The 72089-nt window shown below is 39.6% G+C and overlaps 2 protein-coding genes across 5 annotated transcripts; both read right to left on the bottom strand.

Moving 5' to 3' along the window:
- Positions 1-2542: 2542 nt before the first annotated feature.
- Positions 2543-23598, bottom strand: ppp2r5ca (protein phosphatase 2, regulatory subunit B', gamma a; the record flags this gene model as incomplete). 4 transcript variants are annotated; one of them, XM_079220394.1, is made up of 16 exons in its annotated part: positions 2543-5179; positions 6437-6553; positions 7942-8014; positions 8175-8276; positions 8771-8898; positions 9000-9170; positions 9351-9404; positions 10157-10265; positions 10433-10492; positions 10615-10745; positions 10848-10940; positions 11163-11273; positions 12717-12916; positions 22270-22420; positions 23400-23450; positions 23572-23598. In XM_079220394.1, the coding sequence occupies 16 exons, from the start codon at positions 23596-23598 to the stop codon at positions 5045-5047; spliced, it is 1713 nt and encodes a 570-aa protein (XP_079076520.1). In that variant the 3' UTR covers positions 2543-5044. The 4 variants fall into 4 exon arrangements, with proteins under 4 accessions (XP_079076520.1, XP_079076521.1, XP_079076522.1 ...); XM_079220395.1 differs by lacking the exons at positions 22270-22420; positions 23400-23450; positions 23572-23598 and adding an exon at positions 17807-17900; XM_079220396.1 differs by lacking the exons at positions 6437-6553; positions 22270-22420; positions 23400-23450; positions 23572-23598 and adding an exon at positions 17807-17900.
- A 22077-nt stretch (positions 23599-45675) lies between these two features.
- On the bottom strand, positions 45676-46833 carry htr1d (5-hydroxytryptamine (serotonin) receptor 1D, G protein-coupled; the record flags this gene model as incomplete). The annotated part of the gene is made up of 1 exon (XM_079231019.1): positions 45676-46833. One exon carries the CDS (start codon positions 46831-46833, stop codon positions 45676-45678), a length of 1158 nt encoding a protein of 385 aa, XP_079087145.1.
- Positions 46834-72089: the final 25256 nt, after the last annotated feature.

Genomic DNA, 72089 nt, shown 5'->3' with positions numbered 1-72089 from the left:
ATGTTATCCAGATAATGTAACGTATAGAGTGACTTAACTAAACTGATGATTTCACTGCTAGACTACCAGTCCTGTGTATGTAGAGATACAGACCAATAGCAAAGGTCTCTTAACTCACTGTGAAAGGAGCACATTGAGTTATCTTCAGGGCCTCCAGCGGGGCTGGAATGAATAGGAGAGCTCAAAAAAGAAACTTTGCGGTGTTGGGAAACATGTGATCGTATTAACTCTTCAGACATCAGAAAACAGAATGATGGTAAACATAAAAACCATAAGCCATACGTATTGCAATTTGGTAAATTATCCCCTTTCATGTGATAAATAAACATACAATTAACTATTTCAACTCCAAGAAGATGGCTAAAACAACTAAATGTAAAGGCAATTATGGCTTTTTAATGGATAGAGAAGAGTAAATGTCTTAACCACTATTCCTCAGGGGTTCAATAGTAACTTTTGTAGCCTATTTTAGTGGGGTGTTACGACTTTTTAGGTTTTTGCATGCTTAGTCGGTACAATGGCTCACACAAAACCGTCACAAACCCTGTATCCACCGAGATGGTATGCCATATGGTAACTATTCACATGTTTTACACTATTGTGAATCACAGGGGCGTGGTTTTATAAAATGTTTTCGTTATGTACAGTATATATGCCGCAATTAGACAGGGGAGAAGATAATACGTGTTGTAGGTTTAGTGATAGTTTTGCAGACAGTTGATGCTGACATTGGTCATGTCTGTATATTGAACAGGACTCTAAATGTTCAAATACCATCCAAGTGTAGTCATCCCTCTTCACTTACCCTCCTTTAATGAAGTAAAGGAGATGTGACGTTGCAACATTCTACATACGCGCTTCAGGCCAACTGTGTATTCCATTGTTGCTTCCATCAGCAGAGTTAACTCAGGACAAGGCAACAGATCTTGTGTAAACGTCTCTGGGAAACAGCAAATGTCTGGTTTCCCCGAAATCACCTCCTCCGAAAACACACTCACTTGTTTGCAATTGGCCTTCCGCTCACCAATCCTTTGTGCCTCACGGCTCAACCTTCACCTCGGGTAACATCAAGATTTAATACTCTCTCTGCACCGGGAGATAAGCTACTACAGCCAACTGTTACAGAAATACAAGGCATCCAAACCAAATCACTCTCATTACTGAAACAGGAAGTAATCCATAAAGCGCGTGTTGTAATAAAATAGGTTGATCCTTTTGTTTGCTACTTCTGAGAAAATCCAAAATCTTCATTTCTACCTATGAAGATGCTTCACATACTCACATCACTTCCCCAAATGTAATCTGCTCATTGCAGGAGGAAGATAGACTGTCTGTCTTAATTGTTTGGAACTCCATTAAACTGATTAATTAAATTGAAGAGCTCTCTCCCTGCAAATGTTTAGAGTGTGCATGCAGGAGTTCACTTCATGAAATAATAAAAGGGATTTGAGACAATTGCCTGGTGTGCTTCATTATTGATTAAACTGTGTATTTTCTTGATTGTTTCGATTCATTGTTTTGCATATGAAATAGTACAAATATGGCCATTCAAATTGCAACCAATAGAGCATCTTAACATTTCTTGTTTTGTTATACCAACAACCCAAAAATATTCCACTTAACATCATATATGACAGAGAAAAGCTGCAAATAATGTTAAAGACGGTGAAATTCTAGAATGTTGAAAAATGACTGAAACAATCAATATTATTGGAATTTTATTTCAGCTCTACTTCAATGTTAGTTTTTTGTTGCTGTTATGTATTTTTTTTATTAAACCTGATGAATCCTATATTGTCATTATATTGTAATAGTGATGATCTTTACAACAGGATCATACTAGAGAACACAACATAATGTCACAGAATGTAACCGTTTTCCCAGTGTTTAGATGCAAAAAGTTGGTTTAAGAAAAAAGAATGAAAACATTGAACGTTACGTGTTAAAATAGTTAATTCATTAGAGACTTATTTTTCAGTGGAACAGTTATACTAAAGCAGTTTTGTTTCTGGTGAACACTGATGACAAACATCTGTCCTAAACCACAGAAGAGCCCCACCGTATTGGACAGAAATATTTCACAGTAAGATTTAGCTTGCTGTCGCAGAAGATTTTCCATGCCAGCGGCTCAAAGCCAGTGAGAATAACATGTTCATTGCAGTGTATGTGACGGATTGATTATTGTGCGGATTTTAGCTCTGGTTGAGATATGGATGTGTGTGGTGCTGAACGCAGTCAAAGATGAAATACTTGAAACCTGCAGGATGAACGCTACAAGTGGTGTTGCAGATGATATTCTCTGCATTTTAGTTTTGGATCACTGAGTAAATGTCCCTTTTCAGGTATCTGGCGCCATCTTGTGTTCAAAGCAGCAAACTGCTGAAGCTTAATGCATTAAATTAAGAATACACATATTGCTATGCTTGCCTTATTCTCCCCGTTAAAGCAAATTAACAGTTGTTTGTATAATGTAGTATACAAGTATGTTTCAAAATAGTAATTTAAGATGTCAAGTAAAGCCAAAATGGATGCATGGTTGAAAATATATATTCAAATAATCTCTTTATTCATCCTATATAGTTGTACACCACTAAAGACAGTGATAGGAGCACACAACGGGCATGAACATTTGTCAGTTATATAGAGGAGGGAGGAAACTTTGCAGATTTTCATAATAAAAATAAGAACATTTTCTAACTCCTTGTGACAATGAAAGTACATCCAAAAACAAGAGAAATAAGACGGTATGTGCCAGATTGACTTCTTTCACTTGCTATTGATGTTTTATTCTGTACAGAGGGACAATTTGTACAAAATTAATCTAGATATATAACACTACATGAAACAAGGTAAATCATATATACAATATTAAATGAATCATATAGTACAGGTCACATACAAAAGGACACTTTAAGTTATCATGTTTTGGAAATAATATGTGAAATTAAAAGATCCGCTAAAACCCTGCAGAAAGAGAACAAGCCACCGAATCATTTCTAAATCATCTCGTTATCGCGGACGACTTGTTTTTTCAGCACTAAAATAAACCTCAAACATCTCTGACTCAAACTCATAAAATCTATAAAACATCTCTCCCGGCAAGCCGGATTGTTTCATAAATGCGATGAACTCGACAACAGAAATCCGTTTGGTGAATGGCATTCCTCCAGGGTAAAAGGTACATGTTTAACATGGTAGTTTTAATTTACATCTTTTTGCATTCAAGCAAATACAGTATTAATACAGTTAACAAGCCAAGTCACAATGTCAGTTTATTATCAGCATCTGGCATTTTTGTGGCCATTTGATACCAGTCTGTCTCAGCGTTGGGCATCCTGAATGACCAGGACTAACGAGAACTAAAAAACCTGACATCCACACTACTTAACCTCCAGAGACAAGACAAAGAAATACAACACATCAAATATGAAGAAATCTAGCAGACCTCCTTAGTTTAAACAATGGTACTGACTGGAAGATATTGTCCAGCTTTTAACTGCTTCCTCACTGAGAAAGATAACCGTTTAAATTAGGAAAGGTAGCCCAAAAACACGTCACTTAATGTTCAGGAAAGTCATCTTTTTGGTAGCTTTCATCAAGTGTGTTAATCATTTAATGTCAGTATGTTAATAGCTACTAAGGTTACCAGCGCTTAAATTTGATAATAAATTAATTTAAATTTTTAATTAGATGACATTAAAATATTTATAGCAGACACTGCCAGTACACCTCTCTACTCTTTAAAAATCAAAAAAATTAGCAAAGGTCGGAACTTAGTTAGAGCTGCTAAAATCCCATTAGTGAGTGGAGTTCAGGTGTTGGGATGGTACAGATCTGTTCCTCCACTCCCATTCGACAAAAACTACCGTGATCTCTCAATATATTTCCTTTACAAAGATAATCATCCCTATTTATTTTACATTATATATAAATCCCACCAGTCACCTTGAACACCTCACCGCTGCGCTCTCTTTTTATTCAGGATGCAACTGAGGGCAAAACCTTGCTTCATCCGAGCCCTGGATTTTAGCTACTGTAACTTAGGTAGCAAATACTAACAGCTTTTACTCGGGATCATCCTTATATACACAGTAAGTACCATTGTTTGAACTGCCTAGTCATCATTATGGTCTGGTTTTCAAATATTGCCAATGAACTTAAGGAGAGCAAGCATATAAAAGAGTTGCATATGGCACAAAACAATAAAATGGAAAGTGTCTGATGTCCACAGGACAGCTTCCTCTTTCCTCGCCACCTTTCCTGGACATTGCAAGGCTAAGGACGAGTCTCAGTCAGTTTGGTCTGGTGCGCTAAACAAAAAACAAACAAAAAAAAAACTTTTCAAACACCAGTGACCAAAAACAAAGGCAGGTGTCCTTGTTGAAGTCACAGATCAAAACATGAAAGAAACAAACATACAGAACACAACAGTCTTGGCACTGACGAGATGTCCGTTAGATTGAGCAAAACGATTAAGAAAACATACAACGGATGACAGGAAAGTCTTTCGTCTGACCAACAGGATCTGATTTTGTTCCGTTTGACAGACAATAAAACCAAGCAGAGACCAAGAAACGATCCTTAGACAGTCAGTCATACAGTTCCTATGTTTCCACATCCAATCCATTGTGTTTGGAATGAAGGAACCAGCTTTGTGGCATCTGTACTCCCAGGTTCCACATCTACAGTGAATGCACAGGGGGGTGGAAGGAGAAAGCAAGGTGAGAGGAACCTACGGGGGAAATAATCAGGGAACACAATCAATGTGGCGAGGGCTAAAAGACACACAATACACTCGTCCACTCCTCTCCAAAATAAAGAAAAAAACCTGAGAAAGCAGAAATCTGAGGGAAGAGGATACAGGGCTTCTGCACTGGGGCAGCAGGAATGAAGGACAACTGAGACTTCTGGGTAAACTGAAGGTGGGAGGAGGCATGGATATCCCAACATTGCCAGTGTGATTCTGGCGCCTGGGCGAAGAGGAAGTCCATGGTTGTCGAGGGTAAAAGGGGCAGTTGGACAAAGAGTCGGCAGGTGGCGGGACCTAGAGTCCATCATGGGTGATCAACATGTCTTCAGCTCTGCGGTGGGACTCCAAGGCTTTTGTGGTGTAGATATCCTGAGGCAACTCAGATTTGCGTCGCACCATAGGCCGCTCTTTCCGCTGGTCAGGCTGCAACTGTCAGATTGAGCGGGGAGAGGAGGAGAAAGTTGGGCTTAAATACAATGTTTAACATCGTCGTCTCCAGTCAACATTTCAACATGTCCCTGTTCTGATCACATCTCTGAGATGAAGCATGAGGATCAAAATCTAATTTACAGAGGAGAACCAAGACTAACCGAGTTAAAACAGTGAGACGTGTTCATTATAAAATGCATTATTAGGTTAATAATTCTATTAATACAGCGTAACAAACATAAATGAATCAATAAATCAACCAAAGAAGTAATTTACTTTGTGTTCCACAAAACAAATATTAATTAAATAACACTATTATGCACATTTCATTCATGATTCACTTTATATTTTATAATGTCACTTTTCATGACTGATGTTGCCACCAGACTTCATAAACATGATTAATTAACATGTAAAAATATTGGGTTGCATTTGAATAATTTATCATTATTTATGGCAGACTATTAGTTCATCCACACTGAAGGATGACATTCACTGAGGAAACAAATATTAACCCTGATTTTCTGAATTAAATCTGATTATTGTCTTAAAAATGTATGAAAATAAAAAAAATCGGCATGGAATACGATTGCTGCTGCTAATCAGCCTGAAAAAGCAACTACGCCCGTTTTAGTTCAGTGTAAGGGAGAAAGTTGTATTTTTCTGTTTAGGCGAAATAATGTTTCCTTTATTGACAAATTGGAACATTTTGCAAAGCTGGCGATGCTACACAGCAGGAGGGATCAGCTTTCTGGGTCAATACAGCGCGCACTGGGGACATTTACCGCACTGATTGGACATCCACATAAAAAAGGTGGCAAATCCTTCCTTTACTACAGAGACAAGTATGCTATCTGCTATGGTCTCAAATTGGATTAAACTAAATTGACTGAACACGTTTACTTCCATGAAATCAAGCGCTGAGGTAAATGAGAGCCTCTCTTGGGGATGTCGTTAATTCACATTTTCTCATAATTGCTTATTTATTAAAGATACTATTGAACACTTTGGGGCTTCCTACTACTTAGACAACATGCAAGGAGCACACAAGAAAGAAAGCTTGATTCCAGTGTTCAGTTCATGGGCACGTTTGTTTCCACATTTTATAAAGCAGGTTGATTTATAAAAATAACAAAAACACAAACAAAGACTAGAATTTATACAGTGCAAGTAGCTTCAATTAGGAGACTTTGCTAACTAATAAGAGAGATGATTGTAAGAAGAAAGATAAGTAGACAGAGAGAAAGTCAGGTTTACCTGAGTTGCGCCCGCCTCAACTGTCTTTTTTAACCTCTGAACATCTTCTATCAAAGGGACATCCGTCTCCATTGCTACAGGACTATTGAGGTCAGAGGAATCAACATACATAAAGAACTATGTTGAAAAGAAAGAGAAACAAAAACAAAAACACAAAAGGATGGAGAAAAGACTTTCAGTCGCATGCAAAGAACAATGAATCAAGAGGCTCTGAACCGATTCAAATTTGCAGCTCTGATATATATTATTTATCGGCTTTATATGCTTTAGTTTAGGTGCAGAATCAAAAGGATTGAACACAGTTTCACTCTTGATTTATTGGGATTTAAGTGTTGACTAAGCAACTGTGTCAAACAATGTGAAGCTCATCAGTTGCTGCTCACACTAAACTACAGAGTTTACAGCAGATTACTGTGGATCTGTTTGGATTGAAAATTCTATTTTGTTGCACATTTAAAGCAAGTTTAACATTTTGGGAATTATGCTCATTTGCTTTCTTGCCGAGAGTGGGATGAGAAGATGGATCATGTCTGTACTGTAAATACTATACACGTCTGTAGCTTAGCACAAAGACTGCTAACGAGTGCAAAAAACCTTATTTGTCATAGTGCATACATACATGAAATGTAACTAAAACGCTATACCAATAATTAGTTAAAACACTATATCTTGTGTTTAATGCATACCAAAAACTAAACGTAAAGACATTAACTGTTGTGGTTTTATGTGTTGGACTATTTCTTGCCTGGCCGAAGTGACCAATGGTTTACAGTTTTAGTGCTAAACTAAGCTAGCTGGCTGTAACTTTCTAATTTATCATAAAGACATGAGTTGAATCAATATTTTCATTCAACTCTCAGAAAGAAAGTCAATAAGCGTAATTCCCAAAATGTCGAACTATTCCTTAAATGCCCAACACTGAAGTAATATTGCCCTTCAGTGGAACGCTAAAATCAGTTTTGGGGGGGAAAAGGGATTTATGTGGAGTTTTCTTTGATTTAATCAAACATTTCTTCAGAGAGCATTTTAGAGCTGTCCGATTCAAGCATTCACCATAACTAAGCACATTCTCATTAAGCTCTTTCCATCTTTAACAGCAGTGTAATTTGGAAAACATGCACTACCAATTCATATAGTGAATATGTTACAATGCATAACATGTGGCCAGTATTTTAGTCAAGGACATCCAATAAATTAACTAACATTATCAATAGAATGTTTACAGTGTTGACATTATGCAAGAGGCGTCTATGCATTGTGTTGCATTGTTGTTTTTTTATTACTGTACGACTGTACATTTAACTTGTATTGTAGAGGTGACATGCTGCCCTCTGCTGGCCAGACATTACACACTACTTATTTAACAGGATAAGATGGAAAAGGAACTACAATTCAACAACAAAACTGTCTTAAAGAAAACAAAAGACACACATTTCATAAAGATGCGACACACACACACACACAGTGATAGAAAGGGAGGTTAGATGATTGCACACACTGCTCACCTGTGGATTTGACTTCGCGAGGTTCTCAATCTTGACCCAAGCCTCTTCACGTTCTTTTGACTTTGCCTTCTCCCTGTTGAACAACCAAACCTCACGTCATGGTCACGCCTGCTGCCCTCCGCCGATACATGTGAAACCCAACACTCATTTAGCTGCTGTGTTAAGGCAGAAATTATGCGTCACCAAGACATCTCTGTAAAAGATTGAGTGGGAGAAGAATCTCCAGAGCCTACTTGTTTTTCTCAGCCCTGAACTGCTGTGTGCAGTCATCGAAGAGCTTCTGATTCATCTCCATGAAAAGCTTCAGAGCGTTGTAGATGAGGCCGTGGATGGTCCTGTGAGAGAGAGAGATAGATAGAGAAGTCGGCCAAGAGTCAAGTCTTTATAAGCACAAGCGGCATTACTGTCAAAGCCCCCCGGCAAAAATTGACATTTAGTGAACAGCTAGAGTACCTACCTAGTAATTGATTGGCTTGTTCAGCTTTATATTAAACATATTAAGAGATATTCAATTAATATAAAGTGTTTTGTTGTGCACTAAAAGCTGTAAACTTAAGTTACGTGTACATTAATAAAAAATACAATTAAAATGCGTTCACGGTTTTGCCTAACAGCCTGTTTGAGATTATTTATGACTACATCCAGTGACGTGTTTAACTGATGCATAGGAGAGTACATTCTGTGACCAGGCTAACATATCTACACATACTTGAGAGGTCTCACTAATGTGAGCTCTTGTGTCAGATGAGTGTTACATGCAGCGTGAAGTACGGAGCTTTGAAAAACATTGCTGCAGCATGTGTGGAGAAACTACGTGCGAGTATCTTACTTGTTCCAGTGGGTCTTAGAGTTGCGGTACAGAGCAGGGAACATAATCGGCAGAATCTTGGCTGCGTTGTCGCTGATCAGACTCATGATGTACTCGTTGTTCCAGTAGTACAGCGCTCTCTCTGCCACCTGACAGAAAACACCTCTGTCAGGCACATAACAAACACCGCCGGCATATTCCCCCACGTTTTGACGTCATGAAGGTACGGTTGTGATCACCCTTCGGTTACCTGGAAGTGCGGGCTGGATACACACTTGGCCAGCTGTCTGAAGAGAGGCTCCTGCACTTTAACAAACTCAGAGGGCTCGATGACGTCCAGGATCTCCTCCAGCTCGTTGAGGAACATCACTTCCTTGGGACTGTGAGTCTTTGGCCAGTACTTTAGTAAAGCCATTACCACCTGTTGGGACGATGGAGAGAGAACATTTACGGGTTGAATAACCTTTCAGGGAGGATAAGGGGGAAAAGCAGCTTTAAGGGTGAAAAGTCAGCGAACTAGACAAAACTTTCATTTGTAGCAATTCATAATCTTGAACCACAAACCAAAAAAGACCCAACATCAGCTTCTCATTTCACATACCGGCTCAGTAAGAGTGCTGTCCTTTTCCAAAAACTGCACCACACAGTAGGCCAGCTGCAAAACAAATAAACCAATAATCATTAAACTGTCAAAGTATTTTTGCATTTACTGGATGGATCGGCTTAAAGCAGGAGTGTCAAACATACGGCCCGCGGGCCGAATCCGGCCCGCCAGGGAGTCCAGTCCGGCCCGCGGGATAATTGTTAAAATTGCTGAAAAAAAAAAAAAAGAAGCTGAGCTGGGGCTCAAACCACTGATTGAAAAACGGGCACGCTATCCATTGACCCAGAGTCGCAATTGATTGCAGCACTGACTTTACTAAACATGCAAGGGAATCTGCAGAGAGCCCAGGCAGATAAACAGTGAAATGTTGGTCTTTATGTTTCTAGCTTATTGTAGAAGGACATTCAAATAGGGTTTATCATCCAAAAAGCTTCACCAATGATTTAAACAGAGAAATATTGTCATTATGTATGCTTTATTATGCTATGATTTTACTGGTTCGGCCCACTTGAGATCAAAATGGGCAGCATGTGAGTTTGACACCCCTGGCTTAAAGTAACATGGCGGGGCACACGTTGATGCTTGAGGGACAGACCGGCTGGGACACGCATCACCAGTTTTTAAGACAACCTGCACAATGACCTGCTGCTCTCACGAAAAGAGGAGGCGTGTACAGGTTTGGACAAGAATATTTAAAGACATTTCCAAAAAATGTGAAACAATTTATGTGCGATATGTCTCTCTCTTGCCATACAAAGACTAATCAAGCTCATCATGCCTCATTATGTGTTCAACGCACTCACCTGTGGATGGTAGACACTGAGTGATTTCACTTTGTGCAGAGGCAATAAAACCTTCAACAGAAAAATCTTGTGCTCTTCCTTCAGTGGTAAGGCAAATCCATTGATTATACTGTAAAATAAAATACAAAAGCACAAACGGAACAAATTATAACAAGTAGTCGGGCAAGTTTTAACAGACTTTATGGGATTAAATAGCAGATAGTTCAGAAGTGTTACATTTATTGAAGTTTCATGGTTGACTATTATGTAAAAGTTGTATGAGAGCCACAAACATACCTCCCAAGTATTTCCAGTAGTTCTGCTATACCATTATGGTGCTCCGTCTCATAGATAAACCTGGAAGGAAAAGCAGAAATACACAGATTCTTATTACCGAACAAAAGAAATTATTCATATATTGACCATGCGTGGTATGAATTGTTAAAAAATGAGCAGAGCCGTGGTAGACCTGCACTGACCTATAGAAAATGTTATTTATCTGTTTTCTGATGTACGCTCTCAGCCCCAGGAACTTTCCATAAATCCTGTGGAGGGTAGTTTTGAGGAAGTCTCTCTCTCTCGGATCCTCACTGTCAAATAGGTCTAGGAGCTACAATGCAAGAGAAGTGAAACATTGCCATAATTAATATCACCATGCAAGTTAGTGTCTTGAAATTGTGGAAGTTTTCGGCAAAAGAAAATCTTTTCTTACCTGCATAACAAATTTCTGGTCGATGTATTTCTTCGCTATGTTAGGCTGGAAGTCGGGCGATTCTAAAAACCTAAGGAAAAATTCATAGACGAGCTGCAACAGAAACAAGGAAAACATTTGTTTAGAAGGAATTCAAACCAAATGCTTTGACACAAATACACAATATTAAATCTGATCCAAACATGCTCTTTTTGTAAACTTCAGAAACTACAGCATTTCACACTTCAGCCATGCAGGGAGGCTCTTCTAGGTTCAGAACAACCGTTTATAAACCTCTCACTGTTTTGCAGGGGATTTAATGATGTAAATGTCAACCTGGAGGTGTGGCCACGCAGCTTCAAGTGTCGGCTCGTCTTCCTCTGGATCAAACTCCGCTCCAGTGGGGTTGGACGATGGAGGCAATGTTCTGAACATATTCACCGCAAACTGGAAGAGAAGTGAAAGCGATATTGTGAATGTTTATTCCAAGTTAACTTCCTTTGGTTGTTTTGATAACCCAAAGTTTAGAGTTCATGTTGCGACCACACAAAAGTCAATAGCTCAATCCAGAGGAGTGTGCAAGAGGTTTTCACAAAGTTTAAGAAACACACAGCCAAACCAAGACTTCCTGTCCCACTTTTGAACACATTTTTTCTCGTCATGACATGATGGTAACCGACAGTGAAACCACATCAATAGACTAAATCCACACCCACACACACTAGAAGTAACAGCAGTTCTGTGGTGTATGTTTTTCAATATTTCTTTCTATTTTATGCCCTCTCCTGAGCCTCCTTTGAGACAGGTCTGGAGCACACAGTTTGCTTAAAGGTTGATTATAAACGCTGGTGTCACGAGTAACACAGCTCATTTATTCAGTTAATGAACATGTGTTCATGCTACGTTTCATTATTTAATTTTGCAAAAATCGGTAAATTCTTAATTTCTCACTGCTACAAATAAAATACAGCAAGGAACATTTTAAAAACAAAGAGTACATTTAACTAAATCTTGGCTGAAAGAATGTCTACGAAGTGTCCCGTCTCATGCGATCGGAAAAAATAAAACTTTTTAGGTTAATGTTAAACTTAAACTGTCCTTACAACTGGCCTCCAACGGTTTGGCCCACAATAATCCAAGTGTGTTGTGTTTCTGGTCTCAGTGTCAACTGACTCCCCTGTGGGCTGCTGTTCCCTGGCAGGCAGATCATGGGACGGTGCAGGTGGCCTACTAAGACACTGAAAGTCTTCTTTGAAGAGACTAGAGGCTACAAGGTAGATGGACTATCTCGACTGTGCTGCACGTCAACCCAGAACAGGCTGTGAAGATGACTGTGCATTAACTCCACAGTGGAAACCTCATAACAGTGATTATAGCAGATCTGCTGTTGTCTTTGACGATAAAAAGATAAATCATTTGGCGTTGAGTAAGACACTCTTCCTTCGCCTTAATTTCTGTCTCTCTGCACACTAAAGACAGTGACGAGACGGAAAGCGGAACATCTAGCATCATCATCGGTATTTAGTCATAAACCACAAACACATTTCATTCCGACTTGATGACGACTCTACTGGAAACATTTGTATCCGCGAAATCTTGCAGATTATTAAAAGGTTTTGCCAAAGTTGATGGATAAAATAGGCATCCTTCTAACTTGAAAAGCAATAGTATGCATAATCATTTCAAAATAGGGTGACTGAACAGACACCTCAAGAGAGCCCGCTCTTCCACCCAGAGAAAAAAGCCACATCAGAACTTGATCACAAACATCAGCTGTGCTAGCTCCCACCAGCTCTGCCCCGCAGCTACAGCCTGCCCCTATTCTTGGCCCAAGTTTCACCCTCAACTTCAGCTCTAACCGCAAACTTAAGCCCCTCCGGGTTTACTGACCATGTGCACCACCTCCGGGTAGATGGGCTCTGTGATGACATTCCTGTTGTGGGTGATGTACTCCACCATTTCGCTCAGCGCCGCCCGCTTCACTTCCTTCCATTTCAGGTCGCTCAGCGGGTCGGACAGGAAGTCAAAAAGAACGCAGCACTGCCGCAGCTTCTGGATGAAGAGCTTCTCTTGCTCTGCAGGGGCCACATCTGAGGAGACAAAGAGGGAGGAAAGTGAGGTTTGTGAAGGGAAAGGAGTCCAGGGACGACCGAATGAGAGATGAAGGAACAACAAGGCTACACACCCCTTTGTAGCCGTGTTGTGAAATAAGGCGGTAGGGAATTTAAGAAAATGGAGCCATGTTCAAAGAGTGAGAGGTCACAAGAGAAAGGACAGGGCGATATAACTGTCAAAGATGATGTTAAAACAGAGATGCGATAGAGAAAAAAAGAAATATCAGGCAAGAGAGCGATGAAGATTAGAAAATGAGTCATGAAGACTAAAGTGCATTGAGAGAAAAGCTGAGATGGTTGTAGCCCAGCGGGGAGGATGAGACGGAGTGGAGGAGAGAAGACAGGATGGAGAGGGAGAGGAGGACGAAGGATTTGGGAAGTAGGTGAATGGTCACAGTCCAGCCATTCGACACACACGCTGGGGATGGAAGAATATAAAGACATTTTTATAAAAGGAGTCAGGATGAAAGTCATTATATTTGTCCATGGTTGTTTGAGGAATTCCTCTTTTCACTTCATTTCCAGAGCACTCAGAGAACAAACAAACAAACAAACAATATCTGCCAGCACCAACACTTCACACATGACAACACAAAGAGGAAAACATCCATTTTGTTTACTTGGAATTCTTACCTACTCATGTGGTGAAGTAATAACAGATAGTGGCACCGCAATTATGCGACACGACTTTGATGCTACTCGTTACTTTTTTTGTTATGTTTGGTTTTATCTTTGATAGTCACATTGGAGGAAAATCTACACGCTACGTTCTTCAGCTACCGTAATAAAATCGGGACTGTAGCACGATTTATTTAATTTAAAAAAAAAAATCAGGAGCTGGACATCTAATATAGACGTTGTCCAACGGTAACAATCTGTCAAGCATCATCTCTAAAGTTTACTTAATGATAAAAAAACTTGATACATAAACTGCGCCATGCTAGTCGTTTCCATTTTCCAGCCTTTATGCATGCCGAGTAAGATGTATTTATCAAAATGTCAAACTATTGCTTGAGGCCACTAAAGAGAATAACCTGGACAGATGTAATCTTGCCTGCTGTTTCCTTACGAACAGTGTTGCAGTGCAAACCCTGGAACCAGCGCCTCTTTGTCAAGAGAGTTCTTTCTGCAAACACAATTAAGTGTGTGGTGCCGTCCAGTAAGATGCATTCAAAATCCCATTCCACTATAACATCTACTCCCCTTTATAGATTAGATAGCTCTTAATAAAATAACATACGTGTTCTGTTTTCTCAAGTTCCTTTCCTGACTTAAATTGATTTCCGCCTCCGCCCAGCCACAGCTTAAATGAAATAGGCAAACTCATAAGGTCAACTAACTTCTTCACTAAACTCAGTTGTGGGTCCGTTCACATGACACAAGCGGCGGCATGTGACAGCTCAAGATGTTGCCAGTGATTAACACTGCATCCGCAGAACATACTGGCTGGTTGGCTAGACTCAGGTTTATGATTTCATTAGTGTCTGTGCTGGCGACCTACTGTATGTTCTGCATCGGATAGAAGACGACGAGTTACACAATTACTGCCTACATACAGCACATGACACCCACAGGAGCTGTACGTTAAGATGTTGCTGTATTTCTGCGAGCCTCTTATTAGCAGGAATTCAATTCTGCAACTCTAAGTGCAACAGAAAGACGTAAGACAGTGCAGTGAGCGAGTTCACAGCCTGCATACATGAACACCATGCAGCCTATTGTCTGACTAAGGTGTTGAACCTCAATAAATCATACCAATGCAACAAGAGCTGCACTTTTATATAGCCTATACTTACTGATCAGTAAAGGGTGTGGTATTAACATCAGGCTTGCACTGTTGCTCAGAAGCCGTGTCTGCACATGAATGAGGATGTTGGCACCACGAGCAAACAGAATTTGATCAGATATGTAGATGTCATATACTGCAGGTCATAAACTACATAGACGGAACACTTAGTCTTCAATGACTGTACTGCGACACTTCCAATTAACGACAAGAAATTTAGGTTGAGAGACGAATTATGATTTTATGAAATTGGCACAGGGATCAAATAAGAAGAAAAAAATAATATATAACAACCAATTGATTGAAGGCAAACAGAGCGCTGCAAACACACTTAATGCATGAAGAACTGTATTAAAATCCAAATTACACTGAGATAAATTAATTTGGTCTCTTTGCGTTGCATTGCTGCCATCCATCTCATTTTAAAATTACACTGAAAGTAATGTGCAAATAAACAAACTCAAATGGTTTCTCCAATTCATTCATGCATGTGTGTAATAAGGAAAAGTGTACAGGTAAATATGCCCTAATTTCAATGAATGTACACAGAGAGTGACAAAGGCCCATGAAGGACGCACACACACACACACACACACACACATACTTGACAGTCTTGCAAACAGGCAGATTCTAGGTAAGAAGAGAGATATCCTATTCAGACACGATGGAGACTTGGCGTGCACTCCTGCAGTGTCAGTTTCAAGTCGGCCAATTGATCTTGATGACGGTGAGTTTGGGGATTCCAGAGGAGAGAGCTGTGTGTGTGTGAGCTGTCATTAATGGACATTTCCTTATAAATTTGAGGCATTTGAGGCATTTGTAGTGTTTTAAAAAAAACACTACAAGTGCCAGTACGCCTGATTAAAAACATATGAGAGAAAGGGGTTCATCCAAGACGTTTATAATTATTATTATTATTATTATTACCGTCTCCAAAGTGGACAAAGTTTCAGAATAAGGCCCGTTACGGTCACATGAGGTTGCACCAAAAAGACTGGTAGTGACAAGTGGAGCAACAACAGCTAGAATACGGATTATGTTTCCATTTATTTACGAGCGTTAACTTTTATTTCCAACACTAAACTCTGGAAGTGAACCTTCTCTCTCCTTGGCATAAGGAGGTTTGGTGGTTGGCATGAAGCTCGACTGGAATGCGTTGCCATGCCTCGCACCCCTGACCGTGTCAGACTTGCTCCTGTTACATAAGTGTGTCTGCTTGTCTTATAAAGTTTCTGTACACTCCTAAAATATCCAGCGGGTTGTTGTGTAACAGATAAAGGCTCAGTGTTGTGATCCCAAAATTGATGTTGACCACAATGTGGCGTCTATTAATGTCGCCAACAGAAGCCTTAGGAGGGGAATAAGCATGCGCATGCACACACGCGAGCAGCGAGTCTTGTGGAGAACAGAGAGAGATGTATTCTAATGCTCCCCGTTCAAAGCAAAGAAAATAAATAACTGGAGTCACATTGGAACCACAGTCTCTACTTTTCTTCTCTGTAAATGGGTCAAATGAACTGCTGATAGTCGAATCTGGAGTTAGGAACGGTTTGGCAATCTGCTTTATCGACAGCATGTTATGATCAATGTACACATTGACTGATTACTATTTATAGCTTTGTAGAAGGACAGTGTGTTGCGGTTTTAAAAAGGCATATGAACAACTAGGTTGGCCACAATCCTCGATGTACTTTGGCAGCATTGAAAGCAATGCATCCAGGATATAGACAGCAAAGTAAGGTGCATGTGTTGTTCATAGCTTGTGAATGGCGACAATGTACAACGGCTTAAAGTGCTTTGCAATATCTTGTATTTTAACGAGACAGACAGAGAGCAAAAGAGATCCACTGGGCCATAATCACACTTGTTTCAAAAGAAAATGTATCTTTGGCGACACATTTTGTGTCCCAAAGTTTCTGACACCATAACCAAGGCTCTGAATACAGGCATGAATGAGAACACACTGAGGAACTGTTGCAATGTGGAGTCTAATTCAGAGTTGGCCAAGGATTCATCTGTCAAAATAGGGTGTGCAGTGGGAACGAAATTGCATTCCAAACCAACGCTGAAAGGCCACCCGATCATTTGTATGCCAACATTTAGATGCCGGGTGTAACATGTGAATCTTACACAATCTGTGCAGATGTGGATACAAGACAGGGTCAGAAATGACAAAAACACACAAAAAAGGAAAAGGCATAGAGAGAGAGTCTGATTGTTCCTCATCACTGAGTTGTCATTCAAGGCAGTGGCCTCTGTGGCTCAATACAGTGTAATCAATAATTGCCCGAGGCTCCATCTGACGCTGGGCTGCACCCGAGTACAGTGGCACCAAGCTGGGTCTCTCAAACACGACCGAGCCTCCTGGGTCACATTTGACAGCGGTGCTTTGTTGACAGACATAATTAAGAGACACACAAAAAAAAAAAAAAAAAAAAAGAAAAAGGTGGCTGGGCATGTCGCTCGCGACGGGAAGAAGGGTGGTGTGGAGATGGAGAAGGGGATGGAGAAGGGGCTGCTCGCTGCAGAGCAGTGTCTGTCTGCAGCGAGCACACTGTGCCCAGATGAACCGGAGTGACACACATTCGCTGGGGAGAGCAGCTGAGACGGGGGTGAGGAGGACCGGCAGGCATGGCCTCCTCTTTAGCTTCCAACCCCCCCAACAAAAGGCTACAATTAATAACTGCAACCATAAATACCTAAACGGGCGATTAAAATCCAACACATGAAAAACGGAGAAGACCCTTCCCTAAGCTATGACCTCACTTCCTTTGACATCACTAGCTCGGCGGGGGGATGGGCAGAAAGAGCAGCTAGCTAGTAAAACCAGATTTTTTCATGTAGCTCCACTGTCTCACATTAATGCACATACGCGTCACACACACATCGCCTTCATCGTGCCTTTCAAGTACAATAACGCTGCTTTCCAAACCGTAGAAACACCGATGTGATCGCAGACGTCTGAATGCTGACTAACCCAGCAGTAACCAGTGGAGGGGAACAGGAGCACAGCAACACACAGCTCCCTCTCTCCTTAATTCCCTAGGACAATACAGGAAGAAAAAGATGTCCTTACGTACCTCTGAAGTGCATAAGAGCCACCGGCTGAAAAGGCCCATTGGAATTAGGTGCATCCACAACCATCCTGTCTCCAGATTTATTGCATGTCAACATCTAAACCTCAACCAGGAAGGCGATCCACTTAGGGCGAGAGGCCAGCCTCCATTTTAGCACAAAAGCAGATCAGAAAATGAAGCTCTCTGCTGCTGGAGGGAACTGGCTAGTTAGTGACGTAGGCAGTGAAGGAGCCAGCTGATTGGCTGAGGTCAGGCCGCTCTGGAGCGATGTAGGCAGAGGCAGCCGGGAGAGAGGGACGGTGATTGGCTGAGAGGACGCAAAGGGGGCGGGATATGCGTTGGAATTTTTGGTGCGACTCCTCCTCCCCACTCACTCGTCTCTAGTGACGCTGTGTAAGGCAGATCTACAGATTTTAGATCAGATTGACTTAAATCCTCTCCACAGTTTAACCATTAGCAGGTTTTTCAGCATAATCTGATTTAGGATAAGCAGCTGGAAATAACTTACTCTGACTGTGCTTAGATAGAGAAGCCCTGGATGAAGTCTCTCATTGTTTCCTTCTGTCATCTCTGCTTGGTTCTTTATAAAAAGAAGGTGGAGGAGAGGGTCAGGGGGGGGCCTCACATCTTTGGATTCAATGAGGAACAGAGGAAGAAGAAACCACATGAGGAGCTGAGGATAGGACTATTGGGGACTCGAACTCCAGAGCTTTCCAGCAAGGAAAAAAAAGAGAAAGAAATTCAGTAGAAATCTGTGTGACTTTTCAATACACAAGATGAAAGACCATGTAAATAATATCAACTCAAATAATTGATTGGATCCAGTTTATCTTTGGCTTTACATAATGTGTTACTTAAAAGGGTTTTATGACTCACACAATATTCAGGGCAATGGCAGAATTTGCTGCGTTATATTATTCTGGGTGACGTACAAGTGCTTAAGAAAATTAGCTGTAAACAGGAAATGAAAGGGAGAGGAAAGAAAAACATAAATGCACAGGCACACAACGCAGGAAACTGCTGCAGCTCCAATCATCCTTGTGTAGCCCGTCAGTTAACTTATGATTGAAACATCTGATTAAATATAGAAATCCCCCACCCCCCTCTCTCTCTCTATCTCTTGCTCTCTCTATTTTATAGTACATTTCACTTTAAATTATGTATATTTAGATGAACCCATATTTCAAGTGTCTGAACACCAAAATAAATAAATTTAACTACAAGGCGACAAATGCATATAATCTACATTTCATCTTTACATAATGAAGTTGCTGTCCCTCTCATGTGACTCATCAGAGGATGCGCAAAGTGAAACCGCATTCACATCACAAGGCCAACCAGAGTTTTCATAACAGTGGGGTTCTACACCATTTTCACAATCATTACACAAATAATGTAATAACAACGGGACTGTGCTGTTGTCCAACTATGAGCAATGTCAGAAAATTATTGACCAACTAATTAATTAAGAGTTGGCCAATGAGGAGTGAATGAGAGGTTACAGTTGTCCTATAGGGAAATTTGGAGGTCTCAAAATAGCACGTTTTAAAGGCGACCCAAAAATATGGCAGGTCATTTTTTCCTCAGCAGATGTTGTAATAACTTAGTTGTAAACTGTTTTTATTCTGTTTTTATTTTTTTGGAAGGTTAAGGAAGAAGAGGAGAGGAAGGCCAAGTGTATCACCAAGCAAATCCGACTTGGCATTCTCTCACCGAGGAGCCAAAGCCTCTCCAAGAGGTGCCATTACATTCCACAGCCATGACAACGGGCGCCGGTATTTTCTCTGAGCTGCCACTTACTTTCGACTAGTATGACAGGCTGTGCAGGAGTGTGTACCAGTTCAAAAATACCCGATGACTCCTTCTGGATTTTTATAAAGACAAAAAATGGGTTGGTTGAAAAATCTTTTTTATCGTCAACAAATTTCATGAAAAAAACTAAAAATCATCTTAACAAGAAATATCTGTGTAGTACGATGGCTGTAATACCTCCATTTATTTTTAAAATGAATTAAAAACACATCTAAGAACATCAATTTTGCTCATGTTCTTCCAATGCTTCCAACACAGCCCTGATGACGTTAATACTCACTAATATAAGGGGATGCATTGACAGGAAGTAAAAGAACATATTTTATATATTTGTATTCTTTAAACAGAGTGCCATACAGCAATAAACAGGCGTGACATTGTATCACTGTGACAATTCCTAACATAAAAGCTGAGTTCTACGAAGGAAACACAATAATTCCTATTTCAGCCAGAAGGTGGCAGCACATGCTTGTCCACTTGTCCGAGAGCCTCTGAAACACAAGCCCATCACTAAATGTTTTACTGACACTTGGAACAACATTCTGTGTATCCTTCTTCATCAAACATGCATTGTTGCCCTACTGCCAAAATGTTGGCCACAACAGCGAGTATGACTCTGTCGACTGAAGTTACTTGATATCAAAGACAATAAAGTGAGATAACATGTCTGATATTTCAGCCATTATTGACCTATTTGTGATATTTATTTTTGGTTGCTGTCCGGCAGACATTTACAGATCCATTTTTCTCTCTCTCTCTCTCTCTCTCTCTCTCTCTCTCTCTCTCTCTCTCTCTCTCTCTCTCTTTCTCTCTCTCTCTCTCACATACACACAGATACAGAAAGCACAAATATGAACCTCACATTCTTAGCTGTCTGTGTACATAATAAAAAATCCATTTGACTTCTCTTGTATTCTGTTCTATCTCTCCAAGAAAAGACAAAAGTCCCAGAAACAGGATTTCTTTCAAACGTCAGCCTTCTTTTGTATTGATTGTCACACGTTGTGAACTGTGACCGTGTCTCCCTCAAACTTGCAAATCCTCCGGACTGCACACCTCTATTGTTGCTCTGCCGTGTCACCCGGCTCATCCAGGTATGAGAACAAAGCACAGCTGGGTATAGTTTACAGGAAACCACTTAGGCCAGATCCTGCCTGTAATGCTGTGTGTAAAGAAAGAAGCCATGAAAGATTGATGTATATGTTCAAACCTCAACCTCACAGTCGCGTCTCAGAATAGGCATCAGGATATGTACTAATCAATCAATCAACACTGACAGTGAGACTAGCTGGCTTGTTATGGTTACTGTGATTAGTTTGCTGGTTGGTGATAACTAAACTAAGCCATCTCAGTTATTCATACTGCTTGGTAAATTATAAAATAAGCTGATGCTAAAGTGCTGACTGTTGAAATGATTAGCGAGCTCTAAGATGCCTGGTGCGCCAAGACGTGTCGGCGTGTATGGATCATGTTTGATTCGGGCCTACATATTGAGTTATTATTGAACGGCCTAGATTCCACCACTGTCCATTCAGTCGGAGTCAGAGTTATCTTAAGGTCCTCTCTGTTTCCTCCAGGTACAGGTGGAGATGCAGCTGATTGCACATCATTTGCATTACAAAAAACGCTGATGGGCAGTCTGCTTAGCTATAAATTATGTAGTGAGAAAAGGCCTCAAGGTTAAAAAGCCGGTTATGAGGATCCACCAAGGCTATGAATTGTTAATATGATTCCCTTCATCCATATGGGCCGAACATGCAATCAGATAAAGGTCAACTAGCATTTTACAGGACAGTTATGTGGTCAAGACCACCGAAACCAAGACCAGAGTGTATCGAGATCGAGATAAGGCCAAGAGCAGACCAGTGCGAGTCCCACACTGCATGACCCACTTACAATAAAATGTGGAACATGCAAAACATATAGACTCCTCAAAGTGATCGGAAAGATCCACGTTCCCAGAGAAAACAAATGAAGATTCCTCTTCATAAACCTCTTTTATTGCCATATATGTGTATGTGAATGTGGGGATTTTAGTTGTAGTTTTCTATGAGCAAACAAATACAAACAAACACCAAGAAGCTGAAAACAAATTCATTCAACACTGTTTTTCCATGTCATGCTTCCTTTCCAAGGGCCTATTAAGGTTTGATATGGTCCCAGACATTTCAGGTAGTGTTGCGTTGCAGAATTTACATACCGGTACTCCTGTGTGTTGTGTTTTGGATTTAGTTTTGCAAATTAATTCTTATGCGGTTTAGGGAGCAGAATTCTATTACTACAGATTTGGCTGCCTTGGAGGGGAGGGGTGACTGACAACCATTACCAGTCAAATTGTATAACGGGTCATGTTGCATCTGAAGGAGGACGTTTTACATCCAGTCACAGTAATGGTGTCAGAAAATAAATCAGACAATGCACGGGCACTTTAGTGATATCCACGCTGTTGAGACCCAGACCAGACCGAGTACAAATTTAGTGGTTTCGAGACGAGACAGATACCTTAAAAACAGATCGGTATGAAGACCAAGATCGATTTTGAGTACAACACTGGTACATGAGTTATTACAGAGAAAGAGAATGTTAAGGAGTTGCATTGGAAGAAAAGAGTGATATATTTTAATAGAGGTACTGTATATTTGAAAGAAGCATACCTGAGAGGGCAGGCAGTTTCTGTAGCTCTCTGTTAGCACTGAGGGGGAAACAGGAAGTGCTGAACCTCTTCTCCCTCTTCATGGCCGAGTGTGACCCCGGCTGCTTCACCCTCATCACCTGAGTTGCTGGAGGCACTTTCTTATTGGAGCCCTGCAGAAACAAGAGTCGCAGAGGAAGAGCTCCCGTTACTGGAGCAGGGCAGGGGCAAGGTAGTTCATGCACCCGAAGGAAACGCCACAGGAATCACTTTACTCAAGTGTCACTGTGGAGTTCAAAGGAGGAGAGAAGAAGAGAGCACAGGAGGGAAAGGAGAGGAGAAGAAGGGGAGATGAGACGAAAAGAGAGGAGAGGAGAAGGGACGAGGTTGTTGTGGTTAAGGGTCAAGTTCTTTTCCGAATCAGATCAGGTGATTCTCAGCGAAGCAACCCGATCCCAGTCGGCGGTGTACTGTACTGCATCAGTTGACAGAGTTTGTGATGGGCCTCAGTGGACAGAATAATTGAGCACAGATGGAGCCGATAAAGCTGTCAATGGGAACAAACAGCAGGACCAGCAATCAATCAATCAGGTCTCTTTCACTCTCAAAGCACTGTACTCAACATCACTGATGCACGCCAGAAATAATAAAGACAAAAATAGCCGCCACAATGACTTCTATACTCAGAGGTTATACAAGTCAGAGAACTAGGGATTGATGTGTTTTCAGAGAAGAAAAGATCATGCTGAGATGTCACATGAGTAACTTTGTCTTCATTCATCCTAAAGATGTTCCACGTAAAGGCCAAATTAAGTTTTCACGGAAACACCTCATGCTATTAAGTCTGTGTGCTCATTATGACACCAATTAACACTAAAAACAAACAAAGGCTTCCCTAAAATGCACAACAGCAAAAAAAGAGCATGTTCCCCAATACAACTCTCAAAACCATCCTTATCAGAAAATATTTATAACAACAGAGAAAACCTTTCTGTATGATGTTTATGGTGTAACCTGTAGTATTGTTACTATAATTAGCTTACTCTATGTTTTTTCTACATGTCAGTAATGCATTTCCTATATGAATAGTACATTTAAAAAAAGTAGCTCATGCATGTCCTCTGGACAGTGAAAAGTGAAAAAAACACTTACATCTTGGTGGTCTGCAGGTCCAGATTTTTTAGATCTTCCAGATGTAGTTTCCTACGGTGAGTGAGAAACCAATGAAACTCAATAATCACAACAACATTTAAAAAAAAAAAAAAAAGCCATAATAGTAATAATGATATAGCAAAAGTACATTTGCATCAAGCATCCACTTTACCTTTTCCTTTTTGCTCTTGTGAGGCATGCTAAGATGGGGATCCCGGGTGTCAGCAGGTCGCGGTGAAACTGTGGTCACACTCTGACAGCAGATGACTGCTTATCGCGTCCGGACACTGGTGTGGCTTTCACCACTGACCATTCAAACACCATGTGACTGAGACCTCACGAGATGTCATTCTATGTCCGCGGTGGCTGCATACCACAAGTCATGTGTTGTTAAAAAGATATAGTTCATAATTAAAGAAAATGCCGACGATGTCCGCTGTCAGTCTCCAAGTTATTGCTGCCGGTGGCTGCACTTTCTGGTAGCCGCTGTGTGCTCCAGCCCAACCAAGAGATGTGTCATTCCGCTTGTAATATGTAGTAGGTACCACAAGAGGGCAGTGTTGTAACTTGAAAAGAGACTAATCGGTCGGGTGGACCGGGGTGTCTCTACTCAGTGCCGCCATGCTAGGTCAACGAGGTCCTGCAGTGCTATGCTAATGACTTACCCATTTCAGGCAATACAGTTATTGTCTGAAATGGGTAAGTCACTAAGTGGTCAACTAAGTAGTTGCACAACAACAGATATTCAGAATCAGAATCAGCTTTAATGGCCATGTAAATTTGCACATACATGGAATTTGACTCCTGTTTCACTTTGCTCTTTGTACTTTTTTTCACACACAATATACAGCAAACAAGATAAATATAAAACATATAAAAAATACATTTAAGAGAGTAGTAAAACAAAGTGCAGATAGTGCAGATGGAAGAGTCTGGTTAACTGCTCATAAGAGTGACGGCCATATTGGAATTAGGTAGTATCCAAACTGACAACCGTGTCAACTTCTTTTCCTTTCTTTCTTCAGCACTGTAAGCCAAAACCAGCAGACACAGAAACAGCTTCTTCACTGGCCGTCACTCTGATGAACAGTTAATCAGACTCCTCCATCTGCACTACTTTGCACTTTTTTGACTACTGTTGTCTGTAATGTCTTTTTTTATATTCATCTTGTTTATTGTATATTGTGTATGTTAGGAGCAACATGTAACCGGAGTCAGATTCCATGTGTGTATGAACACACATGGCCAATAAAGCGGATTCTGATTCTGATTTCCCCGGGGTGCTGGAAAGCTCCCCATAGCTCTTTTCTGGGCTCTACTTTTTGCATTTGTGTTGCAGTCTGATGTTTTTTTCAAAAGCTTCAATATGAAATGTTGATAATAAGATAATCCTTTATTAGTAACAGAGCGGGAAATAGTACATGATTTACAGCAGCATATAGTATAGTGCAAACAAGAGACATAGTAAAAAGAAACAAGATCAAAACAAGTATTATAAATAAGCAAATAAGCAATAAAAAGGAGTCGTGAAAAAAACAGTAAAGAATCCACCATAACTGTAATATTATACAGACATAATAACTATTATGACTATTATTGCACAGTGTATTTATACTGCACAGGCTTGAAGTGTTTTGTGGTCTAGTTGGAGCAGAGCTTGACATGAATATAAACGTAAAATTAATGCTACTGTAAAAACTAAAGCCAGCAACATGTTCTGGCCTGCTATGCTTTACAAATAAATATTACTCAACTTTATTATAAATAAACCAATTCGCTAATGAAGCAATTTGTTGTTTGTTTGTAGATTTCTTTGTCATCACTTCCAAAGTTTAAACTTTATCATGTCCGCACCTTCAAAATTGCGTCTATCTGGCTAATATGATGTCATGGATTTAAAGTTTTTGAGGTAACATTTGTTTGTACCACGGTGTCAAGGGAATATTAACATTGTTACTGTTTAAAAAGTTGAAATATGGCAAAATAAAAAAATGAGACTTACAACTATACAACTACATTTAATGTAATCACCACCCAGTATTGTAAAGCAGACATCCCATATATGTAAGTGTGATCTGGCTCCCCCAGTTGAGCTGTCCTCATTTATTCCATGAAGAACACCACAATGGGATGACGTTTCATCCCTGGGTGTTTGTTTTGTCAAACCATGGTTATCCTGTTGTAATATGCAACTCAGTCCACGTGGTGGCAGTGTAGCATGCGCTTGAACATTGTTGAATATTGATTCTTAGTGGTTTGCATTTACCTAGCTTCAATAGTCCTTTACAGTCTTCATAGTTCCTAATTTATGTTGTCTATATGTTATGTTGTTGTTTTTTTTAACTTTTAAACAGTTTTTTGCACTTTATTATTATTATTATTATTATTATTATTATTACTATTGCACAATTCTCTATATGTTGGACAGAAGAGAAACATACTTTCGAACTTCTGCATGTTTGCACATTGCACAAAATTGACAATAAAACTGACTTTGACTTTTGACCAAAGGCAGGTGTGCATAAGGTGATCAATGCATCGTACATTTGGAGAAAAGAGTTTGAAGGTAATTCTGTCATATGGGATTACCATACAACGATAATGTAATTTTGACAACCCAAAGTATGATTCTCTTTTCATTAACATTGAGCGAAAACCTAAACCACCCACAGGATCCCTTAACACTTGTTTGAAACAAAGCAGCCTCAATGAGATTACCCTTCTTGAATGTCTTCCCCTCTGCCTGTAGGTTGAAAAAGGAATGGACTCCCACCTAATCCAGAGAGTTTAAACTATAGTTCACTCTAGTGTCTATTTGACATAAAATTTCGTTACTGCAGATACTTCTTCTCACATCTACAGCGAGCATGTGTGTATTATTATGACTGATTGGAGAAGAAATTATACAGACATGAGCAGTGACTTCATGTGTGGGCTACAAACAGAGTAGGGTTGTTTTCTATTCTGGTTGTCGACGCAACACACTGATGTGTATTGATCCGGTTATGAGAGTGTTCTGTTCTCTGAATCATTGTGTTTCCATCTCTCCATGGTCAGAGCCTCATCATCAACATGGTGTTATTACTGGATGATATGGCTCCCTTAATTTCCTGTCTCAGCCACAGCAGTGAATGCAGCCGCATAGGGAGGATAAAGTATTTCTTTTCTCATGTGTGTCCATGGTTGGGTGGATAAATCACAATATGTCCTGTCTTCACAAAGAAATGCAATAAATGAACTGGTGTTTACAGGCAGCTGGAGAAATGAAGAAAATCATTGATGTGATGGAAGATTTCAAATATTACATCAATGAATACATATTTTTTAAACATAAATCTGACCAATACACTTTTCTTATTCATCGAATTCAGGCTGGGAACAATTTTCTAACTCAAGGATGTATTTTCTAACTCTTTATTATTTTGTGTTTTTAGTTTCCTTTGAGAGCTACCTGGTTTACATTATTTAACCTTTGCAACAAAAAACAAACCTTTACACCAGAGCTGTGCAGCACAGTCAGTGAAGAGTCAGTTCCAATAACACCAGCTTGTTTTATGAGACGCTGTCCAGCCAATGGGGCAAATGAGAGGCGCTGCTCAACAACAGCTTGTTTATTTTTCCAAGTGACAGACAGACAAAAGGGTTAAGGTGAAAGAGAAATGGGCAGCTTATTGTAATGGAAGAAGATTGCTTGAGAGGACAAAAGAGAACCGGAGGGGAAAAGGGCCGAGATGGCTCTGTTGACTGTAATCACTGTGCTGCATCGCATGTGCACGATCGCCAATGATAACACATTAATGTGTATTGATTGTGTGACACAGTTTGTCTCACACAAGCTCTCACACTTGCATGCCTGTCTGTTTGTCTGCTTTTATTGTGAAAGGGAACTGTCACGGTTTGGCAGATTGATTTATAGGGTAATTCGAGAGGGTGAATTCGAGCGCCTTTGGTCGAAATTTCTAGTCATCCAACAGCTCAGTTCATGACAGGATATCTCTAAAAGTAATGAATACATTCACATGTTAAGGGGGAAATATTATAATACAAGTACTGATACTGCAGGTGTCCTTGTATTAGGTTTCTCGATTCTCCTTACAATTCAATTCAGTTTATTTTGTGTAGCCCAAAATCACAACATTTTGCAGGAAAAGGCAGGAGGCACAAAAACGCAGGAGGCAGGAGGCAGGAGACAGGAGGCAGGAGTTAGGAGGTAGGGCTCAGGATGCAGGGTCGCCATGACAGGAGGCAGGAGGCAGGAGGCAGGAGGCAGGAGGCAGGAGGTAGGGCGCAGGATGCAGGGCCGCCATGGCAGGAGGCAGTACCAGCTCCAGACACAGCCACGATCCATAGAAACTTGAGGCGAGAAAGCATAGAGGCTCCCAGGAGGAAGTAGAGTTAGTAATGTGTATTGAAGAGACATGAATTAATCCAAAAGGAGAGAAAGAAGAAGAGGGAGGAGCTCAGTGTATCCTAAAATGCAGTGGCGGGCCGTGCGTTTTCGACCTAGGCCTTCAGGTGCGGACTGAAAAAAAAAAAAAAAGTGTCCCGGGAGTTACTGTCAGACCAACCCGCGCGTGTATTGAACGCGGCAGACGCTCACTCTGCTATATGGCAGATTTTTTTTTGCACAATTACGCGCATGGAGGGAATCTTTGAATCATTCCAGTTTTTAAAAGGAATATTTTGACATTTTTTTGTGAAACGCATTTATTTGCTTTCTGAACTGGGTGTGTGGGCCGACCTTCGGAGCTATTTTAACCACTTTACTTTGCTTTATTAACGGTTACTTTAATGTTTTAACCGTAGGTCTCTTCTCACAAGGGTTACGGTATTGCAGCAATTTAAATAAAGTTAAACAACCATGTGGTTGCGGAGAAAATTAAGGTGCCGTTTTTTGTTGTCACAAAATGAGGCGCTGGGGGCTTGGGGCCCTCCGTGCAGCAAGCCTCCAACCTCGCCTTTGCTGCGTCATTAAGTCTAAATCAACAACCAGTCCCATTTAGTTATAACAAAACAATCCAACAAAACCGCGGCACTGAAACACTGCACACACAAGACATCACCGACGCAGCTGCGTACCTTGGCGAGGGGAGAGGCGCGGCCCGAGTCCCGGCTGGACCAGCAGAACAACAGCGCTGTGGCTTGTTTATGATTAAATACGACTGCAGATGTAAAAAAACAGTAACACAACCAGCATTTAACTCACCACATGCCGTAACCCTCTGTGCGAAAGTAAATCGGTTTCATCTAGCTTCGATTTAGCTTCTAGCTTATTCTTTTTCCTTTTCTTTTTTAGTGCGGATGGCATCCAACAAAAGGTGCAGTACCGCCACCTACTGCCGCTGCACCACTGACCAATCACAGAGCACGTTAATGGTCACGCTGGGCCCTGTGGCGAAACACACTTCCATAATGCTAGAAGGCCTCTTCATGTAGTTTAAGCCGCTAATCTACCAGAGAAACAGAGGTGAAATGTGATTGGATGAGCGCTCTTAACCAGATACTTAACCAACGGCCACGCAGCAGGCTGGATAATGCAGGATGAAGGCAGAGCAACATAGGAAGCTAAAATGTCCCCCAGCAGTCTAAGCCTATAGCAAAACTTCTGAAAATTGGAGGGGAACTATCTCTGATGGAATCACAGGGTGAGTTGCCCTCGGTAATCGTATTTGCCTGACTCTCCCTCTAAAAAAAGCTTCCTGAATCAAAGGTCAGAGTCAGCCCTAACTATAAGCATTATCAAAGAGGAAAGTCTTAAGTCTACTCTGAAATGAGGTGACTGTGTCTGCCCCCCAGACTGAAAGTGGAAGCTGGTTCCACAGAAGAGGAGCTTGATAACTGAAGGCTCTGGCCCCCATCCTACTTGTTATGACTCTAGGAACCACAAGTAGCCCCGCCTTCAGTGAGCGCAGCTCTCTAGTGGGGTAATATGACACTATAATCTCCTTAAAATATGTTGGATACTTAAAGCTATTGAAAATCAAATCCACATTGTACAATGAGTTGTAAATCAAAGGAAGTCTATTCTTAAATCTACTCTTAGCCAGTTCTAGACCTGTGAAGTGTAGCACCACATCTCAGATTATTCAGTAAGATAGTTCAAATGATGTTGAACCCAATGACAGATGTTTCTGCTGCTTTAGGCAGGATTAAGAACACTAGCAGTGTGAGGCTCTCATTACACTAACAATTACTGGACAGATGATGAACAACAACTTTACTATTTCCGTTTAGAGCTTTTGTTGTATAACATGCTATTCATCAGCAGATAGAGCTTTCTCAGTAGTCCTTGAATAGTTACGTTATATGAGAAAATATACTTGTTTCGAAGAACTTTAAGGATTTCTTATACACGTTTGCAAAACTATATACGTATATTATTTTCATTCTTGGAAACAGCAGTTGACAAAACAACCTAAAAGGATATGTATTAGCTGTTCTATACATTGTTGTCACTTCCCATGATCTCCATCAGCAGGTGAAACAATTATGATTTTGAATATGATCATTTCAAAATGTTGAAAGTATTTGCTGGGCAAGAGAAAAAGCCACTCTTGTTATCCACATGCTGTGTTAACACTCAAAAGGGCAACTGGATGTTGGCATGTTTATGTGATGGAGCACTCTCACTCAGCAAGCCCTCACCTCGCCCCGGCAGATGTCTTGTTTGATGGACCTGGAAGAACATCTTGTACCGCCTGCCTCAAAAACATCATCTTCTGGGATTCAACTTTCCAGTTTCTCCATGGTGACCTCATAGTCTTTTCTCCTGTAGCTACTTTCTGCAGTCACCTTGCTGTTTCATGCCAACTCCACTGGAACTTAACTTATGTTCCGCAACCACCAGCTCATGATGCACCGGCTTCAACCTCTTTTCCTTTCCCTGGGGATTTGGAGTGCTCCTCAGATAGCGCTTCCCTGGGCTCTCCCTTTTGCACTTGTGTTGCAGCCTGATTTCGGCATGCCTTTTACAGAGATGTTGTGCTTTCAGATACCTTATCACTCAACCGTAGAAGATTTTGTTTGATTGTACATCTAAGCACATTTAGCTTTTAGGAAAACATTTTGGACAAACATTTTGAAAACAAAATCTAAAGGCAGGACATTTATTGAACGTAAGTTACATGTTAAGCTTCAAATAATTTGTTATTCTATTTATACAAATCTGAAATAAACATTTTATGTGTGTGTTACTGATATTTTCACTTCATGTAGATTATTATACAGCAATACATTATGGAGACAATATGAAGTTGAGATCCTCACAGTCTATGTGTTAAATGTTTTTAAAATTTTCATCCATTACCGATCATAATGACTGATGCCAGACAAGTCACTTCTAATCCACAACTTTATTAACACACAATTACGGCAACCATTGAGCTCTGACACAGACATAATTGCTATTGATTGACTGACTTGTTAGACTTTGTTTCGATCAACTCATACCAGCATCCTCACCTCACAAACCTGTCTCGTTGAAGCAATTAAAGGTATTTTTTCCATTCCCTTTGGCTCCCTTTGGCTCTGGTGTCTGACCCCCTCATTTATTTCAGTACCAGAAAACCAAGAGACTCACTGACCATGGTTCACAGAGCAGAGCTAAGGCTGTTAGGTCTGTAATGTACTTTGAAGAGCTGGTCATGCTTGTAAAGTCAGTCTAATCTAATGGGACTTTATTTTTGATTTATTTGGCAATCTTCAAATTAAAAAGAGAAAAAATTGTGCATGTGTTTTTTTTATTGATTTATTCAAAACTGCTTGTTTTATTTAATTGAAAACATTGAATGCAACTACACAGTCATTGAAATAAGCACTTTATGGTTAATGGCAATCTAGATATCAGACATTTGCAAAAAAACTTTGATTTAGATTTTTGTTTCTGTTTTCAAGTCTAGATGTAGGTGGAGAATAAAAACGTTTAAAGTTTGCAAAAAGGTTTTTGTGAGAGCCATAAATGTTTTCAACTTAAATTCTCTCATCACCCTGAAAACACAAACAACATTTCTGGCAGTCTCGCCTGGATTGCGAACATTCAGGAGGGCTATTTCAAGAAGACCCCTCAAGTTTCTCTTTCTCTTTCTCAGAAAGCACACACATGCATACAAATGGGAATACAGTTGGCCGTCTTTTAAGTAATTCTGATTTGTATGAAGTGCACATTGATTGTTTCAAATCAAGTTTGTGATCAGGCCTGTACTGGATCGGCGTTGAATGAAATAGTATTCTATACAAAGGCCGTTGTGTGTTATGCACCATGTTTCAAGGAATTGTTTTAACATGTTGGCAGTTCTCATATCTGTCTTTCTGTTTTAATGTAAAGTTAAATCAGTAGCTGGTTAGCTTAGCTTGAAGACTGGAGACAGGGGTCCACACACAACCCCTGTAAAACACATTTTAGATGATGGTTAAACAAGATATAATGTGTTATATAATTGTTGAGTTGGTTTAGAGGTGCTGGTTGGCAGAATGTATTACCTTGGTACTTTTGTGTTAGATAGCTTGAGCCACTCAGTTAGTCCTTCAAAAGCAATTGTTTTAAATGTATTTTTTGAGAAGTATTTCAATGTTAACCTCTGAATAGCTAGCCTTGAAGAGTGTACACCACAAGATAGTTAATAGAATAATACCTTTTGTTAGCACAAACAGACACCCACCCACAAAGAGCCTCTTGAACATAACATACAACCCCAACTATTGTACAGTGAGATGTGAACAAGGTCAGGGTAAACTCTCTGTAAGTTACTTCATGTCTGCTGTCATTAGTTTGTGACTGGCTCTTTCAGATGGAAGGGATTGACATTCTGCAACTACAGCTGTCGTCTGGTTTGTTGGTCTTGGGTTGAAATGAAGGAGACAAGTTGAGGAGTGACGGTTATTGTTGCAGAGTGGACATATTTATTGTGTTGCTGCAGTGAGAGAGAGGATCACTCTTATAGCAGAAAGCTGCAGGCTCTTCTAACACTGTGGGGGACAAGTCAACAATAAAACCGGATCCCTATGTGTAGTGGTGAGACCTTTGTCCTTTCCCGTCTTTACCTTCTTCTATCTATATAAAAAAAACAGGGAAGGGGAATGAAAAGGCCTGCCACAGCTGCAGCTGTCAGTACATTAAAAGATGGAAAAAGATCGTGGGAGGAAAGTGGCGCCGACTTAAGAGAGGATCTACATGAAGACTCCGATTTAAACATTACAAAGATACAATTGTACGTTGATTCATTTTTAGTTACTGTTTTAGTTAGTGTTTTAATAGAATAGTATATTAACTCTGCTCTGCTCTTTTATTGTATTGTATATATTCAGTATTTTCCATACTTAATATTTGTATCTCCTATGTAACTTTGCTATCTATCTATCTATCTATCTATCTATCTATCTATCTATCTATCTATCTATCTATCTATCTATCTATCTATCTATCTATCTATCTGCTTTGTATAACAGTTTGATTGATTGATTGTTTGACAACCCTCAAATTGTTAAGTGTTTAGTTCCCACGCATATTTGCTGACTGGAATTATGTCTTTAACGAATGGGAGGAAACACTGGCTAATTTTATGTAAACCCTGATATCACAACAATATATGTTTTTATCGCTTTATCTAAGACACATTTAATCAAATCTAACAAAAGGACGTTTCTGTCTCTTCAGGTATTGCAGACAAAAACTAGTTATTTAAAGAACAAGGACAATATATTTGTAATCCGAATGTGAAGTATTTGTGGAAAAAATAAAGGTTCAATTAAATATATTAAAAAGAAGAGAAGTAAACTCCATGAACCTTGTCAGACTCACAATGGACAGTTTAAAAAAAAGGATGGAGAACTAAATTACCCACAATGCAACACAACCACCGACAGTTGAGCTGGAGAATTCAGAGGTGTGTTACTGTGCGCTAGTTGCAGCTAATATAGCTCCGAACCGCTAGCCTCAAGCAGACATGAGGGCTGCATTCTAAATCAAATACTAATCTGCATCCTGCTTACGGCATGCTATTACCTGCAGACTGTATGGCTCACTAACTGTATGGATCCCTAACGGTTTGGATCACATGACTGTACGGATCACAATGTTACCGGTCCCAGCCAGTTGAATAATATAATCACAAATTTAAGTCAACATTAGCTCTACCACACGTCATATTTTACAGTATTACTTTATGGTAAATTTATATATATTTTTAAATGTTAGTGTTAAATATGTGTTCTACAGTACAATAGCTAACTCCTGCACTCTTTCTCTTAACTGTACCTTCACATCACTGCCCATTCACCTCCCCAGAGACAGCTTGTGATGGTATAGCTGCTGTGCTGCTGTGAAATGTAAGACTTTGTTGAGGGTTATGCTGCCATAAAAAAAAGGTTTGCTCTAAGACGGATTTATATGGTGGATGCTTTGGATGCTATCTCTTTGTATTCAATATTCAAAGTCCACAGCTGCATGTGAAACTAGTGGATTTTGACAGTAGCTTTTAAAAAATGTCTGCTGTCTGGTGTCTTCACCCTGCTATCACATACCACATTTCATTAGAGATAAAGTCCTACTGAAAAGCTTCTGAAATATAATAATGCTCCGTCTTTCTGTCAGTCAGTGGTTGCTCTGAACCTTCTTTCTATATGTCAGACCGGCTTTTCTCTCTCTCTCTCTCTGTCCTATTCACAGTGCTTTATTCTATCTCCTCCTCCCTCTATCCTCTGCATTCGCTCTCGCTCTCAGCTCAGTTCCTCTCTGCTGCTGAGTTACTCAGGTCAGAAAATGAGCCAGCTGTCCGGGCTAATCTGGGGAATACAGGCGTCTGGAGACGGAGACAGAGGTTGACAGAAAGGCCAGCTTTCCACATCGATAAAAGGCTGTGCTCGTACCTCAAAATCAGATACCCTCCAACTTGACCTATAAATGTACCTGAACGCCACAAAGAAAAGAAGTGCATCTTCATCTCTGGAGAGGCTCCACCGCCTGAAGTTCAACATTACCCTGCAGAAGGAGAAATTTGAATTTGACATCAGGACCTCAGATTGATGGAAAAGATGATGCTGTGTATTGACAGTTTTGAAGAGAGAAAATAGAAACCATCAACAGGGGAATAATACTTTGAAGCATTTTCGCATTAGTCATCTACTTGTAATAAACAGCTTTTTGAATGGGTAATTGCATAATTGCATGTTACTCTATGTGTGGGAGCTATAGCCTGCTAATTGGGGTTTTGTTAATTCATGCTTAAAACCTTTTATGACTGCGATGAACATTTTTCAGGCTCTGCTTCTCAGCTCAAGGCGCAGATTCAGACATGTAAATGTAAATCCTGCCAGGTATGGATTTGCATAATTACAAATTATTGGGAATTTTAAATAATCCACATCTTCTTGACATTCCACACTAATTAGTCCCGGTTATTTTGCAGGCGTTACAGCAAGTCTGGAAATTACTTAACCATTATATCTCGCCCCATGGTTGCATGATAGGAAATGGGAATGAAATTATATTTCTGCAAAGATAGGCTCATGCACTGTATAAAGAGCAATGTCCCGAAGGCTGCGTGTGTGCTCTTTTTGTGAGTGTGTGAGGACAACTAAGTTGGAAGGGAACACCAGATTTTCCAGATTGTTCGAAATATTTCTGTCCTAATTAAAGTTAACTGTAGAGGGTGGGTAGAAGAAAATAAACTATAACATATGCATTCTTATATATTACAATCATGGTGAATATCTATGTACTGTCATGCAGTGGTGTGCCGTCAGGGCCTGCTAAGCCTTCACTGCTGGCCTAAACAGAATCACAAAGTTATAGCTATTTTATAATTTAATTGTTTTTCACAAATACACTACAAGTATTATAATTATTTTTCCCCATTCGCTTATTTTCTCATTGCACAGATCCTGTCTTCCTCTGTTGCTCTGCCTGCAGTCTTCAGCCTCCAGAACAGTGCAGCTGGTATTAAGGAGAAGCTTTCCTCCAATCACATTTTCTCTTCCTGTGTCTCTTTGTCAGCAAAGCAGTTTAAGCAGGCCTTTGCAGATTAAAGTACACCGGGAGTGGAAGTTGTGGTTGATTGTCATGGACTTCAACCAATCAAATCTTTAATTTGACAAGCGGGTGTATTCTTTGACGTGCAGCGCCTGCAAAATCGTGTGGATGTATGATTGGTCAGTGGCCGAAGCGTGACTATTAACATCCGCTGTGATTGGTCAGTGGGGCAGCATACAAAAGAAGGAGAATAAGCTAGAATCTCGAACCTAAAACCTAGAATCTCAGGACTTGCTGGTTGATTCACTGATAACGCCTTTTGCACAGAGGGTTACGTTATGTGCATCCAGGGGTGGATTGGCCATAGGGAGTACCGGGTGTTTTCCCGGTGGGCCGGTCAGTAATGGGCCGGCAGTGGCTGACCTTTTTTTTTTTTTTCATGTAAAGACGCATAAGAGGCCCAGTGGCCCTATGATAGGCCCAATAGTCCCGCCCACGCATTATCCAGACCCCCCTTCTTCCAATCACCTTTAATGATGAGCTAATGACACATCACTAGCAATCTGTGAGAGAGAAGAGAAAAAATGGAGAAAAAACGAAAAGACGGTGCAGAAAAACTGAGGGAAAAGAAAAAAAAAGCTCTCACAACTGATGCTGCTGAGAGCAGAAATATAATAAACATGTTTGCTGCTGCGGGGGCCGGCGGCGGTGGCGTAGCCTCCGGCTCCGGGGCTTTGGCTGCGCGGGCGCGGCGGGTCCCTCTCAGGAGGTGTCGGACAGTGAAAGTGAGGCTCCCGCTGCCATGGTGGCACAGTGTCATGAAGTGGAGCTTCTAATGAGGACAAGACACGTCTGGTATGAACGGACTCACTTTACTGGTGAACTGCAGTATTACAACTGTTAAAGCATTGAGAACGCGCTCTTGCACCCGACATGTATATATTTTCCACATGTAACATTCAACATTAGTTAGCGTCAACAAGCACGTATCATTGTACTTTCTGCCTTCAAAGTAAAAGCACTTCCTGTTTACATGCTCTTCACAATAAGAGTAAATAATGTAATAAAACAAGTTACAACATACAGGAGGGGGAGGAGGAGGTTGGTGGTGCTGATAGCAGGTGAGTGTGCTAGCTAACATGTTGATGTTGTAGATAAACACTCATTCACTAAATGTTCAGAAACGTTGTCTATGAGCTTTACTTGACATAATAGATAGCGTGTGGTGTGAATCTAGTTCTAAAATGTTGGAAAATTATATACTATCCTGATTAATTATAATTAATTATAATTACAAATCAGGTCACCAGAGTTAAAGTGTTTTAAGTGTTTCTGTCAGTGTTTCTGGTTTATTGTCCTTGCTTTTCTTTTTTTTGAACACTTATTTATGAAAATTTTCAGATTTAAATTACATCAAATAAAAGACAAGGAGACAATGACCCATTCCAGTATAGTAGTGTTATTAAGGGCTTGTGTGATTATATGTACAGTACATCAACGGACCGAGTTGGCACAGTATCTGCGCGCGGATTATGGTGGGTCAGTCTGGACCAAAATATCTAGGGCCGAATTTTTGTCCCAGTCCAGGCCTGTGTGCATCTGGTGAGTGAAATGCTGGTTGTGTAATGCTGCGCTCACAACGAACGCGGCGCGAATTTGACGCGCGACCAGATTACATGCAAAGTCAATGCAAAGGCGCGCCGCCCCGCGAAAAAGCGTTTTTTTGTGCGGGGCGGTGCGATAGATGCGTTTGACGCGGCGCGAACAGAGCGAAGGATGCAGCGCGAATTCGCGCGAGTTGAATTATCCCAACTAAAAAAAAATAAATCACGTGACGCACAGTTGCGTCAGCCAATCAGCTCCAGCCGTCCTTCAGACGCTATTGTGGGACTACGGATAATATTATGAACCCAGACACGATGGAGTTTGATGTTCCGACGTATGTGGAATTTACAAGTATAAAGCAGTGGTTATATCCATGGTGGATGAAGGAAACGTTATCCGATTTACGGAGATCCATCTTGTTAACTCTTAAAATATATTCATAGTAAACATTGTGAGTTTCAATTGACAAAACTGCTGCAGTCAGTCTAAAAACATGACATTTTTATTCCTGGAGGAGCAGGAGTTATTAAGTATTTATTGAAGCTGTCACTGAACAGCGTAGGAGGATCCCTGTGGTTGGGTTGTCCGCAGTTGCAGCGCATCACTGATGGCATAGGTCCCATTGCAACTGCATGCCAGCAACTGAGGCAACTATTGCCAGTGCCCATGAAGAGTACAGGGAAGACAGACAAATAAGAATTCTTCAATTGTTTTAGGAAATCATTTATACAGGCAGCAGGGGACCAAAGCTAACCCAGTACATGTTCTTATATAATTACTTCAAAAGTAATGTAATACAATCATCTTTGTAAAACTACTGCCAGGTTTTACATTGAGATCATGTTGTCATTATACCTTTTGATATGAAAGTAAAAAGGCAGCTATGTATTTGTTTTGTGCTTGCTTTTTTTAATTGTGTGAGCAGTAAGTTAAGGGTGTTTTAGTGGTTATTCATATAAGGCACCTACCTGGAGGTGATACTTAAAATGCCAGGTCTTGCAGCTTCATAACAGAAAAATAAAAGAATAATTCAAAATAATGTTAAAAATGAATTGGATGATTAATTAATTTGCTTCATTGCTCCGTCTATGCACAGACTTTTAAAACATCGGCTTTAAATCATTTGAACAATAGACTCTTAATTAAGAATGAGATAGACTCGATTGCTATGTCTCATTCCATTTGGGTTCAACTGTGGTTCATCTGCTCTAACCTAGATAGATCACTGACTGAAACAGACAACCACCGGGCTGTGTTGGTGTCTTTCCCTCCCCCTTTCTCTCTCTTCTCCCCGCATTTTCTCCTCTAAGAGCTCCTCACAAACACAGACGCACGCAAAGCGCGCGCAGATAAGCCACCGTGGTGAAGTAAACCATGCAGGTGAAGTGAAGGCTACTCAAGATGACAGCAACTGCACTTACTCTACATGCAATACAATATTGTCAAGTAAAAAGTTAATACTTGATCTATACATCTCTAAACGAAAGTGAAACCCGAATTATAATATATATTTTTTTTTTCAATAATTACAAGTTATATATATTTTATAATGCAATTGTTTTTCACAAATACACTACATGTATTATAATAATGTTTCCCTATTAGCTTATTTTCTCATTGCACAGCTCATGTGTTCCTCTGTTACTGCGCAGCTGCTTAAGGGTCTGCTTACAATCACATTTCACCTCTGATTCTCTGTGAAATCGAGAGCTTGTTAAACTACATGGAGAGGCCTGCATTAACGTGCGCTGTGATTGGTCAGTGTGTCAGTACACACTCAGGAACTGAAGCGCACTGATAAACTGTACAACAGCGTCGTTGAACTTTTTTTTAAGGAGAGCGGATGGACTTTGTCTTTAATGAACAGCATCTGGTAAGTTTCCTGCTTTTTGTGTTTTTTCATCTGCAGTGGCGTTGTGTTGATGTGTCTATGGTGCTGTTTTAAGGGGTTGGGCTGGTCAGGTGCGTCGACCGAGAGGTGCTGTAACTGTGCGGTGCGGCCTCCATCAGCTGTTTAACTAAACAGACAGCAGGCGTAGTTGCCAAATCCACCGCCTGCCACTGAACTGCAGTGGCCATCAGGTATTGTAAACACGTGAAAAGCTCTCTCTAGAGCCAATGTTTGTATTGTCTGTTTTGGACCCACTCCCTATGTAGTTATGAAGAGCTCGTTCTAAGGTAACAAAAACATAATTATTAGTTTCAGGTGATGATTGAAAACATAATTATATTCAATTTCTGCTCATAGATTATCCTAAATCCTACACATGGTTCCTTTACGATATTTGACTAATTTGATATTGAGAATACAACAATCTAATGAAGTATAGAAACTGAAAGTACCAAAATATTTGAAAACATCTCACTTAAGTTAAGGATGAAATCCAACAAAAAATATATCGTCATGATGTTATGTGATGCACGGTGTCTCCCCAACATTTCTAGGAACATTGTTGATGGGGCAAGCCGCTGCTGCTCTCATTATGTGCACACGTTCCTGAGGGTCCCTGAAGTATTCAGAGCCTCAAACCATATACAGCTCTCAATTTAAATCAGAAATGTTTTGCTGTTGGGCATCACACATGCATAAACTACACGTCATACTTTACTAATTCCGGTTTCCTGCTTCTGGGTTTATTTGATTATTTTTAAGACGTCCAAACAACCGATAACATCTGAAAGGAAAAACTGTTAAGAGTGAGTCCTGCATTGCTGGAAGGTAACTAGAGAGAGGTGGTTTGAGAAATACTCATTTTGTACACCTATTTACTCACTTCTGAATTCTGCCCCTCCAGCTATTTATCATGGTTTTAGTCTTCATCCTGCCAACCATGCTCTGCTTGCTTGGTTAACCTTCAGTCCAATGTGTAGCTTCATGTGGAATCAGCGGATACTCTGCCTCGCCATCCTGTCAAGATCCCCGCCTCAGTCATGGTTGTTAGTTGCACAGCAGACATAAAGGTTGCTGGTAAACTTCCAGTAGTGATGACCTTGTAGTACTTTGCAACACACCTTCATGTTGCAGATGTTAAGATGACATATGACCGAGGTCTACTCAACCGCGTCTGATGCTCATGTATGTTTTAAACAAATGTTTTTACGGAGCCTTGCTGCTCTGGCTCCTTACATAAATGATGAATGCTCAGATTGCGTGGAAATGTTGTCTGTAAAGAAGTGTATAAACACACAATGGAGAGGGGGCAGAACAAAGTAATCTTTCAAGCAATTTATAAACATTACTTATTCAGTAGTATTTTGAATACAACAAAAAATATTTACGAATATAGACAGGTGACATTGGTCTTGGTATTGCCTTTTTTTATTCGTTGGGAATCTTGGCCATGATTCCTGTGAGTTTGGGATATACATTTAATTAACTTGATTGATTGCTTAAGTTTATGTTGCGAGGGTGATTTTATTTATCCTTCAGTAAGTCTCGCTCATTGTCTACTTGGAGTAGCATTTTCCTCCGTTTCTGGATGCAGTCGTGTTGGTGTTGTATAATTAATTCCATTTCAATTTCAATGGAGGCTTCATGTTTATTAATTTCATTGCCACCTCATGATGTTTGCTTTCTGCCTTAACAGTACATATGACATGAAATGTAAAATATTCATGTGGCCTCTTAAATATTGTATCTCCCATGTTTGTGATCATGTATGTTGAGTTAGTAAAGGTGTTTTGATGAGTGTGTGTGTGGATGGGCATACATAGGAAGCATATAGACCATTGAATATGGATGCATTTCAGATGCATGGAGTGCAGTCTAAGTGACTGTATGTAAGTGAATAGAAGCTTGTCAGATTGCATACGTGCTTGTTATTTAAAATGTGAACCCATCGTGGACAGCACTCCATCTCAGTTTGAGAACGATTGCATAATTTATATATATGTGTCCTCTCTTTCTGGCTCTTTTCCTGAGACAGAAAGACTAAGAAAGGAACATTTGACAGTGTGTCTCTCACAGGATGTTGATATTTGAGCTGTTGATAGTCAGGTTAACGACAACTTGGGAAAAAACATTTTTATATTAGATCCATACTTTGTGTTTGTTCTCGCTCGCCTCAACTTAATTTTTTGAATAATATATTATTAAAATGCATATATAGCACTGCAGCCATTTTTACATTCCTCTACATTGGTGATCAATATTTCTTCAACTAAGCATAGATGAGTGACTGAGGTGCAACAATCATTCATAAATATCAGCAGAGAAACAAACCCCATGGGAATTAATTTTATTTCAAAGCAGCTGAGCTCGAGTTGAAATATCGGGTTGATCGTTTAACCTGGTAATGTGACGTACATGTTAAAGTAGCACCTTATAACCATTTGGCCTGACTTGGCAGTGCCTGTTGGGCTACTTTGGTTTAGTGAAGAATAGACTGAGTAATGACAGCCAATCCCATGAGGTTGAGTGCATCATGACCTTTTGGTTTCAATGTTTAAAACAGCCTAACTTTATCTTTTATCCACGCTGATCCGGAGTGACAGAACTACTTTTGGCTCCATTTTGTAAATTTTTTGGGGAGTATTTTAGCCGTTATTTGAGAATACACCGGGGAGGGAAACACGTGACGCCTGATTTGAACCCAAGATCAGCTGTCACTCAAGTACCTCGGGACTTTTGCATATATCCCTTTATTTGTTTCAGTTTCTATACTGCATAATTAGTTCAGACACATTTGCTCACCTCAGTGAATCCCAAAGGCATTAATCAATAACTGATGGGCTAATTGTGGTATCTTTAACACTGTATCCTGAATAATTAGGTTTTATTTGTCTAACACTGTTAAATGTGACTCAACTTTAAATTCAGAGAACATTCATTTTATCACACTGCGAGGGTACTGTGGCCGCTCTTCACAGAGCTCTGCTTATTCACGTTGTATTTAACCTTCCTCTTGTGTTAGGGTCGGCACCGACCCGTTTTAGGTTTTAAATACATAACATAACCACATAACATGTGTGTATTGCATCAAGGCTTTTTTACTTTGTCAGGAACCTCTATTTTAACAAAATGAAACAAAAACATTTGTTTTCACTCAATGCTCTGGTTAAAATTATGACCTTTGTGTTGTTAGGGTCGGTTTCGACCCAGTTATACAAATAAGATTTGCTTGATTGGTTGTTGTTTTTTTGACCTTGCAAACCAATATGTTGTGTTATGACTTGTTCGCTTTTCATTTTGTGTTTATATTAAAGTTCTATTGCTGGAAAAAACCTTTTAGCCTTTTTGTTGAAGTAAATATATATGGGTCGAAATTGATGTTGCTATAGTTAATAATATTAAAATAAATAAAACAAATGTATTTAAGAGATGTGTTCTAATAACCCTCAGTAATAGTCAGGTAACACAACAACCTTTTATTTATTTATATGATTCTCTTGAGGTTAATTTTACCATTTTCTTTATTGAAATCGAGGGGTACACACCAAAAATATTAAAACATACAACCATATGTTCATGGATAAGGAAGCCTAGCAAGGTAACCAAGAGATGAGAAACAAATTGGATGATAGATAATTGTTTTAGATGATTTAAGACATGGGTCAAAACCGACCTGTTAACACAAGAGATATTAACAGAAAAGCTAACACAAGAGGAAGGTTAAATTGGACACATTAGCTCCCATGACAATTAATTATGTATTCAGAGTTGTAGCTATTTTTTCAAAGAAAAATTAAGAATGCATCTTGTCCTCCTTTCGACGTCTGTACTACTTAGCAGGAGTCTGAAACTGAGTGACAGATTCGACTAAAGCTAATTTAATTTATATTACATTAAATTACAATTGATCCTAAAAATTACTTTACGGACACATTACACGTTTACATCCAATATGGAGGTGACCTTTTAGAACTTAACTGATAAAAACAAGACTACAGTTAGTCCCAAATGTATCCTAAATTGGATAAGTATCTATTACATAACTGATGTCTCTAGTGTAAATTCAGTCAGAAAGACTTTACCTTTACATGCTTAGGCCTGTTTATCTCTCATACATCTGCTATTCACTCCTCTCAGGCATGCTCACTCATAATGTTCTTGCTGTTATTGTTTGGGGCTTTCATATCAGCTGTTCTGATCAGCTGGTCTCTTCTATCCAATAGCACAGCAACACAATTGCACCGTTCACCTATCATCTTGCTGCCATCTCCTTTTGATTGTCTCTCTACCTTTAATACATTCATGTTGCTGTTACTCGCCCTTCCACCTCCCCGACTCTGCCCGGTTTTGTCAGATTCATCAGCGGGGGCTGGAGGTGATACATTGATGGTATTTGAAGAACTGCACGTTGCAAGATGAATCCCCCCGTGGAGTCCAGGCACTGGAGGTGATGCTCAGGGCCGACACCCCTGGATTACAAATCTCCCTGAAAAGTCCAAGCTCCAAGGACTCTGTCAAGACTTTATCATCACATGTCATCAAAAAAATTGCTTTTCTTCATATGACGTGTCTCTCCTGATCAACATTAGACTATAGTTCAGTTTTAAGGATGATACCTTATGTTATGTTGTATCACTGACAATTAAACTTCACAAGTATATAATGTCATTAGTTTAGCGAGTATTTGGTCACCAAGGTTTTCGAGAATTTAGAAAAAAATCGTACTAGATGAAAATAAGCAGATTTCAGGACAATACAGCCAATAGATGACGTTAAGACCACAGTTCTCTTCAGATATGGAAACAAAGAAATTGCACAATAATAATACATGTATTGTGAGTGTCTGAGGTGGTCTTCAGTTCTATTTCATGTGGACTGAATTTAATCTGATCCAGCACTGACTGTCTCAAAGACACTGGTTCTTCCATCTGTAATTTTCAGACCAGTGGAAAAAGTGATGGCATCACAGAGATGTATGTATGTATTTATGTATAAATATATACAGACATTAAGAATTGATGGCAGAAACAAGTGGAGGTCCATTGGGTCGCTAATGTCCTCGCTCCAGAGGTGGTGGCGGTCGACTCCGGTCTGATGTGCATCTGTGGACTGAGTTCCTTGCAAAGACACATCTCTTACCCAAAATGAATTGATTGTACAGCTTTTCAATGACTTCCTCATTTCTGTATCTTACTGGACTGAATAAAGATTCATCAAATTCATTTGGACTCGCCAGCCTCTTAAACAGATGTCTGCAGGATATCTAAGGCAGCTGGCACGCAATGAACTGACCAGTCCAGTGGATTGTCCAACTTCAACTGTTTGACTCCTGTTTTGTCTCCTCTTTTTAAGTCTTAAAGTCTCGAATTTAAAATGTATTGCGTACATTAAAAGAGAAACATATTTTCCAAGTACTCCACAGATAAATGAATCGACCTGCAGTAAATGTACAGAAACTCAGGTTAGATATTTCACACTCATCACCAATGAGATATTTTGTTTCTAAGCTAAGCTCATGTTTGTGCAGTTCTTCATGTGTTTGCCTTAAACATATTCATTTATTAAATTCACTAAGCACGTCTTTATTGTTTCAAAGTTTTGTTTGTATTTCTTAATTTGATGGAATTTCTCGTTGCTAGTCACACGTAAGAAGTTAGTTACCATAATATCTTCAAGTCTAAATAAGAATAGAATTATCATCAGTTGTTCATTAAATCTTACATTTCTTTATCAAATTCGTTCCATCTCTCATCGCTATTTTTTTTTTGCATCCCGTAGTCGCCCCAAAACAGCAGCTTTATGAAGACACTATTAAAAACAATGACATTAGCCTTAGTCCTTCTTTGTCATGGTCATTTTTAACACCAGTGAATCAGCTTTCCTTCCAATGACCCTCTTTCACATGGCTGAAAAACAACCATTTACATTAACAAAACGAACACATTAAATCACTCAAAATGTGTCTCAATCTGACCTCAGTAGCCGTGACCCTGATCATTTGCTCCTACTTTGTCCCTTTTGCTCGAGCATATCATTTCATAACATGTTTGAGAGGGTTTATTTGTTGCTATGGTATTGGCTGTACTTAAAATTCAGAAGCAGAGTGGAAATGCTGTTTCCATTTCTGTCTCTGTAACGACGAGACGAGCTGGAGAATAGCATGTATAAATGTCAAACACTTGACAATCCTCCCTTCCTCAAACAGGCATATATTACAGTAAAGTAACTGTACTTTACACACACTGACACACACACACACACACACACACACACACACACACACACACACACACACACACCACTTTCAAATATAATTGCTCAACTAGTTTGCAGTCTTTCTAAGTACTTTACTGTACCACAGAAACAATATATGGAAGCAGCAGCATATAGAATAACACAAAGATTAAGACAACATATATTTCATGGCTTTTCATTTGTGCTGGATTCAATCCAGTCTCTCTTAGTTTGCTCTTTCCAAACTGTTACATCTGCTTTTGTGTCCCTGTGACATTAAATAGACTTCCCAACATTATTTCTTTATCTTTTTAAGATGAGTTCCAAAATTCTTCGGGCTCAAAATATTCTCTTTTTTTTAGCATGCATGCATACGTTTATATGAGGGATATGCTATCTAAAGAGCTATGGCACAGAGCTGTTTGATACAAAAACAAAAATATATCACAATTAGCATGTGTTCACAAGATGGGACATTTAAGCGTCAGTATTTCTATTATCATTATTATCTAGTCTGCATCTAGTTTGTTCTTTTTCACTCCCTGTTTTCCAAGAGAGTTTTAATCAGTTTTTAGTTTTTTTTAGGAGAACCGTCTGAATTTCATGAGTTTTTGGAAAGCTTGTTTGAATTCATCGTTGAATGCGGTGTATATAACAGGATTGATGAGAGAGTTCAGGTATCCTAGCCAGGTAAATATATCAAAAAGCACTGGATCAAACCAGCACTCTTTACATATGGCCATGACGAGCGTGCCCACAAAGAACGGGAGCCAACAGACGATGAAAGCGCCCAGGATGATGCCCAGTGTCTTGGTCGCTTTTCTCTCCCGAGCCGCACACAGACGTTTCCTCTCCAACACGCTGTCTGCCAGCTTCACTTTCACACTATTCATGAACAGAGGCGATCCTCCCCCACATCCTCCCCCACCTCCCGCATTGAGGGAATGTAGATGTGCTTCCTGGTTGGAGGAAGAAGTAAGAGAACAGAGAGAGGAGGCTGCAGAGGTCTGAATGAGCTGCGCCGTGGTGAAACGTTTTCCCGAGGACGATGGCGTCTTAAAGATGCGGGAGCGGGCGGCAACATAGATCCGTCCGTAGAGGATGATGAGAAGCACTGTGGGAACGTAGAAGGCGCCGAAGGTGGAGTATAGGGTGTAAGAGATCTGATCTGTATTCACCATGCACTCTTTCAGCTCCTCGTGGGCTTTGGCCTGACGCCAGAAAAGTGGAGGCATGGAAATCGATATGGAGATCACCCACACCACCCCAACCATGACCGCCGCCCGGCGCATGGTGCGCCGTTTTGTGTACTCCAGCGCATCTGTGATGGCCCAGTAGCGGTCCAATGCGATCACACACAGGTGCAAGATGGAGGCCGTGCAGAAAGTGATGTCAGAAGAAAGCCAGATGTCACAAACAATCTGCCCCAGCGACCAGGTCTTACTGACAGTGTAGACGATGCTGATCGGCATGACCAAAATAGACACCAGCAGGTCGGTGGCGGCGAGGGAGCCGATCAGGAAGTTGGCCGGTGTGTGGAGCTTCCTGGTTAAAAAGATGGTTGCGATGACGAAGGCGTTTGAGAGCACGGTAGCCAGGGTGAGGACAGCTAATAGTGCAGACAAGGAGATCTGGAAGCTGAGTAGCGTGGCCTCGCTCCAGGGTGGAGGTGTAATGGCGTCAGGAATCTCTGTGTAGTTGCTAGTAAAGTTGTCCAGAGAGCTATTATCTAGCTCCATGTCGCCTCTGCGCCTTTTAACCCTTTTCTCCCAGGTTTAAACCAGCCTCACCACATCAGTTCATGCATGGCATGGAGCAGGCTGTACAGTGGCGTTGCACTGTTGGTTTTGGCTGTAGAAAAAGCAGACGCTTGTTTCATATTCATACCGTAATTTCATTTCAACCTTCAGCAAACATCTAATTCCATCCACAGCTAATGCTCCTGTAATTGAAGCCGGCTAATTTGTCCATTTTGCCCCTCTGCTATTGATTTGCCTCACTGTTGTAGCTGCAGGAGAGACGAATCCTAATTGGTATTCAGACAGGCACTCCTTTTCTCTCTTCCCAAGGCTCTTATCTCATCTCCAAGGAGCAGTCGGCTGGCAACAGCACCTTCTGACCAAACCTCCTATCAAATGCTTTAATGGGCTCCTCCTTTTCAGTGAAGCTACGCGAGGAGCAGCGTGTAGGAAGATGTGGCGACAGATACACGAAGGTTTGCTCCTGTTGTTCTCATGTCCATGGGAGGCCTTCTAAATTGAGGTTTGTGCTGATACTCGGCTGATTTTCGTGTCTTTGATGTTATTGGAAAGCCGGAGCATTAGAGTTACATGATGCAGACGAAGCAAAATCTATTCATCCTGTGGATAATTGTTTCTTATCCTTGGAGTGTTTTTCAGTGATATAGAAGTTTGCTGAAAAGCTCACAAAAGCTTTTTCAGGTTCCCGGTGTAAAAACTTTCAGTTGTAGCGTCCATACTACAAAGCTACGGTTTTGTCATGAAGCATCCACATCCTCTGCAGCATGTTCAACCTAGACCGAGACAAATAAGAGTGAGAAATAGGAAAGATTAGTTATATTCAACGTTACCATCATCCCCTCCCCCATACTGAACACATACACAAACAAAGCTTCTACATGACAAAGCCCACAGACAAGGGGCAATAATGCAGATAAACAATCTGTAAACTCAACCTCAACCTGTAAATGGAGCATTATGACGATACACAGATTTATTACATTTTTTTGTAAGACTCTCCAGGTGAGGTAAATTCAAAACATTTCACCAAAAGTAAACCAGTCAAGTCATAACCAGTTTGTGTTGCTTAACACTAGACTAATCACAGCAGCTGTGCTTTACGAAGGTATCCAATGTACATCAATTCTAAACATAAAAGCAATTAATACTATATTCTTTCAAATTATGGTGGGATAAATTAGTATTTTCTGCCATAGCAACTGCTTTTCCTAATGTAATAGTTCACAGTCCAATTATGGGGCGTTCTGGTTGGCTAGTGGTTTTGGATGCTGACCATGTGATTGGCTGATCATCTCGTGTCTCTTCTGTCACTAACATACATTTAAAAGACACTTGAAGAAAAATGCACAATTGGTTCCTATCTTTCCATCTCTCACTGATTCCCTCTGGATTTAATTTGGATTGACTGCAAATACATAATATATTTAGCATATTATAATATAAATGTTTGGAATAAAGACAATAGACAAAATCATTTAATCAGAACATTTTATTATATACATTTTTGTCAAAACCTCACACAAAGCTCATTAAACGTTTTCCTCTCATGTACATGCAGATGAACACAAATAGACTTTTGGACTCCTGACACACACACTCAACCTGCTTCACATTTGCTGTTATTGGAGCTCAGAAACAGAAAGAGATGCTGGCTATGTTGACTCCCGGTAACAGAACATGATTACAGGATGGAGAGCGGAGGCACTTTGAAGTACAATGAAAGAGATACAGTAAAAACTGAAATGTGTTATTGTGTCCCAGTGGGGATGAGGACTGTTAACCACCACAGAAGGCATTTTCTCCCTCCAGCTTTTCCTCTATACATTGCTTTAATTTATTATTTCAGACAACATGGATACGGACCACTTACATTTCAGAAGAAATAGTACAACATCTATATGTATATATCAAGTGACACATAATGAACGTATAAGTTATGTCTGAGATTTGACCGAAATATAAACATTAATAAACTTTATGACAAATGGTGAATGCTTTACTAAATTGTTGTCCGTACAGTATGTCACACTCATGTGACCTGCTAAATCTTCTATGCCCTACAAAAGCCAAAGAGACTGAGGTTTTTTTAAGAGGTGGATTTTGTACAATTAAAAAAGGAATGGTTTCGGGAGAAAAATGTACACAATTTGATTCTTGGATTAACATTTGTATGGATGTTAATTATTTTCTCAAGACTATTTTGTATTTCACGCATCAGCAAGCTTCGAAGTGATGTTATATAAAGGAACGAAGCTGCCAAAAACAAGCAATGGTATTTGCCACAGTAATTATAAATGTTTGTTGTTTTGCGGTCCACACAACCTTCTGCCGGCACATTAAGAGTGTCAAGACTGATTTCTGAGTGCATGTTTGTTCCTGATTCAACTCTGCAAATCACCTCCATTAACTAAGTGTTGATTGGCAGCTGGGCTCTGGAGGGGGATTATTGTCCCTCGGCTGTGACAATAAATATGCTTATTAAATAGTAGATGAGAACAGCCTCTGTTTAGCACATTCATTTCCAGACTCTTGGGTGGGCATGAACATTTTTATAAACCAAACTCAGTTTGCAGCCTTTTGTTCTTTATGTGCTATGTTTGCTCTTCGAGACGATGATTCGATGGGTCACACATAAAAAATAACTTCCATTCACTGATTTAAATGACTTGAAATAAGTACTTTTAGTGCAGAAATTGATGAGTACCCACACAAGATATAGACTATGTGCTATGGCTTGCTTTTAAATTTCAAAAGTTTACAAGACAAAGTTTATCGGCATTCTAGCAGCTCTTTAAGGCTCTTCTTTGACACAGTGGTGACTTGAGCTGGTACAAAACCAACAGAAGTATTTATAAATATATAACAGTATATCCAGTATATATAAGCATACTGTATGTTGCCTCTGTTTTGTACAGCAGCATGACATTCAAATGTCCGTGAGGTTGGTCGACTGGCTGCCCTCCATCAAAGACACGCACTGTTTAACAGCAAAGAAAAGGGCACGGGGTGCTGGTGGTGGTACCCACCCAGACAAACACGTGCTCAACATCGACAATGAGTAATGGTCTAACTGCTGATCTTCGGTTTAGCTTTTTTTAATTTGGAGGATACTGCAAAACAATCTCTTTATTGTCAGAGTGTTATGGTTATACTGTAATCCAGCGTCCATGAGTATCCACTGTGGTATTCATAACCCTGAGCATCAGTCCTGCACTCCTCAGTAAATGTGTCCCATCACCAGGTTAAATTCCTAGTTCTCCTCATGCACAACAATTGAAGTGCAAACAGAGTTGTCATCGAGGGTCAAGTCCCTTTAAGGTCTGTACGTTGAAAGAGCTGTTAACTTATGTTTACAGTTTGTTATTTGCATTGTATATGGTTATTATTGGTCACCATTGGTGATTAGGTTGAGGTTCCCAAATACACATAAGTGCCTGAACAATACTACTCATTTATGTGTTTATCCCCGAGTCATTTGTAGCCCATTGTGATTTGTTTTTAAGAGTCAAAACCCAAATTACATCCACATATCTCAGTCCACCATCAAAATAAAACTATATGTAACCAAATCCATAGTGAGAGTGAGATGGCTACACGCAAGGCTAATGGCACGAAGGAAAATAAGTTATGCTAAATTGAGAGCATATATGCGTTGTTTTTCTTCTCCATGAAACCTCCATGGCTCTGTATCTTTTTATTGAAAACCAGATAGAATTTAAAGTTTAGTACCCCTGCTCCAATTCAGTGTTGCACTTAAATAAAGAAGGGGCAGCTTTTAAACAAATTTAGAAAGAAATAGTCAACAGCAAAACAACAACACAATGTCCTGACCTTGAGCTCCTCATATGAATTTGAAGTAATCAATAAGGGACCGCTAATTGACCGTTAAAACCGTAACCTTTAGCCGTCAAACAGCGCACTATGAGACTTCCATTTCAACTACGTATTTCCGCCTTCAAAATAAAAGCACCATATCTCAAAACAGAAAACCAAATACATTTTTCTTACTGCAGACACAAAACATGCAACAAAAAGAACAACCGTTTTTCTAACTTTAGAACACATATTGAGTTACTTACAAAAACATATTGTGTTTTGCGTGTGTTGTAGATCCCAAGAAAAAAAACATCAAGTGCAGATTTGTTAGAGATACAGAGGTGTAACTACTGATGGGTGAAGCATTACACAGCATGACAAACTTCCAGTCTCACTTCATTGCATCAGTGGAGAAGAGATTGGTCAGTGTTTGGCAACAATGTTCAGTCACAGTGTTGTCACACTACACAGTGAGCTATTATTCAATAAGTTGTCTCAGTATGTTTGATAGATGGCTGAATAGCTTATCTGTTTACACATCAAACACGTCAAGGATAAGGCTTATCTCCTAAGGGTCTGGCTTACAGCACAATGAGGTAATGAGGTTCATAATGAATGGATGGGAGGAAAAAGATTTTCAATCAAGAACAGGCCTCGCCTAAATTTGGCTGACTGTTTGGGTGAAATATATTAGCTTGTACATCTGGCTTTAAAATTGAAGATCTCATATAGAGAGACATCTCTCTGCTCAATTGGTTGACATTTAACATCATTGAAAAATATATTTAAATGGTTATAATGAAGTAAAACCACCAAAAAAACAAGTGCAGAAGTGGAGTTGTGTACAATAACACAGCCCTGCCCAGTTGGCTTCATTGCATCACACATCCATTCACTACAAATCCAATTCATTTCTTAAAGGCTTAGGGCCAAATCCAAGCAGATGCTTCAGCGTGTGTGGCAGCCTGTCTGTTGGTCTGGGAGAAACAGTGGTACTCTCTGAACCCAGCAGGCCTGCAAACACCGCATGGCCCCACTGGAGATAGGCTAATTGATTTAGTTCTACCCCCGCTGTCAGCTAATGTCTGGTGTTTACTCAAACATGCACTAAATGGTAGGTGAACAAGTGTAAGCGTGTGTGTGTGTGGGGGGGGGGGGGGGGGGAGTTGGCATAGATAGGGAGGTTGGGGATTGATGGTGGAGTTAATAGAAGAATGCTTAGAGGGAAGAACTCATGGGAGCAGACTATTGGAACTCTCAATGAGTCGTGAACCATTTTTTTTTGTCATATCAGCTGAAAAACTATGTTCGTCATTCCTTTGACCTGTAGCGTTTTTTGGTGAAAACATTGTTTTAAGGTTTTGGACCGGTGTCGTGAGCTACAGAGACATTTTAAACTAGTTTATGTAATACACATGCAATATTTTCAAGATTATGGTTCATTTGTGTTCTGAATGTACTTGCAGTTACATGGGATACCAATTATTTGATAGATTTGCTGGTTTGTTTTTAGGTCTGTTGGGTTTTTATGTGGTTGCCATGTTGACCAGGATCCCCTGCATAAGAGATTTAAAAGCTCAATGGGCTTATCCTGGATAAAAAAAAAGGTTAAATAAAAAATGTTCTCATTTGTGCAAATGCTTTGCAAAATGTGTATGCCCTGGGTTTCACCTCTGAGGCTACTTACTATCATTTTGATCTGCGGTTGAATCTGGGTTTTTTTTTGCTCAGGAAGGTTCCACACAAAGTGGCAGGCATAATAAGAGTTGGTTTAATTCTCGAAATGATAAGGAAAGGTGTTTCAATGCTTCCTTGCTTATCTCCTTCAGCATAGGGAACACGGCATCCTTTATGAAAGGAAAGGAGATAATTCTGTTCCATAATTCCGACAAACCATCTGCAGTCACTGTCTAATGCTACACTGTGGGTGGATTGAAAACCTGCTTCTTATGCTGCAGTTTAAATTAGCAAACATAAATAATTGATTACAATGCAGTTTGCTCAGAACAATGCAGATACTGAATAATATATCTGAGCTGCATCATCTGTTGGAAAAAATAAACAATAAAATATAGATTAGTAGAAATATTTAACAGTCAACTTGACTTCAGAAGTGACATCTATCAAAGTGCAGCCTCAAGGTTAAAGTGCATACAATCAAGAGAGTAGGTGTTTTATTAAAACTGCGGGGGCTACACATGTGCACACACTTTCACATGTAGATATACACATGCATGCACCATCTGCACCATCTGCACCATCTGCACCACCCTCCGGCAATCTCCCTTCACACACACGCACGCACACGCACACACTCACACACAAACACATAAATGTAAGCATAGACAAACGTAATATACCACACAATTAATCCTCACAGGAAACTGTCAATGAAGGAGCTTCACAGGTTCATGTTGACGTATGTTGACTGAGTACATCCTATGCTGGCAAATTCATTTTCTGTAAACCGATAGAACGAGAACAGATTGTTGGAACGGGACAATATAGTTTAGAAATTACGAAGGTTTCTTCTGTTAATGAAAGCCCACCCTTTAATAACAGGTTTCACAGCAGCGTGTTAAAACTGTTTCAAAAGCAAATTTCACATTGTTTCTGCCTAGAATCAACTTTATTAACACATCAGGGCCTCCTACAACACAGGCAACCTTTCCACGAGTGTTTTTTAAATGTATTTACACCACTCCACAGTAATACACTCCCCACTGTGTGTTCAGGACACAGTGAAACAGTCCAGTGCAAATCTAGGACACCTAAGAGGCCCTTCTTTGACAGTGGGCCCTTGATGAGCTGATGGTGAGCTCATCTGTCACAGCTGGTTGTGTGAGTGTGTGTGTGTGTGTGTGTGTGTGTGTGTGTGTGTGTGTGTGTGTGTGTGTGTGTGTGTGTGTGTGTGTGTGTGTGTGTGTGTGTGTGTGTGTGTGTGCGTATATGATAAAAGAGCTTGTGATGAGAACATTGTTAGTGCAAAAAGTATGTTTTAACAAAACAAAAGATATATTTTAGATAGTCCCTCCTGAAACGCGTGATCTTGTGCAGGAACAGGGGAGTTGACGCAGAATCCAACAATAATTTTTGAGAGCTTGCAATTGTTTAAATCTCTGCACAATGTTTTTGCAAAATTTACAAAATGACTCCAGTACAATAACACTTTAGTCAATTTCCCCATGAAGTAATTACATTTCCACCCACTGTAGTCGGCACAAATAAAATCCAACTTTAGCCTTAACAAACCAAACTTCTTTCGCGGTGTATCGCTTTAACTAGTCTCGTCTCAGCAAACCATCTAAATTATTGTACCTATATTTAACAATCTAACCTTATAACCAAGCTTCATTCTTTCTAGTGCCTTAGCGCCCCATATTAATCCTGTTTACATGAGGTAATTAAAATGAAATTAGGGGCATTTAACCCAAAATACACCACGTCAAAGGAATCACTTGAAGTAGTTAGTCACAACCATATACATGTTGGTCATAACTAAAATCATAATGATTTAGCCTCCACTTTTGGAGAAATCTATTGAGAATACAGTTGCTGCTCTTATAAGACACACACTTTTCTTTTAATGCCATCAACCTGCCAGGTTCTTCAGATGAAAAGTAGTCCGCATGGCTAAATCTGGCACATTTACATGAGCATGTTAATTAATGTGCATTGTCCTTAAATAAAATAAAATAAACATAAACAAAGCAAAGACGGGTGAGAACAGCTTTCAGAGGGGCTTAGCAAATGCATGGGTCTAAAATTAAATGAAATGAACACTAGCTATCAATGAATGTATGCAGTGACTGTGAATTCCTTAAATGAGTATCTTTTAAGTGTGAACGAATCACATTAAGTCATAACGACTTGATAATTCATGATACATCCGGCATTAAATCAGGATGAGTCATGCAATAGATCAACATTTTTATTTATTTATTATTTTTATTGTATTTGGCCTCTTATAATAAAGTGTTACCTACTCCAGTGTAAAAAGCCAAAGCTGAGCCAAATAATTACACATATTCACATACAGGAGAATTACATGAAACAAAATATGCCCACACGTGGAGTTCCCGTCGGTTTCTTTCTTTGTCCTGCTGTTTGTTTTTTTCAAACTATTTAGGCAGTTTATCCCAAAGCCGAAATATGGTTAAAATAACAACAAATAAATGTAGTTACACAATATGTATAGCTCATGGGCATAATGAGGGGAACATTGTTTGAACAACTATATCAAAATAACTACATTTGATGAGTGAAAAAGCTTTGCAGTTGGATGTCATGTTTATGTTCATCTTCAATGTTTGAGTGTGTGTATGAGTTATGAAAGTGAAGTGGAAGCCGTGCCACAGAGGGTGAGAGCGCTGAAGAGCACAACATTAAAGGTTTAGTTATCCCAGAAAGACAGGAAGTGAGGATACAAAGACGAAGAATAAAGATGGCATGGTTACTACAAGTACAAGTTTTGTTCTACAAGGACCAAATGAATACTGAATTTGGGAAATAAGTAACAACAACCAGAGTTAAATATAAAAGCCAAAACAGGTATGTTGTAAATAGTTTGATTAATAGCTGTGGGATCAATTGCTAATGTGCTGTTTCATTAGAAAGAAAATCATGTGGAAAGTTTTTTTTTTTTAAACACAACACAGTATAGATTGCAGCTTGATTCTATTGTGAGACCCAGAAACCAAGCAATCCTGTAAAAAGCACCATGTGAGCACAATATAAAGTAAAAGGAAAAAGATGTCAGCACTTTAGTTTAACACAGCGCCTTTTTACAGGGAGACACGACTTTGTAACCGGAGGAGTTGATATTGTACTTTAGTGGAGAAAATTCAAGTCAAGTTTGCAGGTAATCACATTCCCAAAAGCCAGCAGAAGGATGTTTTCATTTTCTCTTTCTTACTCTACAGTAAGTTTGTGCTATGAAACCTTTGTTAACAATTACATTTTTCTGTTAATTTGTTATACAAATGGTCGGTCACGACAAAAAAAAACGTAATCCGTGAGAAAATACCTTTTCCTCAAAACATATTCAACAACGAAGTTATACGGGAATGAAAGTTTCTAGGACACCAGGCTGAAAGATACTAGAAACCAAAGAGAGATGTTTTCAGGGATTGTGTTCATAGTCTCTAGATTTAAAAGAAAATGTTACTCCACTGATGTTTAGAAGTCAGACTTTTTTAACAGGAGTGTCAATAACTTTGCAGAGCAAGAACACATTATGATTTACACGGCCGAGGGTTAGTATATACACCGAAATTGGACCACAAATTGAACCCTGCAGCACTGTGCATGTTTTGTCAGGAGAATGAGCTGCAGCGCTGAGACATTGTTCTGTAGCAACAGCAGCAGATGATCCAGTTTAGAGTGATCTCAGCAGAGACGTTCACATGTGGGTTGATTTGATCTTGTGCAGCAATCTTATCAACCCACTGTATGGTTTGTGCCAAGGACACACACTTCTGTTTTTTGTGCACCGTAAACATGACGGTTATAACTCCAGGCATTCCGTTAAATTGGAGTATTGTTAAAGGATTAACATTTAACAGTAAGCCAGCATTTACTGACATCAGGAGGTAATTAAATATATATGGAAAGCGCTTGAGCGAGAATCTAATTACTTAGAAAAGCAAAATCAGCTGGATAACAAGTATTCTTGTTATACTTGCTTTACCGTTTTTCAGTGTCATGGATATAACAGACACTGTTATACATGCAGAGATTCGTTATTGTTTTGTAAAGAGTGCAGGTGGCTATAAATTAAATGTTTGTATGTGCCGTAACCCCACTGAAATTGCATATATTGTTATTCTTTATTGTGATTTCTCATGCATGTCTATGCCTCGTTCAAAGCTCTTTGAAATAATTTCTTGTTTGAAATGTGCAAAAGAAATAAGCTTCTTTCTGATGTGGAAATAGGTTGAGATCAATTCAAAATAAAAAACTAGTCCTTTTATGGGAAAGGAGTTAATGGTTTAGTTGATTTTATTAAAAAAAAGGGAAACATATTGCTGTTATAATAATGGATTAATGAAGCTTTTGCTGCATATTAACCATTTTTGAATATTTCTGCAAATGGGCAGTAAGGGCTAAGGGCTAGTTGGTGTGTTTTGCACAGGCAGCTGTAACTTTCTTTGAGATGGTGCATTGATTTTATTGTCAATTAAGCAGGATGGATCCATATTGAATTGCAGATCCCCAGAGAAATTGTGTGGAAGCCAATTTGTAAGTAAAAAGAACCGAAACTGACATCTTGACTCTGACTTTGGTCAAGTTTCTGACAGAAAGAAGGGGCTTGTCAATTAACACAACGGACTACTTTAAAAATGACAGAGGGGCACTTTCAACTTTATTTTCAAAGGATTGACTAACTCTAGACTTTGAAACCTCAGTCTGCTAATGTGTTTAACAAAGGACCCGACATGCAGAGTCCTACCAAATAAAACAAAATCGTGCTCTGATTATAAACTCCACTCATATTTGCTGAGCTCAATACCGCATATGAAATGCAACATTTCAACCTCAACTCAAGTGCACACATTCAAACTTGCATCCTAATTACAGCTTAATGTTGACACGCTGCACCTTTTTTTTGTCTGCTAATGACCTCATCTTTGGCACCCCTAAAATTGCAATACAAGGTCCTGTTCCGCTTTGTGTGTGGGCAAGTTTCTTTCATAAAAATGTTACCAAAGAATAAAAAGAACAATTTCATTTCACGGAGCTTCAAGTCCTAATTTGTGAATCAGCAAACTAAAGGAGAACACATTTAGCTGTCAGTCGCATTAAACCACACTGCAGCTGTCATTGACGTGTCATCATTGCAGAGCTGTGTACTGTGACACAAATAAAAAGGCGATGATTTAACATTAGTCCATGACTAATAAGAGAGCCGGTCACAGTCACAGAGATATTAGACGAATGATATTACAGCCTTCAGGAGGTGAACGATGCACTGAGTGTGTGTCAGAGGATAATACTGAATACTTCTACAAGAACATTTGTGAATGCCACACATTCTCTTATATCGGCGCTTAATGAATTTGTTTGTGTGAGCGGTTCTCGCAAGAGGCCCTTTGTCTTGATGCATCATTGTTCAATCTAATTATGTTTTTATCAAACTATAATTATATTTAACAGCAACATATGAATAGCCATTCTCCCACACAAAGGTGTGTCTCCATGTGGCATCCAAAAAATAATTAGTATTGGACTGTTTTGAATAATATTAATGCTTCAAAGGAAATATGAATACAATTTAAAAGTTGCTGTAATTACACAATGTGAATCTATAAACTGTACGGTTTACAGTGTAGTGTTTCGGGGCTCAAATAGAAAATGTGCAAATCCAGGTGAGTGCTACTGTACAGATACTGTATCTTTTTGTCTTGTACTGCCTTGTGGTATTTTTCACTTCCAGTCAACAGGATTCATTCAGCACATTACAGGATGATGGATAAGGCGACACAGCTATACCTCCCATAACTGGCTTTAAGCACTGTAATGGACACAGGCATCTTTCAACAAGTAGTCAATTGTGAAACATTGATCACTAATGGCCTGAGTGGCACAGCTGCTGCTGCTGCTGCTGTGAGAGGGAGGAGTACAGGCTGTCATTTTCATGATAATTGCCAAATTGTCGTGATCTATAATTATGACTTTCATCTGGAGGGCCCAATCTTAGGATTCAGCGCTAATCGTATGGGTAGCCCGACTGTAAATTAGTCAGAGATGAAGGGATAGGGCAAAGAAACAAACAAAAGACTGGGAGATTATGTGAGCAAAGGAAATAAAAGGAGTAGGGGACGAACATGAACTGAGGAATGCTACAACAAATTAGATCAAGACAAAATCACAAAGGTCCCTCGCAGAGTTTAAAATCATCCAGAATATAAACAAAACATGATTAACATTTCCCTGAGACAATGCAATGTGGATTGTCTTTTAAGTGTTGAGACAATAGTGTAGGAAATGGTGATGAAGAGAGAGAGTGAGGGAGGGACATTTTATTTTGTGAGTCAAACACTGCTTTTTCAGAGTCAATCCCATGTGAATAATCCTGCCTGTAAATCCAATGGGATTACCATTGATGCAGTCTCAATTCTAATGGATTGCTTTAATTCCAGTGTAAAGAGAAAACACAGCAGGATAAAGTGTGACTAGAGAAGTGAAGCATACACCATATAGACTGGGTTAGCAAATGTCTGTATTCTTCCATTATACTGTATAGATCCAGCTGAGCCATTGTCACTTTAAAACACTGCCACTTCCATTTTGAATATTTTCATTTTGTGAAACTCAAACAAATAACTTTAACGGTGTGAAAGTCAATATTAAACATGGTTAACAATGGATTTCTGTAGCTAATACATATAAATATTGAGAGTCAGTTTTGAGACAGGAGAGTTCAATGATTCACTTTTCTTGTAAAAAATCTTGTTTCCAAAAATTATAATCTGATCACTTCCATTGATCTAAACTTCACCTCCCTGCAGTGTACAATGTGTGATGATCAAGCTAACTTCAGACTAGTGTTTAGCACAATGGTAACTTGTTAACTGTTGGTCTGAAAAAAAGAAGCATTTTAAAGCTTTATAGCTGTCTACACCTCTATGGTGATAATTACTTTTTGCTGCCTTTCTTTCCTTCTGCATTATCTTGCCTCCTTATAACTTTTTTCATGGAACTCTCCAGTGTTTCCAGTCCGAACAACATCTTGATATTAAGGCGGTGGATCCCGGTGAGGTGGATCATTGATTAGCTTGCTCTGTCATTCTTAACTCACAGTTTAAAGTTGTTCTCACAGAGGGGGGTTGTCATTGTACGCCAATCTTCTAGTTGCCATCACACTTTAAAAACAATCCTTTTCTCTTCTGCTGTCAGCTGCCATTACGGTGTCTGCTGTGACCCACCTCAACCCAGTTCACTATCCCAGTTGGTCCATCCATATCCATTTAGATCTTTAGCTGCTCTTCCCTCCTATAGCCTCCAGCGTCAGGGGCATCTTCCTTTATTGCTCGTATGCCTGCATGACTTCCACTGAAATATGGGGAGATTACGACGGGTTTTAATTACCAAAGGACACGTACTGTACTTCTGTATCACATTAATGAATATCTTTAAACAAGACTTTCAATTAGTCTCTATTGATTAAAAGGCCAGCAAGAGTTTGTCGAGCAGAAGCAGGTTATGAGCCAGACGTTTAATGAGGATTCCCATGACTGTCCTTCCTCGTGTTATCCAGTATTAAGAAGCCTTTTCATTCTGCTTTGTGTTTGTGTCTTTGAGGATCACGTGTGGCTTTGGTGCTGCTGTTTTTAATGATGCATAGTTGGATATCTAATGATGGTGACTGGTTCCTGCTCTGGATGCCACTGATGATTGGTGTTGTGTGATGATAATTCCCTCCACTTATTCTTCCCATACTGTTCGGTTTCAGCTTTTGTTGTTGCTGCTTCCCAACCTCTTTGCATGTTTACTTTATCTTACTTTCATCGGAGGGCACAGCTTGCCAAGTGCATCCATTTGCCTTGTTTGTTACTGCTGCGATGGCATAATAACACATTGGTTCCAGTTTTAATAGTTGTGGGAATTGCAAGTAATGCTGCACTGAGACCGCTTGTCACATTGTTTGATAGCCTGCTACTGAGTTCAGGGAATTTAGTTTGTCTGATGGTAGTTAACTCTCTCATGTCCGCAGTTGGGCCAATTAATGAGAACAGTGTCAGTGTTAATCTCCTCTTCCTCATTGCACTCCCAGTATCTCTTGGTCCTGAATGTAATATTGGCATTTTCTTGTCACATGATTACAAAAATATGTAGTCAGGCAGAGTGTTTTACAGCCGAATGCTAAAGTCTTCTTCACAGTCGCTGCCCCACCATAGTTGGGCACAGTTCTGTAAAAAGTAGTCTGCAGAACAAACAACGTAGTGATGACACTGTTAAATTAACTCAAGTGTTTTACTCTGTGTTATGTCTCCTGACGACATAAAAGTGACAGTTCTGTACAAGTAATACATGTTACGATTGTGGAATGAAGCTGTAACTCAACTGCATACATCTGCTTCTTGTTCTAGTTTCAACACAGTCCTGCAAGTGAAATACTCCAGTTACGTTAAACTCCCAAACATACATTAGGTTGAATTATGACATCACATCTCAATTTAAATCTCAAATGAATATGTAATTGTATTCCATCCATAAAGGATGCATAAACAATATAGCACTTTTTTTTTAAACATGTTCTTCCGATAATCAGACCATTGTAAGTACACATGAAAGCCCTTCACAAGAAGGCTATCTTTATGAAAACGTACACATCCGAGTTGAAAACATTAACCCGACCAGCCTTTTACCAATCTGGTTCATCAGCAGCCAAAACAATTTATCAATCAAACTACAGTAAATAATGTGCCACACATCTGCCAAAGATGTAGAGGTAATTTGGCCTGCAGATGAGAGACATTTCAACATTTAAAAAAAAAGCTCTCTTGCTCACCATCTCTGTAGTGTGCCAGTGGATAAGCTACCACATGCCAAAGGTTGCCTATGATGTAAACCCGCAAAATAATGGACGTAGGTGTCAGTATGTGTTTAGGTGTCTGTTGTGTCAGTGTGTCAGTTTTAAAATGAGCTTGTAAGTTTTTATTTTCCTTCATCTTACACATCGCTGACTCTCAGCATCCCTTTGCTTGTTTCTGGCTGTTCACAGTGATTTGCTCCCCAGAGGCGTGAATGCCCAATAGTGTCAGTTTTCCTATAGGAATAAAAACAATATGACCAAGGGAGGCAAGTGAACGTGAGAGAGCAAATCCATGGGGATTTAATTGTTACCCCTATATCCTCTTCTTAGAGAGAACCATTATATTATCATATGCAGCCCTCTTGAAACCATCAGGCATAAATTGCTTCTTCCTACATTAATTATTAAACCTGAACTTTATACTTTGCCTAATGAGCTCCAAACCAGTCCTCTTTGTGATATGCCCTCTCATGCCCCAGATGAGGGAAACAAAAAGTCCTCCATCATTGTATAAGAAAATTACATATTTAACAGTATCGTAATGTTTCTGTATCATACACGTTTCCAATTTTTAATAGTGTTTTTATTAAGTAGGGAGAGGGTATGGCACGATATGAATAGGAATGGATTTTCCATTTTCGGTCACACCCTGATTGTTAAGGTACATGTGCAGAGGTGTGCGTGCGTGTGTGTGTGTGTGTGTGTGTGCGTGCGTGCGTGTGTGCGTGAAAACAGTGTCAGTGCGAGAGAGGAAACTGCCTGTGTGAGTCTCCCGAAGGAGCGAAGGTACATTGCGTGCTCAAATACTTTTCATCAGAGCATCGTGATGGTGATTCCCTTTCATTTTGCAGAGTATCTCTCAGCTAGTCAGCTACTCAAAGCAAAAAGTGCAACACTCTCTCCCTCTCTCTCTCTCTCTCTCTCTCTCTGTGAACAGAGCCTAAGGTGGGTTCCTGAAAAGCTGGAGAGCAGAGAGGACAGGTCTATTTTTTCCAACTTGAATTGGACTTAATGTCTTGGCTGCTCCTCCTCACCAGCAGCCAATAATGTCAAAAGCAGCATCTTCTCATGTTATTCAAATAATTGAATTCCTTCTTTCAAGTGAGGATGGTCAGACAGAAGGGTGCAAGAAAATTGCCAATTAGAACATGCATATTACCATACTCACTACAACATACTGTACATGTTTTATAATGCCCTGCACAAAAAGCCCGTAAGGCTTATTACCAATAACAAATATCACCATGTAACTCCACTCTGCTGCCCTACATTTGCTTAATGGGTTCAGCTACAACTGTGCTGGTTTTAAAGAAAACAACTGTAATGTAAAGCCAGTCAATCAGTGACTTCTCTCGAGCAGCATATTATAGAATCATACAGGAATTCAAGCCTTATGATTAAATATGCTTTATCACAATATAAGCTCCTCGCCTGCCAACCCCTTAAACTGTTAACTCTATAACAAAACAGTAAGTCAGAAAACCTGGAACCTTCATATTATCATTATTTCATATAAATCAGGAATAGCTAATGAACCAATTGGTAAAGTTGTAATAGACAATCACTGACTGTGAAGAACTGAAATGAGATAATATAGTTACAGTTAAAAAAACTAATGTGCTTCCTGCATCCTCCAGCTGTTTACTCACCCTGTCAATCAGTTGTGTCACACTGGGGCTTCATGCAGGTTTTATCCTCGACTTGTTTTTTCCTTCATGTCTTTCATAACACGTTTAAATCCACGAAGCTTTTGTGACTTCCCCTTAGGGCTCGTATATTGAGCCTGACCCTCTCGTAGCCTATTTTGTGACATCTTCATCTTGTGTGTGTGTGTGAATCATTTATAGATTCTCACCAGAGTTGTTTGATATTTCTATAATAGCCGATTTGAACCTGTAATGTTTGCGTTAGTTCAGCTCTTGCAAGTAAAACCTTATATTCCACTCCCCTGCGCTCTCCAATCCGTGCGTAATGGTAGCGAATACGGACAGATGATGTTTATTTATTTATATATTTTTAAAAAAAGATCGTAAAAACTTACCATGTTTGTTCTTCATTTGACGAATTTCTATCCACTCATCTTTAAGAAAAGCGGAGTTCAAAAGCGACCAGGGAATCCCAGCAGCGGTGTCCCTCATTTATACACGTCCAGTACAAACCAGTGAAATACAGACTGGCTACATTCAGAGGGAAGCAGCGGGCAGCTTCAGCTTCACGAGATGTTGCTGCTGCAAGTGCTGAGATTGCTTCCGATCTCATCTATAAAAAAAAAAAGGTAGAGCGTGCCGGTCTGTATTCAAACACAGTAAAACAAGTTATTTCAGTTGTCCCGAAAAACTTAAAGCGACTCGAAATGATGGCATCCAGCTTCAAAAATGCCCTTTTCCAGAGTTCAAGTGCCAGAATGTGTGAAAGGTGTAAAAAGTGTGCTGCCGGCGGAGCTCCATCGGATGCATCGCAGCGCAGCACGTTGTGAGTTTTCTCCGGCAACAATGAAACCGCCGCAGGGGGACGACATGGGGGCTCCCCGGTGCTGACACGACCGTCTCTCACAAAGCGTCAACAAGTTGCTTTAAAATCTTCGTTTCTGGGGGTTCTCAATAGGGTGCAGGGACCTCCCAGAGACTCTTGGCAGTGTTAGATGGTCCCACAGCAAAATGATCAACGAATTTCCAATTCTGTTTAAGTAAATATGAATGATAATTTCTTAAAGAATATTTGAGATTGAATGAGTTCTGAGATAATCCCATGCATACTTTATTTTTAGTCCTGTATTTAAAGGAACACTGCACCCAAAATGTCTCAAACCATTCCTATAGGATGATGCCAATACTCAACATGATTCAGCCTCCTGCTTGTGTTCTGTCTAAATCTTCACGAACAAACCTTTGTTGAGTTTGTTGCATGCATTGTTTTCATTAAAATTTCATGATTTCTGAACCCTCGTCCACATACATTATACTTTTATGTCGATACAGTCTTTATGTGATTTCCGCTGTAATGCTGAAGCTGCATACATTGGGTTTGCATAGTTTGAGTGAAAGTGCATGCGTCAGTAACACAAGTACGTACTGTTGCAATTCAGCATGATAACAAATGAGTAGTTGTCTCTCTCTCTCTCTCTCTCTCTCTCTCTCTCTCTCTCTCTCTCTATTGCACTGTAAACAAACGACCATATCATTTTGACATACAAATAAATAGTAAAAATAGCATCTTCAGAGCGAGACTAAATCACAAACTGGTGTAGATTAAGATAAACAATTCCCAATACAATAGTCTTTGTGGTAAATTAGAAATATTAACTCTGCTCAGGCTGTTTAAAGCCATCTAAGTTGTATGCCAAAATTATGCCACAGATTCAAGTAGAGTAATGCGGAAAACTGCAATATTCAGCTGATATGCCTTCCTCTTCTTCTTGAGGTGGGGGTTGTTTATGAGATTGCAGAAACCTGATTCTTGACGGCTATTTGCCAGTTTCCCACTTATTTCCAAAACTTTAGCAAAGCACCTGCAGCGAGAAACCTTGAAGATGTCAGCCATTCTTATATTAACTATGCCACACTGCAGGGATTTTACTGAGATTTCAGCAATGGTGGTAATAATGAGCAACATTAGCAGCTGCCATAAGAAAACTGTTTTGACCCGTGGGGAAGACTTTCACAGCTTTTTCTTGAAAACATGGCTGGGATTGTGGATTAGAGATCATCTTTTGAACATCTGAGATAGGCACATAGACTGGCAAGTGAGAGACACCAGTTGAAGATGAAGGAAACATATTTTTAAAAGTCCCTTAAAGTCCCCTAAATAATGTAATTGCCTTGATTCAGCACTATGTCACTGTTTTTTCTGTTTTCCCTCAAGCATTTTTCAACAAATGCTCAATTCAGTCTGTCATTGACGACACGTGTCAACATGTGTATTTCTGTCAGCAATCACCTCGTTCAAACAGATATTTTCTATTAACTATATCATCACACTGCTCCGGTTCTCAGTGAATTCTTCTCAAGAGAGTTCTCCGAAAAGCTCCACTTTTAAGTAAGGACAAAGTGCCTTAAAATTGTTTTACATGCTCAACACTAATTCACAGAAAGAGCGGTCTTGTTAGTTCATTAAATGCTTCGATTAAACTTTTCCTCTCTCCTATCTTCTGCATATTTTATCATTAATTGAATCAATAGCAGCTCCTTCAAAGCTAATTAACAGGCTCTTCAAGTATAGAAAACGTTAACCCAGAAATGGAGCACATCACATTCACACATGTAGGCACACACACACACACACACACACACACACACACACACGCACACACACTTTTTTAAGTGGAAATAAAAACTTCTGGACATAGAATTGACAGATTTGGCTTTGATCCCATCGTCTTCGTCCTCGGGAAATGGAGCGCCCACATGGGAATGAAATACAGTGTAGATTTTTTGGGGCCGTTTAGCACTTTGAAATACTTCTCTCTGAATGGAAGGTCAGTTTGTCTGTGTTGAGTTCAATTTATGAGTTATTTTGTGTTTTTGTTTTATTCTTATTATGCAGAAAATTGAGGCTATTTGAATTTTATAAAGTTTTTCTCTCCCCAGCAAACACTGGACAGGTCAACTGCTGTGTTTATACCAAAAGGCAAGAATAAGTTATGTGTGGTTTGATCTTTTTTAGACCTGACAGCTACCTCTCCATACCAGTGTATGAGACAGAACTATACATTCATTACATGACCCTTTTTTATTGACCATCAGATTGTGTAGTATTTCATTTTTGACCAGATAGACTTATTTATTCGTCACATAACTTGCATAATTCAGTAATGGTACTTTTGTATTTATTTTGAACCCAATAAATGATCTTGTCCTAAACCTAACTATGTAGTTTTGTTGCATTACACCTAATTAAGTTGTTTCCTATAAAGACAGAAGTTTATTTTGAAAAGACTGAACCAGAAGACAGTGGCGGAAACATGAGTGAGAGTTGGAGAGAGGAGTTTTTTTTACGAGTTTGTTGTGTTGAATATGTGTTGAATATGTTTTCAATGTCTTTACTGAATATACTATAATTTACTGAATTTACTGTTTGGTACTCCAGCTGCACAGCAGAGAATAGGAGGGATCTGGTCCGGGTGGTTAGAACAGCACAGAGGATTGTGGGAGTTTCCCTCCCTGACCTGGACACTGTATATGCTGGCTGCCTCCAGAAGAAAGCCAGCAACATTTACAAGGACATCACACACGTGTCACTCTCTGTTTGTTCCACTGCCATCAGGGAGAAGATTCAGGACTATTAAAACTCGGACTAACAGGCTGAGGAACAGCTTTTTCCCCAGAGCGGTTTCCTCCATCACCCCCACACCCACCACCCCACCCAGCTCACACCGGACAGTGCTGCGGGGGGACACAAATAGACAATAACACAACACTTTTAAGCCATTGATACCTGTGTTTTATGTTTTATTTATTTTAAAATGTCTTGTTCTAAATTAGAATGTCCTGCCTAAATGTTTTTACATGTTTTTACCGGTACTGCTGTACTGACTGATGAGTGGCCAACTTAATTTTGTTGTGTTTCACAGTGACAATAAACTCCCTTACCTTACCTTACCTTACCTTATTAAGCTGATTTTGAGTGTGGATGGAATGAAGGATTTCAGGACGAGACTTCTCCTTGAGCAAGACACACAAAAACAAACAGACTGGCTCAAGTAAAAGGTAAAGAAAAGCATTGTCTTTCTTGGTCGGGTCCTTTCCATAATGTGTCAGACACTTGTAATATACAACTAAAATGCTTTTCCCATTAGTCACTTCAATAAAGTATTTTGATGCTTTGTTTTGTAGGTTCATCGGGGATGAGAGAATGATTTCAGTATTCATCATCTTGCTGTGACTCCAGAGGATGATCCCTGTTTAGTTTTTCACGAGCCCCACCTTGAGGCTAATGTGTCAGCTTTACACACAATGAATCATATTTTAAAAGGTAGATTACCATTTTCTAGAATGTGACGTTACTGTAGTTTGTGCTGCTGTGTATATTGTTAACATTTATATTTTCAGAAGGAGATAATGAGCTCATGGCGGTGATAGTGTGATAGGAGGAAGATTGTCACCGCTGATGAAGCCTTAATAAATGACCACCGTGAGTGCGATGGATGCTCGACCCTCTCACACTAATCATCATCATTCATCATTAAAGTAAATAAGGAGAGAATTATAGCTTGCATGCTGTGTGTAAAGTGTTTTGCTGGATACTAATTTATCCAATAGTTGGCATGATTGAAAATATAGAGAGAGCGTACGGATTAGGAGTTGCACTGCAAGGGGAAAATTGATGTTATAGACTGATCTGACATGAGAAGAATCTCCACAACAACTTGAAATTGGCTCCGTCATGGGGTTTGCTGGTTTATTCTTTTTATACATAAAAGACGATGATTGAAATAATTAATGTCGGCTATCACAGTGATGTTAGAAGGTGGAACAGCTCATTTAATTATAATACTACTTTCTCTCTGCATGTTTTAACTTGTGCTGCCTGTACGTTAAGCCAACAGCATTCAATTCAGATTAAGCAGTGTTGAAAGTGATGCAGAAATGATAGGTTTGGCAACAGAAAATATTGAGACACATTGTTTTTGCCTTTTCTTTCTTGCAGTAAGGAAAATGTCTCTGTAGCTCCCAGTTTACATGTTTCCTGCTGTCGACATCCCAATACAACACAACAGTGCTTTTCTTTTAGAAATAGTTGCTTTTGTTTGAAGATAACCCAAAGGCAATTGGCTGCAGAGCTGTGTTTTATTTCTTGATTGCTCACCGTAAAAAAATCGTTGCAGCATTTGTAAGGTACAAAGGCCAAGGGATGAGATACAAAGGCAAGCATCACAGTAAACAGAGTGAAGACGGCTCTAAAAACAGAAGAGAAGATGAAGAGAGGCACACAAGACTGTCAGTACTATACACACAGTCAGAGAAGATGAATGTGATTAGAACAAACATGTTCATTTGTGCCAAAATAACCTAAAAAAAGGTTAGTTAATACTAATTTATTGTGATATTCCAGTGATGCCCTGCAGGAAAATAATACATATTCCAGTTGCTTGCCTCTTATCATGATGCAAGAACTGCACAGTGATTTACTGTGACATCAGAGACTTGACTATTTTGAAGATTCAGACTGAAGATCAAGATTTCCAAAGCTGCAAAAACAGTGAAATGATTGTCTTTTCACCGTGTTTTGGTTCTTCATAAATGCTGGACTTTCTCTCTCTTTAGCTGTTATTTCAGTCATAACCTCAGGGTTGTTGTGATGTCCAGAATGCAGTGTAGCCAACATATGACCATTAGCGGCTCCTAGCTATTTCAGAGCTGGTTTAATATTGTTATAATGTTGTACAATGGTATATCTCTGCAAACTAATTAACTGTCATTAAATTGGTGTACTTAACTTAAGTATTGTGTCTTGTTTCAAGCGAGTGACACTCATTTAACATTATTGAATAAGAATAGTTAATTAATAAATAATAATTATCTCTTTCTGCTGGCATAATTCTTTTTTTGGTTAAATATAAATATGCTTTGAAGGCTGAATTCAAGACTAAATGACTAAATGACTTTTTAAGACACTGTTGCAATGACAGCCTAACAGTATTGCAACAGAACCGACATACTGAGCACAGATACACCTCTACTATTATGGATAATTCGAGGTGTCAGCTTGACCACGATAAACTTTGGTTTCAAAGGTTTGTATGATATCTTATGAAAAAGTCATAATAATTTTTCACGTGTTCTCCTATGAATTTCCAACAATTTCTGCCCATTACATAGAGCCATTTTTTAAACTAAATCTTGAAGTCACATGGTGGTTGTCAAGAAAATACGCAGCAAACTGCAAACGCAAGCAAACACACAGTGACAGCTGCATAGTGTGATAATCCGTCAAATGGCAACTGTCAACATGTATGTCTGAACCTTTTTCCCTCATTAGACCTTGAAGCATAACTTCATAATTCCTACTGGTCTGTTGAAGGGCTGTAGCAGAATGATGATTTTTTTTTATATTAATAGGTGTTGGTGCCGGTGTGATTGTCTGCAGCGATGCCATTAATGCACCCGACCTGTCTGACCCAGTCTTGTTTACAGTATATAATTTGTTGTTGGTGTGACTTTTTTTTTGCCATTTCATGACAATTCATATCGATAGCCTATGATCACCTGTTGGAAACATTGTGTTTTTATAACAAGCATGCTTGCCCTGCTAGAATATACAAATATAAAGAAGGCTAATGCACAAAAACGGACAAAAAAAAGAAAGAAATATCCACGACTCAACTTTCAAGAAATACAGCTCTGTCCAACTTTAGCAAAGGTCAAACAAGCCAGGTTAACTATAATCTTAAATCACATTAAATCATATTATGAGGGTTAACATTATACAATGTGATGGATATTGTGTATGTAACCAGGTTATATTGTGTGTAGTATTACCACTGGGTCATCATTGTAGCATTGTAGTGTGAAATAAGATTTTAAATGACCATATCTACAGTATGAATGGATGGTCAACCCTAATAGAATCACATTTATAAGCTACTAATTTGCAACAGCAAATATGTTTTGTGAGAAACATATTGCCTCTTGAAATATGTGTCAGAATAATGAGAAAGACAACACATTTGTTTTCCTACAACAACCACTTGTAACTATGCCCCACGCTGAGCACCTATACTTGTGTGCGTATTTAACAAAAGTAGCACCTCCTTCAGAAAAGGAACGAAAGGGAACAAAATCCAGACGGGGATTTTTAGCAGTTAGAATTAGTAGTTTATAAACATGATTTCTAGTCAACATGGTTGGAATATGTTGAATTTGTGAACAGATGGCGGACATTAATTAATTTACTAGATCATGTGATGATGCAATAAAGGTGGGGTTTGACCCAAATACACGACGCAGAAACTAGACAGATAGGGAAAAAAATAAGTTTGTCTTAACACATTTCAAAAAAGAGAAGTCAAGAAGGGAAATCAGTCCAGTGTTTTTAGTGTGATAGTACAGTATGCATTACGCAGGCCCTCCGTTACAGCAGCAGTTATTCAGCAGCTCAGTGGTAGACCACCAATGAATAATCAGTTTTTCAAATGATAAAAACTAGTGATTACAGAATCCCTGAAGAGTTGTGTGATGAATGCAAACACATGGCAAACTGTGCAGTGCAATACATTCACAGGAAATGGAGTTGGGGTCCTTTGTGACCGCAGACATATTGGGATTTCCAATGACAAGCCACTAATGAGTATTCTTTCACCAAATGGATTATAAATAACTGTAGTGGTGTCCCATTAACTAAACCGCTCTGAAGTAATGAATATGCTTTTTATAGACGTGGTTGAGAGCCAGAGCTGCGATATTTGATCTAATTTGCTCTGATTTGAAGCACAGCTATGAGGCTAAAAGGAACGGTCCCTCGTGTCCCTTGAACTTGACAACTCTTTAGTTTTTGTGAACATTTGTGGAAATTAAAGCTGCACAATACAATCTTCTAGATAGTATTTTGGGGGTGTCCTCAAACAAACACACCTGCGTGTGTGCTAGAAACCCTCATCTCTAAATTATGCATGAGTCTAAATCCCAGTGGGATTCTTCTCCCCCCAAGTTGCCCCAGGATTATGTTGTTTCCACATGACTCACCTCTCCAATGCAGTTAGCGCAGGTGAGTCCACTCGGTCACATACCCAGACATATTCTGCACTCACACACACCACGCATCGGCATTATTCAAGTCAAGCTCCTGCCCCTTACAGTTGTGTTGTTTGGTAGAAATGATGGAGTCAGTATCAGCTCATTAATCCTTACACCGGTTGCTAGTGAAAGCTCCGGGAACTTGGCTCCTTACCCGAGGTCTGTCAGTTTAAATCCCACCAAGCAGACCGACCTTTAAATGCTGACTAGACACGGGATTGGAGGTTAACGTGGCCAAGAGTTCTTGTTAAGATCCATCCTCGGGGAATGTGTTGCAGGGAGCTGAAAATCGTGTGAGGGATTGTGAGCTAAAGATACAGGGATTGTCTTTTGTGCTCGAACTGCATTTGTTAACACGGTTGTTATCTCGGAGCAAGTTTGCTTCTTGAACCCTTCTTAGAGATCAAAACATCTCAGCTTCAACATCCTGTCAATGCTCTGTAGATACTTCGCAAACCTGCATCTTATTCATCTTTCATATTTACCCGCTATCGCAGTCTAAAAATAAATTAACATTTAATGAATTGCTTTGGGTATTTATAAGTTTTACAAATGTAATACACAAGTCGAAACAAACACGAAAATTAATATTGAATTTACTTTGACTTGAATCTAATTTGCCCACATGCTCCAAACAAATACGAGGCAGAATTTCACCTCTATTACTGAGTCCATGCAAACTAAATATATAGTCAGCAGTTATATATATATATATAAAAAAAAAAAACATCAGCTAACATCAGCAAGAATCTGATCATTTTGAAAAAACTGCTGAAGCACTGAGAGCTAATCCAAATAACATTGCTATCGTGCCACTAACTGGGGGCAGTACGGTCTGTGTATGTTTTGATAGTTTGTTTATTGGATTAAATCCAAAATGGCAGAAAGTACAGTGACTCACTATGTCCTCTTGAGGTATACGAGGTATAATAAGACAAGCGGGCTAGCTGGTTATTTCAGTAGATATTGCTGCAACACAATATAGACGGGCCAGATCTTACACAATGCACCTTTAAATCAATATGTCTTTGGATTGGTGAGAATTTTAATTCCAAAAGTTTGGAATGGTCAGCATTAACTAATTTGTAATAATGGCCTTAAAAAAGAAGAAAAAAATATTGGTATGGTGTTGGATTTAAACAAATATTTCC

The sequence above is a fragment of the Taurulus bubalis genome, assembly GCF_910589615.1.
Source record: "Taurulus bubalis genome assembly, chromosome: 1".
Lineage (NCBI taxonomy): Eukaryota > Metazoa > Chordata > Actinopteri > Perciformes > Cottidae > Taurulus > Taurulus bubalis.
The sequence above is the reverse complement of the archived record's forward strand: the minus strand, read 5'-3'. Positions and strand labels throughout refer to the sequence as shown.